The sequence below is a fragment of the Ailuropoda melanoleuca genome, chromosome 2 (genome assembly GCF_002007445.2).
Source record: "Ailuropoda melanoleuca isolate Jingjing chromosome 2, ASM200744v2, whole genome shotgun sequence".
In the NCBI taxonomy this organism is placed as follows: Eukaryota; Metazoa; Chordata; class Mammalia; order Carnivora; family Ursidae; genus Ailuropoda; species Ailuropoda melanoleuca.
Window position 1 is genome coordinate 176,035,529 of NC_048219.1, and position 72,089 is coordinate 176,107,617.

Sequence of the window (72,089 nt, forward strand, 5' to 3'; positions counted from 1 at the left end):
GAGCTCTTCTGAACAAGTGAATGACCTGAGAGAACCACTGAGAGTGAATTAAAGGATAACCACCCCATAAGAAATTGAGTGTCAATTAATGGTGACAAAGAGATAGAGACAAGATCTTAACTTAAATTCTGGATCACCAAGCATATTTGCACTTTTGTTTCAAAAGAGATTGCTTCTGATTCGTTGCTCCCAAAAACAAGCATCACACTCCTTCCTTTTGTAGACTTACCTCACCTATGTGTGCAAAGAATGAACGACTGAGTTTGTGTAGTGAACGTTGTGATTTTAAATGGTTATGGTGTTCTTAAATGACATTTTGAATTCAAGAAACATTTTTTTCTAGTGGAGAGCAACTCTCAGTTTATAGTAAAGGTCAATTTGAACATTTTGCTAGGATCCATTAAACAAAGCCTGTGAGATTAGGATTTTTCTCTGTTTTAATTTACAAATCGAATACTGGAATAGAGACATAAATCGACACTGTTTTAATTAGGTTTTCCTATCCCAGTCTGCATAGGTAATAAGAGTTATATATTTGTTTTCTCATAGCAGGGTTTTTTTCCCCAAAAACAACAAGAAGTAATACTTTGATTTCATAACAAGAGATACTATTTATGAGGGAAGCTGATTGGTGGCTTTGGGGGAAATTTGTTTCAGGACATTTGAAATAACCTGTCCAAAGGCAGAAGAGCTTCCCAAAACATCTTGAAATAGCCAAAATATGAAATGAACAAAGGTTCTGGTATGTTCATAATATATTCTTAAAACAAAGATTTTATTTATTTGAGAGAAAGAGAGATGAAGGGGGGCGTGGCTGGGGGGGGGGACAGAGGGACAAGCAGACTCCCCGCTGGGCACAAAGCCGGATGGGGGCTCCCTCTCAGGACCCTGAGATCATGAACTAAGCTGAAGGCAGATGCTTAACCGAGTTACCCAGGCGCCACATTTATAATATATTCTTAAAAATAATCAGACATCTTCTGATACTTATGTTCGAGAATAAATGCCTAACAGAAGACTTGTTAAATAGGAATCCTGTTTCTTCACAATCTAATATATCTGAGAGAGGGGTACCCTTCTCCCAAGTCTTTGGGAATATTGTTTTCAGAGTTCATTCCTGTTGTAGAGGTGGACAATGCAGGCTATAAGGCCTGATACCATCAGACAGTCTCTCATACGCAGAATGCTTTGATCAATTCCAAACCCAACATTAGCCACTTGGTGTCATTTTCCCTTTCCATGTCATTTTCCTATGTGGAGAGAGTATACTCAACAATTGTTTACCTTTATATATAAATGATGTTTCTAGGTTTCATACAGCCATGTTTTATAAGTTTAAACATTTTTAGTTGTCCTAGATGCACCTATAAACTTGAATTTCTGTAACCCCACAAGGCTAAAGGCCGGGTCCTGGATAGTGAAGCTCATTAAGGTTATTCCATTTTGCACGTGCACATGACCTTTGTCATCTGGCCAGACTTCTCTCCTAATCCTCAAGAATATCATGGTCTCATGATATGGTCTCCTTTTGCCTGTTTTAGAACTTCAATGAATCCTTCAACCTCAATCAAGTCAGGCTGCTTAAGGAGATTCATGAGGGACAACAGCATTTTTGAGATAAGCTACCTAAACGGAACGATGCAGAGATCTGAGAGGAAAACCAGTAGATCTAAGAATAAAGGAAGAGACCAACAGCAGCAAATGCTGCCTGTAGGAATGACAGCAGAAAATAGATTGGAGTCATTGAGGAGAGTGTGAGGAAATAGGCTGTGAGTATAGAACAATAATCTCGATGAGTTTGGCTATAAAAGGAAAGGCAGTGGCTAGGAGCTGGAGGAGAATGTGGGGTTGAAAAAGGTTTTGTTTTTTAAGACTTCAGCATGCTGATCAGAAGGTGTCAATAGCAATTTAGAGATTGGAGATAGAAGAAAATTGGTGAAGGGAGGTCCCTGAAGGGACAGGAAAAAAAAAATATCTAAAGCACAAATGAAATAATTATATCTCTTGTACGGAAGAGAAACAAGAAAGAATGAGTACTTGCAAAGTCTGTTAGTTGATGTGATAGAAGTTGGGGAGGGTTTGAAGAAGGTGTCAGTGTTATTTACTGAGATTGAAGGGAAAATTTGTTGTATTGAAAGTTTAACAAAAGTTAATAGCTTGAAATACTTGCTATGAAGAATGTAAGAGAGGGTAACTTAAAAAAAGTATATGGAAAGATTGATGGGCAGAATAGAGGAACCAGTGGAGGCTGGTGACAACAAATAAACCATCCATATGCTTGATGCAATAACTTACAGGTGAGCTCACAGTCCGGGTATAATAATCTTGAAAACATGAACAACAGGATTGACCCAGTGTAGAAATTTCAACAGGTAGGGAGATTTAAGACCCTAAATCAAAATAATTGAGTTTAATGAAAAGAAATAGAGTAATGGTCTATTGAGTAAGCTTTATAGAGAAGGATACCAACTGATAGGGTGCTGATCAATACAAAAAGTAGAGTGATATAGAGCCCTTGAGTCCCAGTGAGGCTGAAGAACTTGTCTAAAAGGGAATGCTGAGTGAGAGATACGAAAGTATATGGGACTCTGAACAGATATTTGATATTTCTGTTGAATAAAAAATGCCAGGATCCGGAATGGAGATTGAGAAGTCAGGACTTCTAGGGGTTGGATTATCAGAAAAGTGCCGGGATAATCAGGAGATTACCTTGGGTCTTGGAAGCAGAGGAAGATACTGAACTACGTGCTGAAATCTTTGAAGAGCTAGTCCCTGAAAGGCTGATAAATAACAGCAAAGAGGAAGAATAGTGAGGAGGTAGCAGTGAAGGAGGGACATCAGAGTAACTAGTTTTACACAAGAGTGTAAATATTCTGAAAAAGTGGTTTGGGTTGTACAGGGGATGTTGATCCTGTTTTCTAACCCTGAGCTAGGTGAATTATAGGCAAACTAGTGGCCTTCTCTTGAGAGGACTATAGGTAAGGTGACCTTAACATCTATTTTGTCAGTAACAGTCCCAATTTACACCTGCAGTCCGGACATAACTATTAATAGTGCCCCTCTTTCGCTCTTAAAAGTGTTATGGTTTCTATGTTAAGCTACATGCTCACCCTCTCTTAAAAGGGAATCATGGCTTTAATGGAGAGCCCTTTCATTTAGGAAACAAATATTTTTTTTAAATCAATGAGAGGATGTAGGATGGAATTTCTTGCTTGTTCTGCTTGAGAAAGGAGTTCCAGGGACCATGGTAAGAAAGTTTTGAGAGGGAAAGGAGCAGTGTTATACTGAATCAGAGCAGACCACAAACAGTGGTTGACTTGAGAGTGTGGAATAGATGAGTTGGCCTCACCTGGAGCTCCCATCTTCCATTTCGATTTCCTTATCAACCTTCTGATTTCTTTGATCTGGCATCAGATTGACAGCCATGCCTTCAGAGGTTAAATATGCCTATCATTATTTATATCTTTACACTGTGGCCAGAAATTGTAGCACTGTATTCCAAGGTGAAAGATTCATGAGGCCTAAACTGCTACAGATCATGGCCATACAATGGCTCCTAATTAAAATGATAGCCTCCTCACACTTGCTTCTCCTTGCACTTTTTGAGTTCTCTTTCTTTGGAGTTTTGGCAGATATGGCTTCCTCTGTCAATGTCATTACTTACTTAAAAACCAGGGTAAGAAAACAAGACACTTTCTGACCTCTGGATCTTATGAAGACTGGTGTCTCATCAAAGTCATTAGATTTTGCCAAGCATTGTATACTGAGAGCTGATGATGAAAGGAGTAGAGTACTTTAGTCAGATAATAATGCCAAAAACCAAATAGTAATGGCCAATCTTGTGAAAGCAAAGTGTTCTTACATCTCTAGTCATGGCCATAGGCTGAAATGCACTTTCAAAGACCAGTATAACATGTAACCATATTGGAATTCAAGATTTTTTTTTTGTAAAAGAAATGGTCCCACTTCCACTTGACACAGAAATCCACATTACAACATCTTCATAGGAGACCTGTAAGTCAATGAAGTCATTTGTGTTTAAGTCTGTAAATAATATACTGCAATGCAACTGAGGCATAAAGCTTATTGATGTAGCTTATGGAAATATAGATAAAGCCATTTCCCTGAGTTATGAACATTCTTCATTCACCATGACAAATAAATATATAAGTTAAAATGAGTGGTTTTTATTCACTTTCTAAAAATCTTCATTCCAATTTACAGACTGTTCAGAGGAATCCTTGAAGTAGTAAGTTTGCAGCATCAATTTAAAATAGAAATCATTTATCTAAAAATCTATATAGTTTTTCAGAATTGCCTCATGATAAGAATTCAGGCTAACCTCTTAAAATCATGGTTCACAAACTTGTTTTCTGTACCTAAGCCATCCGCAGGTTTAATATTTCCCTATTTAGTTGCATCAGTTCAAAATATTCCTACTTAGTTAGTTACATCATTCCTTGCTTGAAAAAATTCTAACGAGCACTTACTCCCTTACCCCGAGCTGCCCACCCCATCCTAGAGAAATATCAGAGTACTGGAAGTATTGTAGCAGTTGGAAAAATATTTCTCTAGAACAGTGTTTTTCAAATGTCAGATTGTAACCCAATAGAGGGTTATATATTTAGTGTGTCATAACGAGCATTTTTAAAAAATGAAATAGAATGGAATAGAGTACATCACCTACAACAGGGATAAATAAAAAGGTAAACTTTGATTTTACAGATAAGCAGGATCTATCTACTGGGTCACCACATAAAATACATGTTTATCCCCTATGGATTGCATGGTCAAAAACAGATTGAAAGCCACTGTTCAAGAAAACAGATGAACAAATTGAGGTCTATCACTTTATCAAAATACTATATAGCAGTTATACAGACAGCTACGTATCAACATGGGTAAAATCCAAAATATTATATTGGGTGAAATAAGTCAATAGTCAAAGAATTTTCTTACATTAAACATTGAAAATTGTATTATGTATTGTTTATTTACATATATATATATATATATATATATATATTAAGAGTACAATAAAATGGAAAAGAAAGATACCACTTTCAGAATAGCAGTAAAGCTGGGTTGAGAGGGAGAAAGATAGGAGGTACCTATACTGTTCGAATTTCTCTTTATCTTTATTTTTATTTATTTATTTTTTAAGATTTTATTTATTTATTTGACAGAGAGAGAGATAGCCAGCGAGAGAGGGAACACAAGCAGAGGGAGTGAGAGAGGAAGAAGCAGGCTCCCAGCAGGGAGCCTGATGTGGGGCTCCATCCCAGAACACCAGGATCACGCCCTGAGCCGAAGGCAGATACTTAACGACTGAGCCACCCAGGTGCCCCTACACTGTTTGATTTCTTAATAAAATTCCAGAAGTCTGTTTTCCTCTGGTTGTACTGTTTTTCTCTGATTGAGTCACTTCATTTCTCTGATATTTGTTTCTTCACATATGAAATGAAAGAATACAAGAGAATGATCAAAATGTCCAACTGGAAGGAGAGGTAGAATTATATAATGAAGCTGTGTTTTAATCATGTAATATTCGACCCATAGAATTTAAATGATTTCTCAATATTACCAGCTAGTTAGTGGTAGAACTCAGGATAAATAGAGTCAAGTCCTCTAAAATCATACTCTTTCATCTTCTACCATCTAACCGCCCTTGATGAAAAATGAAAGGACATGGCATCATTTTATCTAGGATGATAACGTCAAGAGATCACCTTTATCCTCACCATCACCGTATAAAATGGGCCTAGTGACCAATGGTTCTTCTAGCACTACTAAAGCAAAGAGTGAAAGCTTTGAAAAGGCCAAATTTAATTAAAATGTGTCTGTTTATTGTTAAATACTAAAAGAAGTTACCATCTCTGGTTTCAGGTGACCTTTCAGTTTAGTTTAGCCACACCTTATTTTAAATGATTAGTGGTAGCCGTTTCTGGTCTCCTGTAGTTATTTGATTTATAAATTGGAGAATATAAAGGAGCTCTGTTCAAGACTGATTTGTAGTTATTGGTAGAAGTTGATTAGTGATTGACCCCCCCCATACTTCCTAAAAGAATTTGAACTCATTGTAAATTCAAAGAACAATAAGATGAAAGACTGCAAATAACATGAAAGAAACTATGAAGCAAAGGGGAAAGAAAAATATCAAGAAATTCTGGTGATGAAAAAGCCACAATTGAACACAAAGCTTACTTCTGAACTCATAGTAACCAAACAAAAGAGGAAATACACTAACTGCTCTAATTATCTAGGAAGTCTATGAACTCATCATACCAAACACACACAAAACTTCCCAGCTCAGTGCTCCAAGAAGAATTTGACCCAGCCGATACTGACAAAAGTGTCATTGGTGGTACAGGAAACAAAAACCTTCAATCTGGAAAGCCTACGGTCAAATCCCAGCTTTACCGCTTACTGTGTTACTTAATAGTTAGACAAATTTCTTAATATCCATTTCCTCATCTATTAAAAGTGGATAGTAATAATAGAATTCACCTCATAATTTTTAATAGGATTAAGTGAATTAATATTTGTAACTGATCAAATCAAGGCTGAGAACAGCCCTGCACCCTCGTAAGGGTTATATTGTATTTCTTTAAGAAATTAAGCAAGCAAATCATCTGAATAGCAGTTTTTCAAAGGACATTCTTAAATTAGTGTGATTACAGTTAGTAGTTGATTAACAAGCTGACTGTTGTTCTTTCCCTTATTTTTCTATTGATTTCCTTCCCAAGTTTTAACATCCTTTTTCCATTTTTTTAAAAAGAAAAATCAGAAAAGTGAACATATTCTCTGACACGTGGATTGGAATACACATTTCTCATGCTTGTTTTTCAAAATGTAGTCCTCCTAATAAAATATATCAGATTCAGGGTTTGTTGTTGTTTTTTTTTAATACAGATCTCAGCCCACTATAAATTAGAGCATATGTGTCATTGCCTAGAAAAACCTCATATAGCAACAAACAGCAAAATTAACCCACGCTCATGTAGGGGGTGCAAGGTTTATGACAATTTGCAAACTAAGATATCTCCCCCAGAGACAAGAAACTATCCAGTTTTTGTTTGTTCACCCTTGTTTGGAGTCTTTAAAGTAGAAAATTTTGACATAAGCATTGTTTAATGAAACCAAAGATTTAAAAAACCTAATTATAGACAAAAACTTTTGTATATGAGAAAACAACATATTCTGTCATATCTTATTTATAAGCAGCTTTAGTTCTGTTGAATTATTAAACCACATTTTGTATTTGTGTCCCTGAACTACTTTGCTGTCATATGTTACAAATACATGCTTTATATTTCCATTAGCTTAACTTAGCATCTACTATCTGCATTAATAATGTTTTCATTTAGCTCACAATAAAATATATTCTTTCACGCATGTGTACCTTATCTCCCTTACTATATTAGAGCAATTTTAGAGAAAGACTGGGTCATCATTTTTTTATAATGGTTATTATTTCTTTGTGCAATGCTTTATACAGACTTGGTATCATCTTTGTTAAAATTATCATTGAGATTGAATCCTTGTCAATAAAGTAGTATAAAATATTCCAACTCTGTCTAGTCATTCATTCATTAAAAAGAGCTTTTAATGCAATTTCCTTTCTCTTTTTCTATTTTCAAATACCTATACTTTTTTTTTTTTAATTTAGGTCTTTGCATTTTGGCTAAATCAACCAAACTATTGTTGCCTTTCTTGTTACTAAAAGTCACTCTTTTCTTCTGACTCTTTGTAGTGTTTATAAAAAGCCTGTCTCTGGAGTGTTTTTATTCCTCTTCTTTAGAAGCTATATTATCATAGTATATCAGTTCTCACCAAACACCTCAAACATTGGTGTCCATTTAGAGTACTGTATTCATATTATGTACTTTTAAAAAGTGAGCTTATGTCTTAAAATAGTATATGACTTCAATATGATCACAGAACTAAAACTAGGATTAAAGGCTAGCTTTCAGAAACACCTGTTACTTATTCTCAATTTCTTTTAACCCAGGCTAGAGAACATAGTGAACCTTTAATTTTTACTCTTTTATTTGTTTTTCTTTTATGTAATTCCAGTATTCTGCATTTCTCAATGAAATTAACAAATTCAATTGTCATTTGAATGAAATGAAAAGTTAATTTGGACTCTAGATTGGAAGTAAAATAAAATGTGTATGCTACTACTTAATAGTAATGCAGAATTCTGGCCTAATGTATCTTATCTTTTACATTTTCATTTGAAATATTGTTCTATAATAGATTTCTTTAAGAGCAATATATTTTAGGAATTGTCAGAATTGTTAGCTTATCTCTTTTCTACTCAGTTCATGTTTCTCATTTAGCTTTAGAAGAATTTAAAAATTTTTATCAGCAAATTCATATTGTAAGTTGGATGGAGAGATTATTTTATTGCAGGGAGTGAAAACTTTATCATAGTTAATTCATTTTTATTATTTAAACTTTGATTAATTCTAAGAAATATTTGCAGTTACTGTGGGTGATATTTGAGAATCTGAAGAATTAATTTAGGATGGTATCAATGACCATCAAGGTAAAGAATTAAATTCAAAGTTACATAGTGAAAGCATTGTAATATATTTTGACACAACCCATTCATTTGATATATTGTTTATTCTATCTATGTATTTCAGGGGGTCATAGTCATAAACTTTGAATATCCTTTTTTAAAATCTCTGATAATTGAAGTGAAATTAATTGTGATGTGAAATAATAAAATTGCAAAGAATTACCATAGCTTGCAGATTATTAATTGTTACTGAGCTTTGATTCTTTACTAAAAGTTGATTATGTTGCTACCCATCTCCATGGACAGAATAATGTGTGTTTTAGAAAAATTATCCAATGTATCTTATAATAAAAGGCAAAAAATCTTTTCAATAGAATTAATAAATTATTGCTTAGATTTATTTTTAACAAAGCAATTTTTATCAAGACTTATCTAGCTAAGTACAATAGCAACAATAGGGGGAAAATCAGAATCTCTCTCATTACCTGCTTCTATAATTGTGCATGCATAAAGTATGCTTGAAGCCTTTGAAAGGAGAGATTGTGCAACCTGAATACTAATTTCATGAGTACTGTAATTTCACGTCTGTTATCCATGTTCAAGCTGGTCGTGCTTTGAGGAGCAGCTGAGGCTTTATGGAAAACTTTGTAAAACATTCTATTTAGAACCAATTCTTTTTCTTTGCATTATGTGCTCTGGGTATTTTTCTTCCTTTGTGTTTTATTTTGAGAACATTTGTGTGAAAACAAGATCTTTGTTTCTTGCAAGCACATCTGCTCTAGCTGCTTATAGATTATGAGAAGTCATCATCCTCTGTGACATCATGATCATTTCCAAGGCAACCAGTTTGGCTCACTTTTTTTTTTTTTTTGAAAATATGATAAAAAGTTACAGAATGTCAGCAGCAGCAAAGTGTTTATCTCAAAACAGATACATAATAACTTCCCAGTTTTCTGTACCCACTGCATGTGGCCTGTTCATTTCAAAGCACCAAAGCTTTAGTCTATTGAATGTAATCACCTTAACATCCATGAGACTGTCAATTGCATTACCCACAATTTAGAGGAAGAATAGAATGCTTAAGGAAACAAATTCTGAGGTGACGGACTTTATTGTACCTCAGTGCCCTGTCACATGGCTTGCCTGGTGCTAGTTCAATGAGGGAGGAAATATATGAGACCTTGGTGTTTTATGTTCTACAGTAAATAATGATATAGATTTGAATAACAGCTGGAAGGATTTTGAAGCCTTTAACTTGGAAATGATTTTATGAACAGGCACTACATTCACTCAGCCACTTCAACGCTGTCACTACTGTGATGAAATGTGGCTCTGCGAGGCCTCAGAACATAATCATTTGGATAGCGAGCCAAGGCTGCTAAAGAGGACTGGAACCAGGATCAGACTTTGTGGCACGTTCTACTGCATCAATATTTGTCAAAATTATCAAGTTTTCGTCACAATAACCAAGCAATCTGTAAAGAAATATTTATTGAGTACTTGCTGTGTGCATAGCACTGTATCAGGGATTGTGTGTGATGTAAGGTAGGACCCAAGCAATCCCTGACCTCCCAGCCCTTCTTTGAGATGAATGTTTGCTTAGCGTATCATATATTTTTCAGCACTGCTAACGTATTTTTATATTAAATCCTTTTCCCTTTCACTTAAACCGCCCCATTTTATTTTTAAAGGTATACATTTCACATGAACCATGCTAGTTCAGGATAATTGGTGGTTTGAGCCTGAATAAGCTATTCTGTGTTGAATGCTAAGGAAATTTGGAAAGAGAAGGCTCAGAGACAGCTGCAGTCTGAGCGCACTTGTACTCGGAATGACAGGAATAAGATACGCGATCCTGGACCTTGGGGTAAAGCAAGTGTCAACTGAGCTGGTAGCAAACACACAGAATTGTGAATCTGAAGATAGATCAGGAATGGGAAAATGGGCAAAAGTCCTAAGGGCAAAGCATCCAAATCAAGGGAAGAAAGCCTTGGGGGTATATCTAAACAGAGGCAGGGCAGGTGGGGGGCAAAAGTCAAAATGGCAAATTCAAGAGGTCTGAGCAGTAGGGTGGGCGATATTGTAGAGGCCCAACTGCATGAATCAGGGACACAGTCAAGCAAGACTGAGCTCAGAAATAGGATAGCCACTCATGTAGTACCAAGGGCCAAGTCAGAAACCAATTAAAGATGGTCTAAAGTGTTAAATGTCCCATGATTGAGCATACTTTATGCATATTTTTATATATGTATTCACCTGGTCAATGCCAAGGACTGAGCAATATATTAGGCATGAGGGTTAGTAAAACTGACAAAGTTGATCTTATGAAACATTATACTGGGTAAAACAATAAATAATTAATTCAGCAAATAAATGTATTATTAAAATGTGTATTATATGTCAAAGTGTCATGGAAAGGAATAAAGGAGTCAGGGTAGAGGGGTGTTACTTAGGTATCATGAAAGGCCTCTCAGAGAACATAACATTGATTTTTAGAAAATCTTCTTGACCCTAGCTCTCACCCCCAGCTACCGTGGTCTTCCAACTTTACAGCTATTTAAGATTCATATCCATGGTTAGCCTTATTCCCAGCTTTTGTAATCAACCACTGGTCTCCCCACACCCAGTGATTTCCACCACTAAAATCTCCTTCGCATTCCTGATTTATCCCATATGTCTGTCCAGTCTCCAAGGTCAGCTGACATCCTTTGCCTGATTTGTCTTATTGCCACTTAAGCCCTCATGCTGATATTATGAGGGTGGAAGTTTGTTTTATTCAGAAGAGCCTAACATTCATAATAAATAAGCCCAAATATCTCAGTGACTTAACACATTAGAAGTTCATCTGTTGCTTGAAGTGTTTGCTGAGATTCAGGACATTTCCAAACTTGCTCAATCATCCCTTTGGGGGATTGGAGTCTTCTGCTGGCTCCTCTGCATGTGCCTGGCAGACAAGAAAAGGGAGAGAATAGAAGATCGTGAGGGAAGTTTCTGTGGGCAGGCCACAGAACCATTGTGCATCCTTTTCTGCCCACATTGCATTAGACAGAACTCAGTCATATGGAACACCTAACAACAAAGAAGGCTGGGAATATAGCCTAACTGTGCCCTGAAGGAAGAAGGAAAGAGGTTTGGTGAGTGCAACAGTGTATCTTTTTATTCACCCCCCAAAAAAAAGGAAGAGGGAAAGGAAGAGGAGGAAGGAAGAAAGGGAGGGAGGGAGGAAAGAAGGAAGGAGGGAGGGAGGGAGGGAGGGAAACATTCCACTCTTTTTCCCACACAAAGAACTTACTCCTCATCTCCCCAGTGAGATCATCCAAAGCTCCATCCGTCACTGAGACTGCTTAAAGCCCAGAATCTCCAGGCTCATGTGTGTGTGGCTGTCTCACGTCCAGGAAGGAATGTTCTCCTGAGTATGTGGCCTGTGTGGTTACATGGGTCCCCACACTCAGATGGGCCCCTGCAGTTGGTTTAATGCTCTGCCCTCACTTCATGAAATTACTAATAATATTACTGTTGAACTTGTGTTTTATAAATGAAGTCCAGTGGGATAATGCAGCACGCACATGAGCAGAGCAGGTATGTGTGATATGTGTGTCCTTTGTTCCTTACTGCCCCCATTCATATGCAGTTTGTGTTGCTCATGAGTGCAGAATTCTGGCAAACCTATGATGTTTGGGAGTTTAGCAAGGCTCTGTGTTGAGTACAAGATAAGTATGCCATATCTATGGCTAAGTAAGCAGGGCATTGATAGCCCTGAGAGGCCATGCTTTCCATTTGAACTAAAAACTTGCTTTGAACACAGAAGAAGATAATGGCATTCTAAGAAACACAGAAGATCCAGGAACTCTATTATATCCTTTTTCCTTATTCTATTTTTCCCTGTATTAGCCAACCACCTACACTAATGTGATGTCTTAGAAGGAAAGAGAAAGATAGAACAACCGTAGCTCCTTCTTTCATTCCTTACTTACTCATCAGTAAGCCAAAGGTAGAGAATTGAAAGAATGTGCCTGCATGGAGAAACAAAATAAAACCTGTTGCATTATTGTGTGCAACATTGCCACTTCTCTTTTAAGAACAAAATGCATACACATGTTTGAGACACAAAATACAAACTGTATAATTTCATTAATTCCACATTTGAATTAAATGCTCTTGTATTTGCATTTAAAACTGGCATTGCACAATAAAAACATGAACAGTAAAATTAAACATTTCTTTATTTAGAATGACATTAAGTAGAAATATAAAATACCATGATAAGTCAAAACATACTGTAAAAGAAGGGATAAGGCTTTTATATTTTAGTACTTTCAATGGCAACTTTTCTCTGCTTATTGAGCAAGGATCCCAAATTTTCATTTTCCACTAGGGCATGCAAAAATCATGTAGCCTTCCCTGCATCCAGTGCTCTGCATTTTCCCACTATAACTGCAATAAAAGCTTCCAGTAAAAAAGGGAAGAACAGGATACACATAGCCGTCAATGACTTGCAGAAATTATTAAATCCTTCTGGAGAGGCCCTGTGAAGGGTGATTAGCCAAGATGGGAATAGTTTCTTATTCTGTCCCTGATTCTTCTTTCTATGGCCCTTAGCTCCTCTCTCTGAGAATTTCTTCCTTAACCATTATCTTCAACAGAAATATCTGAAATGGTTGTTGAAGAATATCCTCTCCTTGTGGACTGTGCCGCTTTCATATCTCTCTTCCTCTCCGAGGGTGGTTTTAAGGTCTTTATTTAGCCTTGGTTGATGGTTTCTTTGGCACTACAATTTATTTAAAACTTTTTTTGGTAAGTTTCTGATCTATTTGTTTTCAGTTAGTTCCATGTGCCAAGGTTTTTTTATAGTTATTAAACTTGGTTTATTCCTTGTTTTCTGGTCCCCATATTTTTTTTCTTCCACTTAGTGGCAATCTGAAACCATATGCTATGAAAAGATATGCTAACCTCTCTGATGTTTACTGAAGGGCTGAGTCATTTGAGAAATCTCCCTGGCCCTGTGTCATTTGGGGCCATTTTTTATTTCAGGTCCGAAAGCTATCAACTTTTCTACCAAGGAAGGCTCTTGATCCCTGAACTTTCTACTCTCATGCTTCTTGGTTTGAAAATTGGCCCAAACTCACCTGAGCTACATGCTATTCTTGCGTAAGTGGTGGTCAACACACCATCGAGCTGACAGGTCCAGCTACTGCCCCCGAGTTACAGGCTCAGGAGATTTGTGGTCTGCCTTCCATGTTCTCCCATGAAAACTTTACTGAAAATTTCCTGAGGCATAGCAGAACTCTCCAGACATCTAGCCTGCTGCACTGTATCCTTACCTTCTGCTGGCTGAAGGTGCCAATGGCACTTATCTTGGGTTTATTACAACAGAAGAACATGTCAAAGTACCAATTTCTGTACTTCCCAAGGGAGTATAGTTCCTGTAACTAGACACTAAAATCTCGGTGCCTTCACACACTAAAACTTATTTTCGTTTACATCACACATTACTATGGGCTCGTGAGCAGCAATGTACAACTCAGTGATTAAGAGAACTAAGCTCCTTCCATCTTAAATGAATTTATTTCTTATTATCAAAATTCTTATTTTTAAAATCTTGTTTTACAACTCTTTGCTGAAACAATCAAAAAGTCTAATTAGAAGTTCAGTTTATTTGAATGCTTTCCTTTACTAAGAACATATTATGAGCAACTATATGCCAACAAATTAGACAATCTGGAAGAAATAGATGCATTCTGGGGTGCCTGAGTGGCTCAGATGGTTAAGCGACTGCCTTCAGCTCAGGTCATGATCTCCAGGTCCTGGGATCGAGCCCCATGTCAGGCTCCCAGCTCAGCGAGAAGTCTGCTTCTCCCTTTCCCTCTGCCTCTCCCCCTGCTTGTGCTCTCTCTGTCTCCCTTTCTCTCAAATGAATAAATAAAAAATCTTAAAAAAAAAAAAAGAAATGGGTGCATTCTTAGAAATGTATATACTACCAAAACTGAAAGAGAAAGAAACAGAAAACCTGAGCCCAGCAAGGAAATTGAAGCAGTAATCAAAAATCCCCTAATGCTTTCCTTTGACAGCTGAAAAAGACCTCTCACAATTAGAGGTAGAACCAAATGGAAGAAATATTGGCTTGCACTAAAAAAAGTTATGATGCTTTGTTTCCAATCCTATCCAAAAGATTACACAAAGGTTTTGTTGAAATTTTGCTTGTAAATTTAAGTTTCCATCTTCCCTGATGTCAATTAGTAATTCTTACAAAGCAGTCAAAGGATTGACTGTTTGGTTTCTGACAAATACACTTCAAACACACTGAAATATTTTTAAGCAAGTCAGAAAATTCTGTTTTTAAATTTTCTAGGTATCAGGATATGAGAGATATTTTTAAACATGGCAGATTTACTCACACTGTTTCAGCTACAAAAAAAATATATATAGTAGAAATCATTCCAAAAGTTCCTTTTCCAAATGTGCTTTCCACAGCATGAGATTTTTTAAAAAAGTAATTACTATTTCAGTCATTGTTTAAACATTACCTCGACCATGAAAAGATTGATTATATTTTTGCAAGTGTCTATTAAGCACTTTTGCAATTGGTTATCACAGATAATGTCACCAACCAGAAGCTGACAGTGTAGCCCACTACTAAGGTCAGTCTTTCAGGGCAACGAGGAGAGTGAAAAGGATGAAGAGTAGAGCTGGAGGAGTGGAAGAAAGACACCTAGCATAACCATAAAATCATACTCATACCCCTGTGAACTGCAAGGGCCTGAAAGTGAATGAATGAATGAGAGTACCATGATCAAAGCCTCTAGTTGTGGAACTCCTACACCTCCCTCGGAAAAGCTTGATGTTATCATGGGATAAAAGACTGCTGGGGTCTCTAATGGCACCTCTTCTTGAAACAAATTGCAAAATAAAATGAAATGGGCATAGGAAGACAAATTATCATTCAATTACTAAAAATCCAGATTAAAGAATGTAGCTTAATGTGAGAGCCAGGTGGACCAACAGGGCCCCAGAAGTAGCAGACTCACCCATTCAGTGTAGGCATTGCTAGATTAGGGCTGGCCTCCCCAAGACAGAAGACTGCTCGGGTAAGACTGCTCAAATTGAGTCAGAGGGGTAGAAAGACTAAAAGTTTGCCTACGAAAGTCCCTTCGGATGGAAGCAAGGTGTGAGAAAACAATGTACTCCTCTACCAAAGTTCTTGAATAGAACTAGTGAGGGTGTCAGTGTCAACTCATACATTCAATATCTGTCCATTTCAACGTACTTCTTTTTAGATCAAAACACATATATAAGTACAAGTTCTAATGTTTTGTTCCTTTAACTTTAAGAGAGTTTTCTGCAGACCCCTTAGGGTGCACCTACATCACTTTGAATCCATCGGGCCAAAGAATACGCTATTGGACCACTGTTGGCAAGTTCAGTCCTAGCTCAGTTCCTGGTAAGCATCCTGCCCCAAAGCGGGAAGAATTTCATACCTTGTGCTTAGTTTGCCTTCAACACTATTTTGATTCTCATCCAGGTGTACTGGAATCAGGTTTAGCCCCAGTCCCACTCCCAGCCAAGCCTCATGCCCATCTTCCAGGGAATGGGTTCTCTGGGCCTTTGTGAATAGCCCAGAATCCACCTGTCACTAGGGCTCAGCTCTAAGCTGAGTGCTATTGACAGTATGTCAGCCTTATGATTATATTTGAGGGACAACACATTATGTCAATGCACTTAAGTCTTTTTTAAACTGCTATGAAGGTAGGCTTTTATTTTTTTCTCTGCTTGACTCTCGTGAAATCAATTAAGAAGTTTTAAAAAGAAAAAGAAGAAACATCTTATAGGGCAGTTTATACAGTGAATAGGATATTAGGTTCCTATCCAATGACTTCATAGTAGAAGGGGGTCTAAAGCAACAGAAAGACTAAAATGGGAGACAAATGACACCTATGCCGTCTTCTATCATTTTTGGCCATAAACTTTTTTTTTTAAGTTTTATTTTTAGAATGGTTTTAGATTTATGGAAAAATAGTTGCAAAGATAGTACAGAGTAGGCTGTTTAATTCTCAATAGAGCTCAAACTGATTTAAAAATTCTTTTGTTTATTTGCTTGGATTCAGTTTGCTTTTTATTTTTTGAAATTATGTGCATTTAATGTAACTTCAACAGCTCAGGACAATAATTCTAAGATTTGTGTAAGAAGATACCACTGCCATATTCCAGAGATTTAGTTAGAATAAGAATTCAGAGCTACAACCTCTGGCCTCCTTAAGTAGATTGAGGAGAGTTGAAAACTGCCCCTCTGGGCAAATATTTTAGGAGATGATGAGCACTCAGCTTTGTTTAAGATACCACTTGTCATCAATATACCCAGGAGACTGACAATTTCTATTTATTGCTTCTTGAGAGAAAACCTGGTGTCTATTGGGATGTCTTGTCAGCACGGGGCAAGAAAGAAGACACATCTTGAGGGGTAGACCACTCTTTGAAAGGCTAGGAAGGTCACTAGTCTTTGGATGAATTTGTAATAGCTTAGAAGCTTGCTGCCCAATTGTCCAAAAAGAAGAACGAATAAACAGAAAATAAGTGAGTGTGGCTGTCCCTTTGCCACTCAAACTTCATACCTTAGAACATAAGCTCCTTTGGGTAGAGGTCCTAATTCTCCATATAGGAATTGTGCCAGCCACATAGTGCGCAGTCAATGGAAAAACTTGGTGACTTCTGCTCTGTGTAAGAGAGTAAGAAGAGGCCATTGAATTGTCAGAAGAGAGAAACTTTAGGGGGAAGACATTCATGATTTTGCTCCCTTTTTTTAAACCTGTGGATTAATGTAGGGAAAATACACTTGGGGTCCAAAAAGTGAACCAAAGTCAGTAGCTTCTGCATAGAACATGGCAAACCATTTCTTACTAAAATCTGGAGCATCCACATGATAGGGTTTACTGTGTAGTCGAGAATGGCCACTGGCTAAGGAAGATACAACATAGAAAATCTTTTTTATAATAGAGAGCAGTGGTTTTGGTCACACATGGGGAAAACAGGGAGTAGTCATCTTCACACAGGATTCTCATTGCCAAGGATGGCTCTGGTAGCTACTGACAGTGGAGGTGGGACTTCATGTAAAAAAATTCTTCTCAAAAAATGCCAGAGAATTCTCGTTGTTTTACGTCATGAGCCTTCAGGTCTTTGCAAACTACCTGCTAAAAAATATACATATTAATATTTCATGTAATAGTAATTGGCATGCTTTTGGGTCAGTGTGTACCAATAGAGAGTATTTTTTCAGTTACTAGGCAGCCAACTACTCATATAGTAATCCCTTAGAGTAATAGGTCCTCTTTATATTATGGAGATCTAATAATAATAACATTTAATATTTTTTGAACTCTTACTAAGTGCTCAGCAGAGTACTTAATGGTTCGTTCTAATCTTTAAAATAACCCCATATGGTTGGTAGTATTTCAATCTCCATTTTAAAGATGAGGAGCTGCGTCTTAGAGAAAAGTTAAGACATTTGCCTATCCTCATGCATTTAATAAACTTGGATTCAAACTCAGGTTTTGTTGATTATAGAGCCTGCAAGATTGATTGCTACATCACTTTCGTGGAAAGCTTAATATAATTAACTTGAGTGCTTTCTTTTTACATCATTCTATTATTCTGTCACTAAAGCATACAGTTTACACAAAATGTAGTATAGCCATATGATAGAGAACCTGAAGTAGGGTTTGCTGCCTCAGAACTAAGCTTTTCTTCATTTACTTCATTCAGCAGTACTGCACTATGCCCTTCTTTTGCACTTAGCACTGAGTAGAGGATACAAAGAAATACGAGACATAAACCCTACCCTCAGGGATCTTGTATTGTTGAGAATTACAGCCCATATATGCATATAGTAAATTCAATAATCATAAAATCTATATGATGAAGTTCCAAGTAAGTAGTACAGACAAGTGCCATAGGAGTTCAGAAGAGGGCGGGGCCACTCTGCTTGAGTGGGCTGGGAAAGTCTTGTGGAGGTAGATTTTGAGTGATTCCTTAGAGAGTGAATAAATTTGCATAAACATAGAAGTAGCAATAACCTACTCGTGCACCTACTTCTTCCTACAGGAAAGAAGGTGAACAAAGATTACAGGTAAAAATAATCACTGATGTGTCCATGGGGTAGTAATTAAACCAGTTTAGATAGAATGTGTAGTTTGTTTTGGGGAACAGGGAGAGTAGGTGAAAATTAGAAACATATAAAGAAAGCCTTGATGGGCCAGCCAAATCTTCATCTGAGCATGGGGATTGGGGAGGGACCTGGCACTTAGAAGGTAGTACCAAGAAGGGTCAACTGGACCAAGAGAAATGGAAGGGATCAAATGATGAAGCTCTGGATGGAGGGGAAGAGTGGGTACTTGGGAAAGGGATAGATGGCAGGTAAATTTATGGGTCAACAAGAGAGGATCTAGTCTGAAATCCTGATGAGTCTGAACCCTGTGAGAATGCCATCTATAAAGCGCTGGTCATGTTGATGGAGAGCCGTTATGGAGAAGACATAGAGCTTAGGGGATTTGAAGAAAGCAGAGAATTTGAAATTAATTATATAAGATGAGCTTTCAACAAAGAGTTGGAAATTGTTGAGAATGGCACCCAGTTTTAAATACCAGGAGAAAAATATGAGCCCAATTCTGAAATTCCGAAAATAACAAGAAAAGATCAGCATCTTTTGGGAGGTGGAGGCAGAGAAAAAGAAGGAAATGCAAAAACGTTAAAAAGTTTGGGGCACCTGGGTTGCTCAGTCATTAAGTGTCTGCCTTCGGCTCAGGGCCTGATCCCAGGACCCTGGGATCTAGCCCCACATTGGGCTCCTCCTCTGGGAGCCTGTTTCTTCCTCTCCCACTCCCCCTGCTTGTGTTCCCTCTCTTGCTGGCTGTCTCTCTCTCTGTCAAATAAATAAATAAAATCTTTTTTTTTAAAAAGTGGTTTATTTAGATATTTTAAACATCAAAGAAAGGAAAATGGAATCAGAATGGTGAGTTAAGGATCTGGAGACCCCCCAAACCAGTCAATTTATCTTTTCCCCATTGAGTGATATGAGAAGGGCAAACAAAGGTGTAATCATCACTAGAGGCTAAATGTTAAGTATTTTCTGAAGAAATCCAGTCTTGCTTAAGGAGAGTGGGAAATGAAGTAAGGTCAGAAAATGATGGCTCCACTTTGACATGTTTTGGTGACAGCTATAAATAAGGAACTGTGAAAGGGGAGTTTAAATAAGTGAAATAGAAATTTTTAAAACATAGTAACAAGAATGGACTCATTGTGGGAAATGGAAACCAAAGAATAAAATCAAATTTGAAAGTTGGGAAGTTGTGGCAGGGGGAGTTTTGGACCTCAGACTGCTAACGTAAATGACAGGAATTGGTGGAAGAAGTTGATTCAGAGGCCTTTTGAGAGGATCAGAGACATTTGCAGGCACCGGCTATCAGATGAGGCAAGCCTCCCCACAAACATGGGCACACAAGGGCCAGGTTTAATATCTGGAATAGAATATCTCATAGTGCATTAAGCACCCATCCTTACCCACAAAACTGGTCAGGTTTCAGCTTTGGAAACCTTGATTTTGAGTGGTTACATGGAGAAGTGGGGAGCAGAAGGGGAAATTCTTGGGGCGCCTGGGTAGTGCAGTCGTTAAGTGTCTGCCTTTGGCTCAGAGCCTGATCCCAGCATTCTGGGATCGAGCCCCGCATCAGGCTCCTCCACTGGGAGCCTGCGTCTTCGTCTCCCACTCCCCCTGCCTGTGTTCCCTCCCTCACTGGCTGTCTCTATGTCAAATAAATAAATAAAAATCTTAAAAAAAAAAAAAAAGAAGGGGAAATTCTTGGTAAGATAGAAGCCAAAACAACTCTACCCCTAGGAAAAGCTTTCCCTCTCTGAAAATGATTACCTGGGAGACTTGAACAACTGACATTTCATCATTTCTTCACTCCAGTAAATTGAATATAATGATGCCCTTAACTTATAAAATATTTTGAAGTGCCTCATGAAATCATCAAGAAAAGAATGTTGTGTATTTATTTTTCTGTTCTTCAGTGGTTTCACCTCAAATGCCACCTCTTCCAGAGGGCTTTTGTGTGGGAAGGAGGGTGTATATGGACGCATGGAACAGACTGCAGTGTACATAGCCGGCTGCCCGCTAGTAGTCTTTCTACACTACCCTCTTTGTCTAGAAGCTACATGGTTTGAGTGAAATTAAACCAGTTCAGCTCCTTTAAGATTCAACTCTGATTAGCTGATTCCCATTTGAGTGATACACCGTAAGGGGTATAGTAGAGATTGGCTCATGGATGATGGGTCATGTGAATCAAGGCCTTAGTCTATTTCATATATGGGAGTCCCTTGGCCAGAAAGATTGGCCAAAGGTCAGTAGAGGACTTCAGTGGTTCAGTTAGAAGGAAGTCCAAGACTTTAGTTGGTATTTGAGGTAAGAAAATTAGTCAATCATTTTCTCACTCTCTTTCTCCCTCCCACCTCCCATTAATTGTAATTGTTGGTAACCATTTTGTAATGACAAGATTAACTAGACTTGGAATAAATTTGCTGCCCTAGAAAAAAACTGGAGAGAGAAATAAAAAACTCCTTGGGGAATGCCATAGAGCAGCTGGATCAAGCCTTGCCTGTGACTTCTACTACTAGTGATATTTTGAGTTTGTAAATCAATAAATTACCTTTATTATCAAGGCTAGTTAAGTATCATAACTGAGACACCTTTCTGAATTACATTTATACTCACCTACTAAAATAGTTTATTTTTCCCATTTATTTGAATCTCAGTACATACTGACTTGCACTAAATTTATTTGCCTACATTTCTTATCTTTCCGCACAGATTTTGAGCTCCTTGAGGGCAAGGACTGCAATTTACATATTTCCATGTTTTTCCTAGCTCTGAGAATACTGCTTTGCATATAATAATGTTAATAAATACTTGTAAAATGAATAAATCAAATTTATGAACTTGTGCATTTAATCTCATTATCACCATGCTGTAATTAATACATATTAATAATTCTAAAACTGTTGATTAAACTAAGTATGAATCCACCATTGTTTTGTCATTTGATTTTCTTTGTTTATTTGTTGCTCTTCTTTGCTGTTGGAAATGCTGTTAACAGTAATTGCAGTTTTTTTTTTTAATTTTCTTCCCCACAGACCACAAAAAAATTCTAAAATGTCGGGACAGTTCATATAAAATTCTAAAGATAGCAAAAAATAATCAGTGTTATCAGTTCTGTTGATGTAATTCTACCCAAAAGCTAAGTATCTTGAAATTTTAGATAGCTAGTGCACACTCATCTTGGATAAAGGAGAGATTTACATGAGGATTTGGATACACCGAAGGTAGCTGAAGACCAAAAGAATTCTGCCTTGCTTTTTTAAGTTTAAACCTTGACTCTTCCTGGATTTTTGCCTTGGCAGAATTAACTTCTGTTGATCTCAGTTTTCTCACCTATAAAATGGAGATAATTACACTATTAATCTTATGAGATTGTTATAGAAATCAAATAAATTAATAAAGCAAAGCACTTAGATTAATGTCAGGTGTAAAAAATACTTCACAAGTGGGGCGCCTGGGTGGCACAGCAGTTAAGCGTCTGCCTTTGGCTCAGGGCGTGATCCTGGCGTTATGGGATCGAGCCCCACATCAGGCTCCTCTGCTATGAGCCTGCTTCTTCCTCTCCCACTCCCCCTGCTTGTGTTCCCTCTCTCGCTGGCTGTCTCTATCTCTGTTGAATAAATAAATAAAATCTTTAAAAAAAAAAATACTTCACAAGTGATAACTGGGTTTTTCATCTTTTTCCTCTTTGTCTCTTTCTCCTTCTTCTTATTGTTCTACAATATTGCGCTAAAATTATTGTTGTTACCATCCACGTTGGGAAGCAAGTGCAGTTTTTTCCATGTAGGATACCACTTAATCGACTTTCAGGTGCAATAAAACATTATATTTGCTGCTTCATAATTTTCCCATGTACCCTGCTATAGATAAAACCTGGCTGGACTCTTTCTCAGTAATGTGTCCATGCAACAAATAAGCCTACTTATGAGAAACTTAGCAAATAGATGTGCCCTTAAAGAGAGTAAATGTTATAGAAAATAAGATAATTATATGTTACTTTTTCAATTAAGTAAACACAGTGTGGCCTTTAAAATGAATTTAATATGTGAATTTTTTTAAATTCATAAAATGTGGATTGTAAAAATTAATTTGATTTTTATTATACTTCACTGTTTAATAAAGCTAATTTAAAATTAATTACCTTTTACTGAAATTTTCATCAAGATAATTATATACGAGTGTGCACTTACTTGTAGGATATAATACAGAGAAATCCCCTATACACTTTGTTAGGTTTCTCCCAATGGTAACAATTTGCAACACCATAATACAATATCAGAACCAGAATATTGACATTTTTATATTTCAGATATCTTATTCAGATTCCCAGGGTTACTTGTCCTCATTTGTGAGCGTGTGAACATGCCCATGCACCTGTGAAGTTCTTTACAGTTTTCTCACCTCTGTTCATTCCTGTTTCCACCACAGTCGAGATACTGAACAGTGGCAACACCACATCCATCTTTCTCCATTCCTTTCTATACTTATTTTTGGAACTAAAAATGAGTTAATGGAAAAAAAAAAAAAAAAGAACAAACCAATCTTGTGAATCAAGCATTCCAATACATGCTAGAACAGAATTGGGACTACCAGGACTCATTCATTTATTTACTCCATACTCAATTGTCATTTATTTGAATTGCAGAGATCTATCCAATATTATTAAAATTAAACCAGTGACTTTGCTATCTGACTTAATCACTCCAAGCTCTTATTTCACCTTTTCTGTACAGTGTTTTTACCCATGTTTATCAATGTACATGACATTGAAGTCCATTTATGGAAAATATTAAAATATAAATATATACTGTCTTTTATTTTATTTTAAATAGACAAGGTATTACATGTATTTTATTTTTTATTTATTAATTTTTTAAAAGATTTTATTTATTTATTTGACAGAGAGAGAGACAGCCAGCGAGAGAGGGAACACAAGCAGGAGGAGTGGAGAGGAAGAAGCAGGCTCCTAGCGGAGCAGGGAGCCCGATGCAAGGCTCCACCCCAGAACCCTGGGATCACGCCCTGATCCGAAGGCAGACACTTAACGACTGAGCCACCCAGGCACCCCTACATGTATTTTAAATATAAAATGTAAAATTCAACATATACCTCAATTATCAATAGCGTCTAAAAGTAAAATTGTAGCCAAAAATACTTGTTAGGCAGTAAATACAGTGATCAAGGTGTGAGAAGTTACAGAAAATTTGAAATTTATGGCAGCAAAAGGGAAAAATAGGAAAATGAAACCAGAAACTGTGTACCCTTTAAATAATTTCAGTGCAAAGAAACTAGGCATTCAAGAACTACGCTGGGGAGTACTGGTTAAGCTGTGTTCCCTCCCAGTCATAGGTTCTGTCACCTGAGATCTCTGGAGGTTCTCTCACCAGGAAATGGAAATAAGCCCATTTGGATGGACGCGGAATTCCATTTACAAATGGAAATATTTGTGAGATTAAATATTGATCACATGTTTATATTTATTTAATATTAAAATCTATACATATAAGTGCTTCATTATTGAGTTCGGTTTCTGTATGATTGTTCGGTTCAAAAGCAACACAGTATCATTTGTTTCTATTGTTATAAAAAATTAATACTTCTCACGTAAAATGATGGAGATAATATTTTTTGTCATTTTGTGAGGTATAATGTAGCTGAGAGATTAAGCTCTCACCAAAAAAAAAAAAGTTGATAAATGAATGGCCTGCATGATAAAATATTGTAGGTAAAATAACTGAAAAGAACAAGCAAAACCCTCAAACACTCAAACACCCTGTGCCTCAGCTTCTCCGTTTGTAAAATGGCAACATAATAAAAACAATTACACAGAGTTGTTGTGCAAGCTAAATAAGTTGACATGTGTATAGCACTTAAAAGATCCCCGAGTATATAATAATCCCTCAATAAATGTGAGCTGTTGACATATTTTTAAAATGTAATCTCAACTTTTATTCTGAGGATCTTCATTATGTACAACTAAGCTGAAAAAATGCATTTACAATAGTTAAAAAAGGAATGTCAGAGATCTTGCAATAATAATACTCTGAAAGAACCATCGAAAATTAGCTGATTTTGCTACTAGAATTACTCCTTCTTTCTCATGAGAATTAACAATAAACAGCACAATTAACTATTTCGAAGTGTTGCAAAACTTTACAAATAAATGGTGAGTGTAGTGGGAAGATTGAGGTAGAATGGTTATATGGGCTGTTAGCCTTAGTATGATATTTCATTCCCCTTTCTTTTATTTCCTCTGTCATCATTTCTCTACTCGACATTTCCCAGCACCTTGCTATCTGTTATTGCTTATTTATCATATGCCATATTTAATACCAAGCATGACATTGTATTGATCAACCCATTATGTCTTTCCAGCCTGTCCATCTACTCTGTTCTGATGGTTTTACACATTAGCTTTTCTGAATGATGGTGTAATCTGATTCACAGTCTCCTGGTACATACTATTTCTTGAGAATATATTAGGCACCTCAGCCAACTGCTTTACTCTTTCTGGGCAAACAACAGTAGGTTTTGCTTTTACTGCTGACCACTTCTTATTCTCCTTTGCAAGCTTTTCTTCCTCTGCCTGTTTCGTACATGTTTTCTTCATATTTTTATCCTAGATTCTTTTCAACTCTTAATCTTCATGGTTTGCTCAGATGATCTCTTCTTCAATAGCTCCAATTATAATCAGTATAGTAAATGGCTCCAAAGTCTACACCCCTAGGCTAGACCTCTGTATTACTGCCTTATAATAACTTCATGTGGATGTCCTACAAACATAAGCTAAGCATGACCACACGAGACTAATTCTTTCCCAAGCCAATCTATTACAGAGAATGACACCCATAACCATGTAAATTATCCTTAACTCCTCACTCTGCTTACCTCCCACAGCCAATCAGTGATCAATCCCTAGGAATCCCTCTTAAAACCACATTTTAATTAGTCCTTTTCTCGCCCTTTCTATGGTCACAAACCTATTCCAGGCCACCAGCCTCATCTTTCTAAGTGGTTTCCCTCCATCCAAAATATTCTCAAGGATGCTGTCAAAGTCATCTTTCTTAAGTGTGAATCCAATTGTGTCACTCTTCTATTTAAAACCCTTCAATAACCTCTTGCTCTCAGAATAGAATTGAAGCCCTTTATTTTGACTCCCAAGGCCCTGCATGACCTGATGCCATCTATGAGTGAAATTGTTTAATGGGGAGAGTATAAACTTTGAGATTACATGCCTGGATTTAGATTTTAACTGTTCATTCATCTATCCTTCCTTTCTTCCATCTAGCCATCGATCCATCCATCAATGGATTGATCCATCCATCCATTCATTCATTATTGAGCAATCACTGTGTGCCTGGAACAGTTCTTACCTCTGTGGACAGAGTAGTGAAGAACACAGACAAAGGCCACCCGACTGGAGCTTTCATGCTAGAGGCACAAGATGAACAGTTAACAAGACAGCAACTACAGTATGTCAGATGATGATGGACTGCTCCAAGACTGCTCCAGAGCAGAGGTTGTGACGAGATTGATGTGCACATGTAGTAGCATCGAGACAGATGGAAAAAAGAGGGCAAATCTCCGAGGTGAAGGAGCACTGAATAGCCTTTTTTTCCCAGCTAAGATCATCTTGGGGCTAAAGTATCTCTGAGGGCACTTTACATTTTACTTATTTTAGTACCTAAAAAATCTCTAGCTGCTGAATAGAAAAGAGAATATGAAGAAACAAGAATGAAAGCAGGGAGACAGGTAAGGCTATTTTCAATCATTCAGGACACAGATAAAATAAGAGTAGTCATGATGGACATGGGGAGAAGTGGTCTGATCCCAGGCATATTTCAAAAGTAAAGCCCACAGGACTTACTCATGGATTGGATTTAAGGATAGGAAAAAAAGAGAAGTTTTAAGGACTGCTTGAAGGTTTTGACTTGAGCAACCATACAAGGTGGAGCCATTCATGGAGATGGGAAAGAATGAGGGGAGATCCTATTTGGATTTCAGAAGGTAGAATCAAAGATCAGGAATTTGTTATGTTTGAGATTCCTTGTACATCCCAAGTGAAGATGTTAAATAGGCAGCTGGATATGAGAATATGGAGTTCAGACGAATAGTTTGGACTGGGATATAAGACTGGCTGTTGTTAGATATAATGATTCTAAAGCCATAGGACTGAATGAGGTTATTGGGGAATGAGTGTTGATCAGGAGGAATGTGCTAATAAATATTTAATGAATGGCTCGGCATGAAGAAGTGTGTGTGTGTGTGTGTTCATACCAGCACATTAGTCTAACTCCTTTAGACAGAACTTGCTCTCTTTAATTTGCCACTGTCCCCACTACCCACTTGACTACCCATATACACTTACACAGGCCCTATTCGTTTGTCTATTCATTCATCTGGCTATTTTGACATTGGAATTTGTTAAATAGCTGTAGTCCTTCTCTCTGGATACTTTTCATTTTTTTAAAAATATATTCTATGCTATATTATATGTTATTTGTCTTAAGTGCCACATTGCTGGGAAAATCATATTATTAGTTCCAACGTTTTTAGATCCAGACCAGTGCCAGCTGTGGCAGTAAAAGGACAAACTAGAAATACTCCACTTTCTACATACGTTTTCCAGTGCATGTAAAGATTATCTTTATTATCTTGAAATTCTATAATTTCTTCTGGTTGGACTGAGAATTTGGCACATTGTAACGTAACTATTGGAGTGTGTTGGCTCGGGAGTTGTGTTTTCAAGAGAGATTACCAGGTTGCCTTGAATAATTATATACAAGGGTATATAATTTGGGTACCTTCTCAGGGAGGACAATATTGATAAATAAGAAATATCAAGGGGCGCCTGGGTGGTTCAGTCAGTTAAACGTCTGCCTTCAGCTCAGGTCAAGATCCCAGGGTCTTGGGGTAGAGCCCTGCATGGGGCTCCCTACTCAGTGGGGAGCCTGCTTCTCCCTCAGCCTCTGCTTGCCACTCCCCCTGCTTGTGCTCTCTCTCTGTCAAATAATAAATAAAATCTTTTAAAAAAAAAGAAATATCAATATGTTAGTTTTGATCAGTCCACAAAGTCAAGACTGACAGGTGAAAGGAGATTTTTAAAAATCCTTTTCAAAATATAGTAAGGAAGACTCATTTTACCTTAGTGTTTTTTTAAAATAAAGCCATAATTTCAGATGTAATAAAAAGAGCCACAAAAGTAATTTATTATGGAAATGATTCAGTGTAGAAAAATTATATTCTGAATAGTCATGAACCAGATTTGTCAGTAGGTGAATGTAAGGATCACAGGGTTACAACTGGATGCTAAATACTGTCTGAATTAATTACCCTCTCACTGAGGGCATGAGGTTAGCTTTCAGCCATATGCCATCATTTTTTAAGTGATTTTTTTTTCCTGGAAGATGTATGAAGCAAAACTAAATAGCAGTGAAAAATATTTCACATTAAAACCAGAACCATTACTTTATGGTGAAATAGAAGTCATAATTTTCACTCTTTTTAAATTTTTATTCCTCTTTCTGTTCTTTTTGTTCTCTGTTTCTGCTCAACCTGCCTTTCTTTTCATGGGTTTACTTGTCTCGTGGTATTTTTCTTTTTCCTGCAGAGCATAGATATAATTTCCTGTGTGGCACTCAATACTTCCAAGACCTAGGATGCTCCTTGAGAGGCATGGTACTATTTTGAGGTAAGTTATAGCAGAAAGCTGTATTAGCTACCTCATTTGTGAAAATTATACCAAATTCCCAGATATGTGGTAAGCAGTTGCTGCTAAAAACACAATCCTAATGGTTTTCATAATTGATGTTTTCAAAACCAGAAATAATTCTGACCATGTTGCATCCTCCTTTTAGGACTTTAGTGGTGAGAAAGGATTCTGTATTTTATGAGGCTTAGTAGTATTATATTTAGACTTTTTTACTGCTTATTTCTGTAGCAGAAAGACTTAAGTTTTTTCTCTTACTAGTTTGTGAAACACTAATGGAATATATATATATATATATATATATATATTTAGTACTCGTAGTAGAACTCCAGGAATGCATTTTTGTAGCAGACAATTCCACATGGAATATGAGCATTTTTCAGCTAGCATAACACCTTTAAAAGAAGATATCATTACATCATTCTGTTTACCTTTTTTCAATAAAATACACAATTCAGTGATAGCTCTTCCGGTTAATTTTTGAATTATTTTGTCCTACTTTACAATAGCTCTTGGAATTAAACGTTCTGCAGTGCTTATTGGTCTACACATTAATTATAAACTGCTTGACCTTAATCAATTTCTCTTCTATCTATTAGTCCAAATTCATACTTAGTGTTTAAATAACTTAAGGAACATGATCTGACTCATGCAAAACTTCCATTGACTTTTACTGGAGTCAGTGAAATTTTGTCAGACATCCAGAGTCTAATTCGTTGCTATATCCCAGAATACAAAACTATAAACGAGAAACTAGTGAACTTTGTGCCATATAGCAGGTTAATGTTCTTTTAATGTTTTTCCTGGTCTCAGTGGGATTTTTTGATAAATATGTAGCATTTATAATGACATTTAGATTCCTGGTAGATAAGTATTAATTTATAATATATACATATACTTAATGGTTTTACTATATAAATTATTAAAGTTACCATTTATTATTATCATTATTGTTATTTTTCTTTAACATTAGTTTCTAGGCACCTTAGTTACATGGGGTCTGTGTACAGAAACAATAAATTTTTGCTGATTGTTCATTTCTAAAATATTTAGGCATATTTTAATGGTTATATTCAGCAGCTGAAAAATGTTCCTCATGTAGATACCAATAAATTAAAGATTACCTAGACTCGGATGAAGCGATAGGAAACTCACAATTCCAGAATAATGGTGGTGCAAGGGTACACATCCTATCCCCAACCAAAAAAATACCTTTTGATCAAAATAAAGCAACCACAGGGTTAAGGTGGAGTGGGATGGGGGTTCGGGGGAGGCTTGCTCTGGAAAGGATATCAAACACAGACCACAAATGTCAAAGATTTTCTTCCAAATAGAGTAGAGTTTAGAAGCAAATTAAAAGAAGATGCCATTTCTTGAGAGAGTCCTACGGGAAGTAGAGGAAATTCTGGCAAGCCCTGCAAATATCAAAGATCCCCTGGCTGCAGGCCCACGCTGAGAAAGGATGGGGCCTCTGAGCCTCTCTCATACCAGAGTTCAACAACATTCCAAGGCCCTGCTGGCATCCCTGGAATGTAAAGTGAGCACCGGGCCCTCCTCACAGTTTCTCAGATGGGGCCTTTTGATAGTTGCCTGAGTTCCCTCAGAGAAAGGAGGACGTCCTTTTCCTGTGAAGAGGTAAGTCTGAAATAGTGATAGGAAAAGGAGACCCGTGGAAGTGGAGAAGAAAATATGGACCACAAGGCAAAACATGCAAAATAGAGGACACTGCATGGAAAACGGGAGCTAAGATGACAGAAAAATCTTGCTCTCCATCAGTTACCCTGGGTTGCAATCCTGGGTCACTGACTACCAGATGTGTGTTCTTTAGCAAGTTTCTTAACATGTTTGTGCCTCAGTGTTCTCATCTATCATGGGGTGATAAACATCCCACATGTGAGGGTTAAATGATAATATATCACTTCTATAAAAAGAGATTATGATAGTATCTAGCACATACTAAGGGTTCCATAAATGCTGATTGCTTTTATTAAATGATTTAATGCATTTCCTTTAAATTATTAAATCTAAATGAAAATGGGCTTAAACTACTCATTTATTTAAAAGGTGCACCCTCAAATTAGGCTGTAAACAGTCTCGATAGTGTATAAAAGAGAGAAAACGGAAACAAAGTGACTCAAAAGTTGATAAAGGACAGTAGGATAGAAAAGCTAATTGCTATTACCCAGTCACGTTCACTCTGTACAACACCATCCCAAACACGAGATAAAGGCCATATTCCTCAACCCTTACCTCTGGCTACAGCAGGTTAGATCAGAGATGGACACCTAACCGAGGACAGCCAAGCCGTGGTCTGGATAGTGGATGGTGGCCTGCACTGTGTCGTGGCTGAAAAAGGTTTGGGAGAGGATAGGTTCATTTCTTAAATTGAGAGATTAAATGAGCTGAGTGAAAGAGCGTTGTTGGAGTGAATGGTAACTCCTTGTAGCGTTAAACAAAGTATAGCAAAAGAAGGGATACATAGAAGGAAGCTTGCCCTGGGCTTGGGCTACCCTGTGGGGAACAGACAAGAAAATGCATGAATATAGTACATCTCTGTTGCAGGAAGTGGTTTCTACCCCTGCTTCCTGCTCTGAGACCACTCTGTGACAGCAGCAGAGTCCCCTATGAAAGCTGTGTTTTTTTGGTTAAAATTGGGATCCTGACAGGGAATAATGTGATCCTGGAGAATTGGGAGAGATGGGAATTCTTGGCACCCTAACGTCTAGGAGGTACTTTCCAACTCAGGTCCCCTCCCACGTGTGATGAGACTTCCCTTTATAAAACCATTCTGTGACCAAAGCTTGGAATGCAGTGAGGGCTTTTGGAAATAAGCAAAGGCAGATTAAGGAAGAAAGGCCCTTTACTACTGATGTTTCCCTTCAGGGCCCTGAGGCTTAAGCCTTTATTTCTAGAAGAATGGGGAAAGGAGGAGCTAGTCCCATTTGTTGCTAAGCAACCAAAGCTTTGCAGGCCTGTTCTCAGGTCACGTTTGCAGCTAATGAGAATCAGCGACAAGGTGGATGTAGCAAAGGAGGGAGAAGCCTCTCATTCCAACATTTCTGGTTCTGTATTTTAAATGATGGCGCTCTCACGAACAAAATTGATCGGAAGCTTATGAAAGTTCTTCAAGAATGATGTTTTTAGAAATAAGCCAGACCTAAGAAGGAGGGGTAGATTTCAGACTCAGACCAATTCCACAGGGCATCTAATCTTCCCATGTGAAGTCCAGGCCCAGTACAAAGGAAACCAAGAATAAATTTAGCAAGAAATACATACAACCTGTATGAAGAAAAAACAAAAGCTGACCAACTAAATGAAAGATCTTAAAGGGCATTAGAATGAATGCAAAGGCATTGCATGTCCTCTTTGGGAGCACAGATATTGTAAAGGCATGAATTTGCTATGAATTTATTTGTAAATATACCACAGAGACACCTTCTGTTTTTTGTTTGTTTGCTTTGCGTTTTGTTTTTACATGACAATACAATCCTCATTTGTTTGGAAGACGAAATATGTAGGATTATTTAGAAACATTCTGAGAAAGAAGAGTAATAATTAGGAATTTGCCAAAGACATAGTAAACCATATCGCTAAGATGTGACAATTGAAACAGTGTGATAGCAGCATAAGAAGAAACAAGCATATCAATGGAAGAGATTAAGGAGTCCAGAAGCAGACACAAGTGGGAATTTAGTAAGTACTACAGGTGACATTTCAAATCAGTGCATTGAATGCATTCTCCAAAAATCTTTTAGAACAAATGGCTTAGCATTTGTGAAAATATAAAGTTGAAGCCCTACTCCCGTTTACACCAAAATATATCCCAATTTTGTTTGACATTTAAAATTAGAGATTTAAACTAAAAAAAGAAGGTCATAAAGCATGAGATGAAAATTTAGATTAATATTCTAATCTTGAGGTGGGGAAATGTATTAGTCAGCTCAGGCTGCCATAACAAAATAGCACAGACTGGGTAGCTTAAATGGCAGAAATTTGTTTCTTAAAGTTCTGGAGGGAAAGTCCAAGATCAAGGCGCAGGCAGGGCTGGTTTCTACTGAGGCTTCTCTCTTGGCTTGCAGATGGCTGCCCTTTCATTGCGTCCTCAAAATTCATATGTGGAAGCCTAACCCCCAATGTGACTTATTTGGAAATAGGGCTTTTAAAGGTGTATTTAAGATAGTGAAATCATAAGAGTGGGGCCCTACTCCAATATGATTGGTGTCCTTATAAGAAGAGGAAGACACACCAGGGATGCATGTGTGCAGAGAAAAGGCCATGTGAGGAAATAACAGGAAATGTTTTCTAAGTATTGCCTCAAAGGCAGAAAACAGTCATTGATTTCACAAGAAATAAAACTTTTCATTAATTTGATTAAAAAAAATGCTATAACCCAGCTTTGGTGAGACTATGGAGATGCAATTATATACAAGTACTTTGCCACGGTGCTGGTGGGGGAGTAGGCTAATATAAATCCTGTGCAGGGGGAGAGGGCAAGTTGGTAATTCATTACACAGTAAAAGAATGTGTATGCCTTTCCCCATCTTAGACTTCATCCTGTAGATACAGTCTTGTGGGTGAGCACAAAGGTGTGTTCAAGAATGGGAGATTGTTTCAGGGAATGAAAATAGAAAATAAATTTGATGTTAGGAAATATGGGACTGGATGGACTAATTAAGATACCAGTCACACAGTGGAATACTCTTCATTAAGAAATAAACAGTTTTTGGGTAATGGACAAGAATTTCTAAGAGGTAATGTTAAATGAAAAAAAAAAAGCAGGTTAGAGTATGTTCTCATTTTTGTAAAAAATATAAATAGAAGTACATAGGTTGAAAAGTGGTTATTTATAGCCTGAACTGTTTACATTGAACATACAATATTTTGCTAATCAGAAAAGAAAGCTATCTTTATATTTTTTAAAAAGCAACTATTTGTAGAAATTAAAAGTATATTAAAATATGTACTTAAAATATACAAAACACATTTTTTTAAATGACAAAAAATAAAAGTAGATAAAAGACTTTTGCTTGAGGGGCCACAGCAAAGAGAGAAAAGGCCTTTTATTATTTTTCTTTAAATTGCACATTTCAGTAATCTTTATTTTCTTTTCTAGAGTATTCCAGACAGAGTATCATATGAAAATAGTAAGAAAGTCAGTAATTGCAGGTAAATACATTATTAGAATCACTGCTAAATCTGTTTTCTATTAAATTTTACTGTAGCTATCTAACAGGTAATTGATAAAACTATCTTATTGCTTAAAAAGTATAGCTTGAGCTATGGGGGCAGAAAGTAAGGTGGGTAGTTAGTAATTTCTTTTTTTAAAAAAATTGTTGTTAATGTTCTTATGCAATTTTTCTTTTCTTTTTTTTTTTTGATGTAGCGTTCCATGATTCATTATTTGCGTATAACACCCAGTGCTCGTTACAACATGTGCCCTCCTTAATTACCATCACCGGGTTAACCCACCCCGCAGCCCCTCTCCCCTCTGAAACCCTCAGTTTGTTTCCCAGAGTCCATAGTCTCTCATGGTTCATCTCCCCCTCTGATTTCTTCCCCTTCAGTTTTCCGTTTCTTCCCCTATGGTCCTGCGTGCTATTCCTTGTGTTCCACATAAGTGAAACCATATGATAATTGTCTTTCTCTGCTTGACTTATTTCACTTAGCATAATCCCCTCCAGTTCCATCCATGTTGATGCAAATGGTGGGTATTCATCCTTTCTGATGGCTGAGTAATATTCCATTGCATATATGTGAACCACATCTTCTTTATCCATTTATCTGTTAAAGGGCATCTCGGCTTCTTCCACAGTTTGGCTATTGTGGACATTGCTGCTATGAGCATTGGGGTGCATGTGCCCCTTCTAGAAAAGGTCTTTTAAAGACTAGAGGTTTAGGGAGAACTGGGTGGCTCAGTCTGTTCAGCGTCTGACTCTTTTTTTCGGCTCCGATCATCAACTCAGGGTTGTGAGATTGAATCCGGTGTTGGAGCCCAGCATGGAGCCTGCTTAAGATTCTCTCTCTCCCTTTGCCCCCACCCCCTCCTTCTCTTTAAAAATAAAACAAAATAAAAATAAATACACACACACACACACCATAGGTTTAAACATTTGGGGACCAAAGACTTAAAGCTTTCCTGTGAAAGCTTTATGCTGTCTGTAGATGAAATGTGGTAGCAGAGAAGGGCCCCTTGACATTGATGAGAAAGATTTTGAGAAATACAGTTGGATGGCTGAGGAGAGGCACCTTGCCACCAATCAAGAGTTTACCCCACAGTGTTTCTTTTGAAATTGATGTCTATCCCTAATGTGGAGAAGTATGCATCAGATTTTCAGAAATGAAAACACCAGCTATTAAGATTAAAGAAAGTTTTGAGTAATTTCTCTCTTCCCTATTACATGAAGTACTGCTTGCTTGCTTGCTACATGAAGTATTGCTCACTAAGCAAGATTTTGAGCTCCCTTTTTTAAGGCGCGTATTTGATTTTAAAAGATCAAACATGTCCATATTATATACAGTATAGAAAGTTCTTTGCTGGTAATCTTTATTACACCCTATATTATGTGACTTTTGTCAAATTTTTTTAAATCTTTTTTTTTTTTTTTGCTTCCTAACAAGTATATTTAAAAATATGCAAAGTTCACTTTTTACGGACTTAATACTCAGTCTGTTGTGTTGATCCCACAACATACCCATGATGCTAAAAATTCCACGCTGGCATTTCAAATGGGAGTGAAACAGCATACTGAACTACTTTCAGCAAGCCTAGTGCCAAATAATGAAAATTTTTTTTGATTTATCGTGAGTCCATTTAAGTACCAACATGTTTTGCACTTAGTAGTGAAGAGGAAATCAAGAATAAAATGACTATTAGGTTTGATTACACATTACACTCTTCTAATTGCTCTGTTTTCCTTTAAAAGTCATATGTGCAGATGTGCAGCCCCATCTTCACGTTTTGCTTTCATATCTGTTGGATGAAGTGTTTTGGGAATAAGGCTTCAGCAAGAAAAAGCAGGGAAATTTCTAAGATAGGGAATGAAGTGTAGAAGGGGCTATAGACCTCGTGGAAGGTGGAATACATGTCCTGGAAGCCAGAAAGAAAAACGAAAACAGACAAAAATGGTTGGTGGATGGGAATTGATAAGTGCAAGGGAAGTTTAATATTTGGAAACTTCCTAACTACAACTACTGCCTAACATGTCCTCTAATACGTATCCAACAGAAGTGCTTTGCTTTTTCCTGAAGAATGTATCATTTTAATTCATGACATTTTGAGTCAAGCGCTGTACTGAAAAGTTCCATTATATATGTCTTACTTTTTAGAAAGATAAAAAATTGTTCCTTCAAATATATTATACATAGATCTAACATTAGCAAAGAGAGTCAAAAGAGAGATCAAAGAAATGTCAGTTGCTTAAGATATTAAGAGATTTAAAAAGAAGCAAAAAATATAAGAGTAATTAAAGCAATCCAAAAGTAAGATTTAATATGGGAAGAAATATACACTTTTAGAAGATCATAATAGAAGGAAATCAGATGTGAGCTTTTATGAAAATTTTCTGAATATTTCAGATAGATATTTATTCAATAAATGCATTAAATGGTCACAGGATTCATATCACTCGTTTCTTAAGTTACATATCAGTTTTTTTGTGTGTGTTAAAAACTTTTTATTTATTTGAGAGACAGAGAGTGAGTGTGCAAGAGAGAGCACAAGCTGGAGGAGGGTCAGAGGGAGAGGGAGGAACAGGCTTCCCAAGGAGCAGAGAGCCCAATGCGGGGCTCGATCCCAGGACCCTGGGATCATGACCTGAGCCAAAGGCAGTCGCTTAACTGACAGAGCCACCCAGGTGCCCCTATATATCAGTTCTTAAATAAATCTTGCCCCCAGTAAATTTATCATAATCATCTTGCATTAAAATAATTGTTAAGGAATTACAAAATAAAATTGATATAAAGGCAAGCATATGTACATATACTACTGAAGAAAAAAACTTAAAACCTTCAGCAAAGTTGAATAGCCTCTGTAAATCAGTTTGGTACATTTGTTAGTGTAAAAATTTGTCTTTAATTTTTTAAATGGTTTTAGGAGATCACAGTTTCTCAATCCCGCTATAGTCTTCTTTTTAACAGGTAGCTTAAAAAATGTTCCACTCCATACTCCTTTTTTATGTGGTAAGAATGTCAGCAACTTTAGACATTTATGATCAGTCTTTTTTTTCTATACTCATTTAATATACATAACTTGTTATTCAGAATGTATACTTGCCCTTTAAAAGCACTCCCAAATGAATACAAATATCCACAGTTTTCAGATTATAATACATGCTATATATATGGCTTCTTCTTTTGAGGTAATTGATAAAACCGATTAAAAAAGGCAAAAGATAACCTTTTAACAAAGGAAAGTTTCTAAACTTGAGAATGTTAGAAAATATAAAGGTTAGATGGAAATAATGGTAATTATTTATCCTAAGAACATTTTTAAGTAGTCTTGAAAAAAATCCCAAATAAAATATTTATAAACTCAAAATTATTCCTGAGAATCAATGGATTTTAAACAAAATGTGTAAATGCTTACATTATCTTCTCTATTCTAGGAAATAACAACTCTCTTACTTTGACCATTTGGGTATGTGACTTTGTATCTTTGATTCTCATCTTGTAATTTTATACCAGTTAACAGGGCTCAAACCCGTCTCATAGGTTTACATAACTTTACTATAATATCATGTTGTTTGGTTGAAATATCATCCACATCTTTAAGATATGAAAACTGAGAGTTATTCATCCTCTCAACCATCATATATTAACTGAGTTTTATATGCCAGATGCTGTGCTAGACTCTGAACATCTTTGACTCCAAAGATTTAGCAACAATGATCATGGAGTCTGAACATATAAAGATAGCAGTCTGTATGAGAAGTACTGGGAATACAGAGAAAGAAAATGAATTCAAAATTGGATCAAGAAAGGCATCTTAGGGGAGATGAAAGCTAAGCCAAGTATCATGAATAGGCATTAGACAGGCACATGACCAGTAGAAGGATGAGACAATTTTTGTGGAGGCAGAAACCTGGGCAGAAACACCAGTGACAGAGTACCATGCCCATTCTGGGAACAACTGAAGAACTACAGAGGCCCTTGTTAGGTTGCGATGCAACAGGAGAAAGAAAATCATGAGAGATGGGGTAGAAGACACATCCAAAGGCTAGACCATGAAGGGTCTTGCCCACTCTGTTAAATGGAGTTCGTACTGAAGGGTGTTGAGAACCAGGCAACTCCTCAGTTTTGATTTGTTGATAAAAACCCTATGGGTTTGGAAAGGAGGCAGGATTGGAGGGTACTGAGTCTTTTGGGGAGAACATTGTAATAAAATAGATACAAAAATCCAAACTAACATGACAGTAGTGGGAATAGAAAAAGACCGTGTAGAGTATTTTCAAGACATTAAATACTTGTTTAATTTGGGAATATAATTCCATAGTGGAAATAAGTCAAAATGAAAGATATGTGAACACCTGGTTCAGATATCTGGAATCATTTGTTAAATTTAACATAACACTGGGATTTTAGAAAGAATAATGGTATAAAAGGCAAGAAAGTTTTTAAGAATGAATAAAGGAAATAGGAATCTAGTATTAGAAGATATTAATTAGAGCACTATAAAACTATCATAATAAAGCAATACAATTTTGAAACAGGAAGAGCCAGATCAATGCGGCAGATCTCCAAAACAACAACAATAAATGTTTGTAGGTCCAAAAGCATCATAAGGAAAATCAAAAGACAACAAACTGGAAAAACACATTCACCAAATAAGAAAGAGAATGGATTTATTCATAACTTTAATGAATAAAGATCTCTTGAAATTACATTAAAAATTATATAACACTGTCAAAGCATATAAACTTTTCTAAATATAAATAAGTGGACAATAAGCATATGCTTATTTAATAAAATCCAAATTTATTCTTCATTAGAAAAACAAAAATTAAAGACATATCATTTTTTACATATTGAATTACAGAATAATAAAAAATAATGCCAAATATTAATGAGTACATGGGGCAATGGCCACTTTCATATACACCCCATTACAATGAGAATGCGTGAGAGTGAACTACAAAATCTTTCTGAAGAGCAGTTTTGACAATATGCATTTAAGTCTTAAAAATGTGCTTTGACTCAGCAATTCCAGATATAGGAATTTATCTTAAGAAAACATAAATATATGAAGAAAATTAGTGTCTTTGCCTGTGTCCCCCAAAAGCAGACCCTGAAACAAAGTTTTATGGGTGAGTCCTCTACTGCAGTGCTATCCCAGGGAGCAGGAGTGAGGGCAGGGGAGCAAAAGAAGGAAGGAAGGAAAGCTAGCTTAAGGATGCAATATTGATTCGGTCACCATTATGGGTAAGAGGTTGCTTGATATTGCAAGGTCATCTAGGAAGCCATATGAAATGTGTCTCAGGCTTTCTATCTGAGGGGAAAAGAGGCAGCATGTATGTACTTGCTCCGGTCTTTCATTGGGCAAAAGTTCATCTCACAGAGACTTGGCTCTACCACATTTCCAGGTTGCACATGTCCATCCATCCCCATCCTAGTGTCTCAAGTCCAGCTTGAGGATCACTCCACCTGTGCCCGAGGTGAGGTGCTGACAGGTTGTACTTGTTTGAAGCTTATCCATGCCCTTGAACTGCCTGGAACATGAGTCTGAGAGGATCTGATGTGATACATAGGAGATATTCAACAAGATCCATTCCTTGCAACGTAGATCTGCTCATGTCCTCCAACACATACATTTCCCCTACTGTGACATGGGTCTTCTTTTTTTGGGAGAATAGGTTGTCTTCACTTCTTCCCTGAAAGAGGAAATGTACAAGTCAAATTTGCCACAGGCTTTTTCAAGGTGAAGGACAGCTACTGTTTCTACAAAGACTTAATAGAAGAAAATGAGTGAAAAACAAGCAAACAAACCACACAAAACCAAAGCAAAACACCTCACAATCTCCACTAATGCTGTTAGTCGAGAGATTGTAATTGCTATGTATCATTTCCCTTCTTCATCACCAGCTCAAGATTTCCCTCACCCATAGCCAACCCTTGGCCCTCAGAGTGGAAATGGATCCAATGTAATCAACCTGCAATAAGCCGCCCAGCTTGTCTCCTTAGGGAATGATGCTATATCATGTGTTGATCTCTGCTGCTGACAGGCTGGTCATTCAGCAGGACAGTATTGATTAAAGAAAGGCCATGTCTAGTCTCTACCTCTCCACAATAGCCACTGCATTCCTAGCACTAGTATAGTGAAGGACAGAGTGAAGTTGATATTCACAAGATAAGTCTTATATTCTTTGTGGTGGATGTGCTCTGGTGGACACTGATGTCAGATACAAATCTTCATTCTTTGTGCCCAGTGCATAGGCCTTTTTCACAGATGTACGTGTCATCAATTTTCTAAACTTGGTTTTAGATCACTGAAACCTCAGCCTAGCCATTTGCCACTGCCTAGGGCTCTCTATATCCTTACCCTGGGTCACCTTTTTTTCTATTTGAATTGAACCACTAAGTATACTGCTCACTATCTTCCCATTGGGAGAATTTTCCTGTACTAGTGTCATTTAGGTTATCCTGAGTGGTGCTATAATACAGCGCCAGTCCATTTTTAGTTAACATCAAAGTATTGTGCTGACCCATCTGTGAACCAGGCCAAATTACTTTCCTCCTGCATCAGTTGCTCTATAGACAAGACCTTTTACCCCCTTGAAGTCACAGGTTGGAGATGATAAGGAGGTATTGGTGAAACAGAGTGGTTCATATAGGGTGTCTGGTTCACATGCTCATGTCTTAAAGAAGATACCCTAACATGCCCCCAAATCAATGGGCCCTCCAAACTTTATAGATGTGACCAGCTCCTGGATTTTTGCGGGTTTTATTGTTCAAACTTTGACAGCCATGGGTCTCTCTAAGGAATCAGCTCCTCATCCACCGGGTCCAACTAGTGTGCTCTCATTTATAGTACAGCAACTAGTGACGTAACCTCAGAAAAATTGTAATGACAATTCTACTGCATTCTATTCATGGAAGCAATCACAAACCTGCCCAGATTCAAGCTGCCACCTTTTGATGGGAGAGTGGCAAGCTCCTAGGATAAAATGTGGGGTAGGAGATAATGATGTGGCCATTTGGGAGAAGTATATTCTGTCATATGCATTCTCTGGATTCACATTATAAATCCATTTTGCCTTCCCATCTCCATGAACATTTTAACCACTTTCTTAATACCATTCCAAGAAAAGTCTATCATCTCATTTGCTTTAGTGCAAGTTTCAAGAATCTGTCCCAGGAAAGTATTAGGACCAGTTCCAGATATTCCTGGTAAGACACTGAATCCTGACTTATGGGTTGTGGTTACTACCCCATGCCAAAAAATTTCCTGCAATCTATATTTTTATTCCAACACCTTCATTGTTTATTCCGAAGAACCATGTTACGTGTTCTCCTAAATCCTGCTAATATATATTATCCAGGTTCTGCAAGTTCTTGGTGTTTAAGCTATTTCTCCTAAGAGTACGGACTATATACATGGTGGTCACTCTGCATTTTGACTGTAGTTACCAACTTGGAGGCTAAGAAGCATTTCAGTGGCAGGTCTCGCACCATCTTGCAAGGTACCAGACTCAGATGAGATCAATGTAGATTCTCCACGCAAGGGAAGAGTCCTCTCTTCTGGCAAAGGTGCTGCCTCAGCAAATATCAAGTTGAGAATGTGAGAGTGTATGATTCTTAGGCTTTTCCATCCAAATGTTCTCATTTCAGTTCCAAGCTCCAAGCATTTCCCTGTCAGGGCCCCAACTCTAATATAGAAGTTCTGTACAGATGCTGCCTTATAATCTCATTTAAACTCTGTCACCTTTATAATTGTATCTGAAGCCTGATTTTCAGCCAAGTGGGCACTGTGACTGGAGGAGATGAAATTCTCCTTTCCTTCAGAGCTGCCATAGAGGATCTCTGAGTTTCACAGTTTGCTGGAGTTGACAATTGGCTATTATGAGACTTCATTTTCTTTTTTCAAGATTTCTAATACAGTGAACAAAAGCTAGCCTATACCCCAATCCTTACAATTACAGTTGTAGTTATAATTACCTTCATACCATTCAAATGTCTCACCTTCCAACTATACCTCATCTCAATCAACCAAAGGAGAAAGCCTTAGTCATTAGAATGACATCCGTGTGTATGTGTGTGTGTGTGGGGGGGGGTCCTCATTAGTGTCTGACCATTGAGTAATCCAGCTCCAAAATTGTGTTGTGATGATCTGATTCTAAGGTAATTCCTAATATAATCTTTCTTGATTTGTTTCCCCCAGAGAGCATAACCAAAAACAAAGACTTATGTATACATGCTTTATTTGGAGAAGTTTGCCCAGGGAAGCAAAGAAGAAAAAAAGAAAAATCACTATGGACAGCTGGTTGCTAAATCTTGTAGAACGATCTGAGCAACTTTATAAAATTCTTATCAGGTCTGTCCATCCTGGGATAGAAAGGTGATAAGACTATATCCACCAGGTTCCTTCCTTTTGATCAAAATTTTATCCCATAAGGCATGGGCACCAGGAGGTATCTTGGAATCCCAAGCCTTTGAGTCAATGGAGAATTCTTGGGATGGGAGCCAAGGGGCTCATCACAGGTGCCTGAGGAAAGATGCTATCTGGTCAGACCTTGTACAGAAATGGTTGTCACAGAAGTGTCTGGGATAAAAACAGGTAAGAATGAAAGGATCTGAAGAAGTGCTTAAGAGTTGTCCAGTACTATGATCATTAGAATATTTATCACATCATTAAACAAGGGAAAAAAGTTGATAAATTACTATCAATTCAGGATTTATTCAATACATTGTGGTATGTCCCTTCAGTGAAACACTGTAGATCCCTAACAAAAATTAAATTAATAGAAGGATATATGATGATATTAAAATTTTCACAATAAGGTTTTTTTTTTTTAATTTATTCATTTGAGAGAGAGAGAGCCAGAGAGAGCAGGAGCAGGAGGGAGGGACAGAGGGAGAGGGAGAAGCAGACTCCCCACTGAGCAGGGAGGCTGATGTGGGGCTTGATCCCAAGACCCTGAGATCATGATCTGAGCTGAAGGCAGATGCTTAACCTATTGAGCCACCCAGGCGCCCCAAAATATACACAATAAATATGAAATTGAAATTGCTGGTTATATCAGCAATGTAAGCCCTGATTTTATAAAATCAATTCTGTTTTGTCTAAATCAATAATTTTCTCATTCTTTGGAATGACTAATGTACTTCTTTATTATTTCTTTTTTCCTATGTATTTTGCTATGTCCTCCTAGGGTCCTACTCAGGCTATAGAAGACCTCACTTTCTCTCCAGAAATTATTTCTAACTTCCTACTAAGACAGAATTTCCACAACAATAATTCTTCTCCTTCTCTTTCTTCTTTCCCTTTTCACTCTTGCTCTTATTCTTCGTAGCACCTACTTCTGCATCAGCAAGATAGAGAATTATGAATTACTGTTTCTTCTGGTTAAAAGCCTCTTTTCTGAAATTTATCAGTTACTTTACTGGTTGTATTAGTCAGCTTAAACAGTAGGAATTTATGTCTCACAGATGTCCAAGATCAAGGTGCCATTCAATTAGTCCCTTAGCGAGGGCTTTCTTCCTGGCTCGCAGGTGGCTTCCCGTGTTCTCAAATAGTGAAGAGACAGGGGAAGCAAGCTCTCAGGTGTCTTCTTATAACAGCATTGATCTCCTCCCCACCCTCATGACTTCATCTAAACCTAATCGCCTCTTAAAGGCCTCATCGCCAAATACTATCACGTTGGGGGGCTATAACTTCAACACAAAAATTTTGGTGAGACACAATTCAGTCCATAGCACTTGTTATCATTGATTTTATAGAATCATAGATTCTTAGGCCTGGATGAAATTGAGAAAACCCAGTTCAACCTTTTATTCAAAAGTAGGGGTCCTGGCTATCGGATTCCTGAGCAGTGACGGTGCTACTTTGTATTTATCTTATGACTTTTTAGGTGTAGGAAGTTTACTAGCCAGAAGAATCTTTTCAAATGGTATATTTGTCTCTTAGGATGAGCACAACCCTGAGGACAAAGTGATTTTAAAATCTTGATAATAACAAAAACAGCAAGCACTTATATTGCTCTTACGATGAGCCAGGAATAGTTCCAAGCACTTTTCAAATGTTATTACATTTCATCCTTACTCTAACCCCATAATGTAAGTGCTATTAGGATCCTCATTTTACAGACAAAGAAACTGAGGCAAAAAGAGTTGAAATAACTTGCCCAAGGTCGCATGCTGAGTAAGTGGTGGAATTGGGGTTTGAACTCCGGCCATCTGGCTCCAGAGTCTGTCCTTTTAAACATGACATAAAGAAAATAATTTCCAGAGCTCCCACTTTTATTTCCTCCATTCTCATTTGCCATTGCTCCTTTATTTTTCATAAGGTTTCTATGATCTCTAGGCCAAATGAGATTCCAAAAATAACAATTTTAATCTTCAAATCGAGGGCATGATTTCTAAATGGACCAAGTTATTTTTGTGAACCCTACATAAAATTCAGGAACAGAACTTTGGAAAGGAACTTCCAGATGGCAGTAAATCTTCACAGTTCAGTAATTAAGCCTTTTGAGAATGTTACTGTGTTATGGAGCCACTGCCTGATTAACTGTACAATATCAATTATATCAAACGGCACTACTTTAATTCTGTCAAAATTTAGAGAAATCTGACATGCTGACACGAGACTCTGTGAAGTGTGATAATGAGCTGCCAAGTGTCATAATGTGCCACGGGGGGGAAAACACCCTTGCTTTCAGAAGAAAGGTGGTTTTTTTCTTCTTTATTCATATGAGGGCATGCTTTATTAAACACACGAACATCCAGGACATCACACACCTCTACTGATTCAAATGAACAGTCTAATTTTTAATTTTTATGAATGAAGTTCAAGTGATATCAGACAAATTTGTGAAAAAAATAAATATAGCGTATATTTTTGGTTGAGAAAGATTATATGTCTAGGAAATTAGGCCCTTATAGTTTTGTCTTCCCATTCCTGTGAAGAATAGTTCTCAGAAAGTTAACTGTAACTTTCCAAAAGTTAAAAGTTTGACTTGCCTAATTTTACAGTGACAGACACTTGTCTGGTCATTAAGGACAAATCCAGGCTGTTTAAATAGCAAAGCTGGAGTTATTAAGTGACAGGATCTTTCAACAAAGTTTGGCTTTCTTGAAAAGAAATGTCCTTTTCATAAAAGATAGAAGGGACTTTATTATAAATAAAATGGCTATCATCAAATGTAGGAACTTAGGGTTTCATCAATGAAGGAGTAAAAATAATTAAAAGGCACAGGCCACTCTGTTTTGATTTTTCCATCGTTACTTTAATGCAATACTTAAATATTTAAATTTTCTGTTTGTGACCTGAGGGAGACAAAAGGAAGCCTGCATAATGATTTAGAGAGATGTACGTGTATCATTAATGAATATTTACCGTGGAAAATTTATTCCTTTTCATACATTTGGTGATTATCTCTTTGTGAACCACTGCCATATTTGTACTCCTTGACCTCCTTTTTACCTTCTTTCATGGACTTCTTGTTACCTTCTCGATATTTCCATTTGGAAATCCCAGCACTCCGTGGAATTCCAATGTCCAACCCATCAGTTATTCCAGCCCCTCTCACTGATCCCCTCTTACCCTTTCCCTTGGTTAGGAAAATCATCATCTTCCAAGTTGCCTGAAGTTGAAACCTCAGAGTCTTCATTATTTCTTCCTTGGTTTGTCCTATTTCAGCATAAATCTTATGGATTTATAATCTATTTGTTGAACCTTTTGAACTCAATAGTACATAAACACAAAAAGGTTTTATTGATTTATTTTTTTAATCACTGCTTTCTATCACTAGTAAAAACTTCCATCCTAAACGACATTTGGAAAAGATTCCGTTTCCTGGAGCTCCTGCACCAATATTGCTCAGGGTTTTCCTTTTCCAGAACCCTTCTGCCCTTGTGATTATCCTCCATGGCTGCTCTCTGCTAATCTTCCCCCTTCTTGTCAAGCTTTCCCTTCTTAGGTACCTGCAAGATGGAGCAAACCTTACAGCTGTGTTTCTTGGATCATAGGAAACTTAGGGAGCCCTGCAATGATAAACAATAGAAGAGTTGGATGCCATATTACCTTCTTGTCTTTGTCTGATTGTCGTTTTCCAATTACATTTTTCTTGGCTGTGGTAGGCTCAACGAAACAACAAATGCATCAGCTGGACTGCTACCCTCCAATTCTGGAGATACTTTCACTTGTTCGTGAGTGATTTTCTTGGAGTTCCTCTCTTATTAGTCTTTGGGAACGGAAGCACCCCTCCCATCACATTGTTTTCTTCCACTCAAGGAGTGGAGGTGGGGGTGGGAAGGGTAAAGAAGAACCTGAGCATTTACTCTTTCTGTATTTTCTCTCTATATGGACAATAGGGCAGATTGCAGCTGAGATTATAGTGGGAGAGGGGGAGGTTGCTGATTCAGATGCCTCTTTTATCCAAAATGGGTATGTAGCTCCTAATATTTACTCAACTATTTGCTACTTTATTTAGAGTGAGCTTACTCAAGGCTTCTTTTTCCTGAAACTCAGGTCTTAGTAACCAGTTCCAGGCAAAAGAAAGGATCCTTCTTAAGATCTTACTACAAGTCACCAAATTGTCCTGATATTTCCCCCAAAGTATTTTTCACATTCATAATAGTGACAAGAATGTTATCTTAAGAACTAGCATCAGACTTTTTTTGTACACATGTAAATGTGTGTGTGAATACATATGGTGAAGGGGTCATGGAGAATACTTTTTTTGTTTACGAAAACTCTCAGATATCTCCAAATAGAATACACATTGCAAATAAGAGATATAGGGGCACCTGGGTGGCACAGTGGTTGGGCATCTGCCTTCGGCTCAGGGCGTGATCCCAGCGTTGTGGGATCGAGCCCCACATCAGGCTCCTCCACTATGAGCCTGCTTCTTCCTCTCCCACACCCCCCTGCTTGTGTTCCCTCTCTCGCTGGCTGTCTCTGTCTCTGTCAAATAAATAAATAAATAAAATCTTAAAAAAAAAAAGAGAGATACAGCCAATCTGTATCTCTATCTCCTAGGTAAGTGTATCTACTTAGCTTTGGCACTTCAAGATCCCATCATACCCTCCGAAATCAGAAAGTACATTTCAGTGATGGTACTTCTCACTATCTTCCCTGGCCTACACAGGTCAGATTTTATGGTGTTATTCAAGGATGTTAGCGGCCTCCTCTCATGCATTGCTCAATGTCTTGAAGGAGGGGATATACTCTGGGCCCTTCTGAGGGACATGATGGGAAAGCAGATGTGTAGGACACATATGATGTATACACTCTGACATTCCCATGTTTCTGGATCATTTTCTCTACATTATGCAAGGGAAATTCTGGAATTTCACCCTCAGCCATAATCCATCACCAAGAGCAGGTTTAAGTTAAGCAAACAAGCTAACGTTTAGATTCAGCTATAGAAGCTTATACATTAAACTTGGAATTTCTTTCTTTCTTTTTTTTTTTTTTTAGTTTTATTTGTTCATTCACTTGACAGAGAGTAAGCACAAGCAGGGGAGTGGCAGGCAGAGGGAGAGGGAGAAGCAGACTCCCCGCTGAACAGAGAGCCCTATGTGGGACTTGACCTCAGGACCCTGGGATCATGATCCAAACCGAAGGCAGACGCTTAACCAACTGAGCCACCCAGGTACCCCTAAACTCAGAAATTCTGACAAGCACATCGTATTGATAACTTTGGTTGGAGCCAATGTTTCTCCCATCCCACTTGACCTAACATTGTTAGAATTCATATTCTTCAGAAATTTGTCGATATAAATTAGCAAAATCTCACAGTTCACTAGGTATGGTCAGACTTTGTACCTTCCCCTGAGGCATGCTTGGATTTGATTGTGGTTATGGGTCTGGAGGCAATGAAGTCTTTTGGAAGATATTGAGACTAGACCACTAGTGAGGTTACTCCAGGATCCTCAGGCAAGGAAATGCTGGTCTTCTCAGACAACAGGGGAATGACTGGCTCTGAGGGCAAGGGAAGTTCAGGGAGATTTGACAGCTCCAAGTCCTCATATTTGAGCATACCTAGATGTGCTCATTCTATGTTTTAAGGTCCATTTCATTCCCAATTAAATTCTAAGTTTCATACCAAATATTTGACAGGGCTGTGAATCCACATTATATTTTAATGTTGTAAAATACTCAATACTTTATTGTTGAGCCTAAGTTCCAGGCATTTCTGCTCTAGAGTTAGCTAAGATATCATTTAAAATACATTTCTAAACAAAGACAATGAAAGTTTACTACTCGAGAACCTTGGCTGAATAAACTATGTACTAAGAGAGAAATTGAACCAAATAAAAAAGAACGAAATTCGAGTAAACATTTTGGGCAAAGGATAATAGGTAAAGACTTAAGCAAGTCAAATCAAATACTAAGAATTATAAAAAGATGAATACTTTTGGGGGGATTTTTCAGATAGAAGAAGAACTGATGTGTTAGATTTGATTATTGTTCAGCAAATACTCACTCACTCTATTCTTCACATGCATGGGAAGAATATACTTCTCCATCTCACTGATGTCGGGCTTGGACTTGTAACTTGCTTTGGTTAATGGAATGCTAACATATGTAATAGGAGAAAAGGCCTGAAATGTGCACTCCTGCTGCTCTTGCTCTTGCCTTCTTGCTTTTAGCAATGTGAAGATGTGCTCCACGTAGCCACTGGTTTGAGGAAGATGAGAGACCTCTGAAGAAGATCTGGACTAATACATAGTTTGGACCCAAAGTTTAGTCCAGCCAAGTCCAGCCTAGTTCAGTGATACCCACGTGAGCCAGACAAATGAATGAGAAATGGTTGCTTATTGTTGAATGTTCCTGGGATTTGGTGGTTATTGATTAAGCAGGAATGCTTAACTGATATATAAGATACTAATAAGAATGTAGAAGCAGGGAAGATGGAGTTTAAAACATTCTAAGTCTCTTGAATTGTTTGGGAGAAGGAGTACTGGTTGATCTATTTCAAATTATTATTGCTCTTTCTGAAAATAATATATATGTTGTGCAAAATTCAAATGTACAAAGGTATTCAGTGAAAATTATTTTCCTTCCCACATTTACACCATATGTGGGGCCTATTTGTGCAAAATTCAAATGTACAAAGGTATTCAGTGAAAATTATTTTCCTTCCCACATTTACACCATATGTGGGGCCTATTTCCTTTCCCTAGAGGCAACCCCTGTTACTAGCTNCCTTTCCCTAGAGGCAACCCCGGTTACTAGCTTCTTAGGTATACTCCCAGAGATATTTTGTACATTCATTCCTTTGCATGTGTGTCTCTGTATGAAAAAATAGTAACACATTACCATGTAACTGTTCCTTTCTTTTTCTTATTAAACTGCATAATTGAAGATTGTTCTGTATCAGTACATATTGGGGTGCTTTTTTAAAAATAAAAAACATTTATTATAATCTATCGTTAGAAGTAAAATAAATTATTTAATTGGTCCCCTCTGTATAATGATTACTCTTAAATTTTGTTAATCAATTAAGTATTTTATATAATAAGGGTAATTATTAAACATATAGAAATAGAATATATAAACTTCTAAACAAGTTAAGGGAAAACAGAGAGAAAGTGAAATCGTCCACTCTGTAGAAGGCATTAAGGTTGGAAAAAGGAAGGAAGAAAATGTATGGTAAATGGAAACATAGTACATACAGTAATATAATTTAGTATAATAATATGGTAGAAACAAATCAAAATACACTGGATATAATCATCATAATGTATACTAGTAAAACTAGCAAGTTAAAAAAGCTTTTAAAGCTAGATTTTTTTTGAAAACCCAACTAAAGGTTGTTTATAAGGGATTCATTTAAAATGTGATTGCACAAGGGTGGCTCAGTTGGTTAAGCATCTGCTTTTAGCTCAGGTCATGATCCCAGGGTCTGGATGGAGCCCCAGGTTGGGCTCTATGTTCAGCCGGTAACCTGCTTCTCCCTCTCCCTCTGCCTGCCACTCCCGCTGCTTGTGCTCTCTCTCTCTGTCAAATAAATAAATTAATTAAATCTTTAAAAAATAAATAAAATGTGATTGCACAAAACATTCATTTAAAACATGACTGATGTATAGAGATAGAAGAAAAATCACAAGATAATTACCAAAATTAATCTGGCATAGGTATATTAATACAGAGAAAATAGACCTTAAGAAAATTTATTATTGTTGATAGGATATGTATTTAATTATAAAATTTCAATTCACCAGAAAGACGAAACATTTCTGAGTCTCTAGGCATAGGCATATAGTATGACAACACTGCTTCGATTATGTAAAGTAAAAACGGATAGAATTATAAGAAGAAATTGGCATATCTACCACATAATTGAATAATCTTTTTTTTCTTTTTTTAGGGAGAGAAAGCATGCACACAAACGGGGGTGGGGGTGGGTAGAGGCAGAGGGAGAGGGAGAGAGAATCTTAAGCAGGATCCATGCCCAACATGGAGACACGTAGGGCTCCGTCTCATGACCCTGAAATCATGACCTGAGTGGAAATCTTAACCGACCGAGCCACTCAGGAGACCCGTAATTGGATAATTTTAACATCTTGCTCAAAAGTCAATAAATTCAAGCTAAGTAAAAAGTGGTAATGATAAAATTTGAATAACAAATTTAGAAACCTGAACTATTGTTCAATTATAGACTCAAAAAACAAAAAGAGAATATAGTCTTATCAATTACATATTGATTATAAGAATAATCCACAATTTGGTTAAGAAGAAATCAGTATAAATAACAAGAAATTAGTATCATGTAGGTTGTACTTTCAGATCAAAATGCAATTAATTTATAAAATAAATAAGGAAAGGAAGCTCATAGTCCTCTCTCGGCAAACTAAAAACTTAAAATTCTAAGCAGTTGCAGGTCCAAAAATAATTAAAAATGTAAATTTTGACATTTAGAACTAGATTTCAGTGAATACATTGTATTAGATATTTGTTAGACCCAGTTATAGAAGTTCTTAGAGAGACAGTTTTAGTTCTTTGTATAAATACCTAAGGGAAAACATGAAAGATGGAAAAAATAGTGAGGGAATCATTGAATTCAGGGAGTTAGAGTAAGAACAACAGAATAAAAGCAAGACAGTAGAGAATAATAAGCAAATGTACAGATTGATGAAATAAAATATAAACAATAAAGAAGAGCTTTACAACATAAAAACTAATTGAGACTGGCAAAATTTATTAAGAGCTCAAAGAAAACAAATAACCAGTACTAAGAATGAAAACAGGGATATAACTAGAATAAATTAATGATGTATATTTGTCATTTATATGAAGGTACAGTTGAAAAATAACCCTACATCGTATTCTAGATTCTTTTAGGTTGTTCATTTGATTTATGCTTGTTTTGAAGCTATGAAGAACTGTCAGATTCTCTTTATATGGCACTGCCTCATTGCCCCTGACAAACTATCAGACAGGCTTTTTGGACACACACATTAGTGCTGTATTTTGGTATATCTTCAAATGCAACTTTAATGTAGTGTAGTTGGGATTCTATATTGGCCTAGGGACAACTGGGAAGTGATTGAATTTTGTGTGTGTGTGGGAGAGTCTACTCTTCCTTTTGGGGTGTATATAATCTTTCATGATGCTGTTTTTCCAGTGTTCAAAGACTAGTCCATTGACAGCCATTCTCAGATAATTTATTTTGCTTTCAGTCTCTTCTTGCATTTACCAAAGACTTATCTCAAAGAATTGCACAGTTGAAAATAAAACAATAAAGTGGTTCATAACTCATCATAGGTTAATACAACAACTCCTCTAAGATTATTTGCATATAAATAAGAGCCAGTGGTTTAAAGTGAGATAAATTTTGCTTTAATGGAATTATAGGCATCAAACAGAGTAAAATGGACATATGTTTTTCAATGTATGGAAGTTTTAAGTGCTCAGAAACATTATGAAAGTTTTTTTAATTTGAGATAGGCCTTATAAAACTGATGTGATGAGGTTCTAATGCAGTGTTTCTAACTCCCCCCTACTCCAGGCTTTATGACTTACGAATACATAGAATTTATTCTTGGAAGAAATTATAGATGAATGAGTACAAATCCATCTACATAACTAAAAAAGCAACAGATTTAGTCAATATTAGAAATCAAGACCAGCTTACTTTAGGTAACCTCCTGGTTGGCGAATGCAGAAAAAGGAACAGCCAGAACCAGTTTGGGCAAGTCCAAGGGCTAAGTGAGTCACCAGAAGCTACAAAGCTAATCTTTTTTTTTTTTTCTAATAACTGATTGTTTTCCATTCAGGTTTGTTCCAGGGTCAAGCAGAGTTTCAGCATTCCAAGAAGAGAGATGGACCTACCTCCTTGTTGTAGAACGCTTTGTCTTCATGTCACAAATATTCATGCATATATTCAACGGTGGACTGCTGTCTCCTGATAAGACGGTGTTTCAAGACTACCTTTTCTATTTACATTTCACATGAAGAAAGAGTACTGTTCCTTGAGAAAGCTGTTTCTTCATTAGGGCAGGTTCCATATCCAATCATTCTGTAAACTGTGAAAATAAAGAACAAGACTAAATAATGAAGCAATGTTTGTGCAGTAGAATAGACTATCGAAAATTTCATTAGAGGTCCATGACAGAGCTGAAATTAAAACTTGAGTATCTACCTATATGGAGTATTCCATAGCTTGAGAGGATCCTATCCCCTGATTTTTTTTCTGCTCTGTAATGCATTGCTGCTACTTTTATGTTAACTAAGGGACCTTAGGAAAATATAATTGTTTAAAATGGAAGAATATAACTGCATATTTTTCTAGTTCTAAGTAACCTTATTTTTGGTGTTTAGTATCTCCCAGCTACTGAAAACACATCAATGTGTAATCCTCATACAACCATCATCATCATCTTCATGTTACAGATGGGGGACATGAGGCTTAAAGAGGTTAGGGAGCAGGACTTCCAGAATGACAAGAACTCTCGCCCAAGCAAATAAACAAATAACTGGTGTACCTTATGAAAAACATTTGTTTAATCTTCTGGAAATTGTCCTAAGCAAATGGGAAAGCAAATACAGCAAATGGGAAAGCATTTATTCTTAAATGCTACTAAATCTCATTAAGAACAATGAGATTCTGTAACATTTGAACCATGACCCACTCTATTATTCGGCTTAGTGTTGTGGAAGTTCTATGCCAGCGTGTGTATCTAAGATGGGAGCTCCCTGTCCAGAGCTATATATCTTACCATGAGGAGCTGGCTGCCAGAAGTTCTTATTTCTCCCAGAGCCTTATTGCAGAAATAGACATGGCTGAGAGGACTTCCCTCCCCAACCACCCCCCATTTTTAAAGTAGAAGCTCTGCTCCAGCTACGAAAGATTGAGAATATTAAGGCCCTGATTATAAACTTCCCCCTTCCTCCCTTCCCTTCTCCCAGCTCACTCATGGAGTTGAAGTTCCATGTTGAGACAGTCAAGCCAAGAAGAGCTGGGGCAGTCATCACTTGCCCCTGTGACCACTTGTAGAGTAGAAGTACCACTCCTGGAAAAGCAGACTCCCAACCCCAGCTCTGGTGCAGTGGCATAGGGATTCTGCCCAAGGGGTAAGGCAGGCCTTGAAGAGGAAGAGCAGCAATTTTACCCACAGGGACGGTTCTTATTTGCAACAGAAAGTGGAGAACTCCATACCTAAGGGTGTTGTCATGCAGAATGGTGATCCTGGTGGAGAGCAATTAAGAGGAGGCTGGTAGTTCTGATACAAACAAAATTGCGGGGCAGTCAGAAGTTCACGAGCCAGAACCAGTGAAAAAGACAGCCAAAAAAAAGCCTTCCTGGAATCACACTCAACTACGGGAGTCAAAAAGGTTGTGCACATACTGTAGGCTGCACATACTCAGGAAAAATCAATCTCAATTGCTTGGGAGAGGTGACTCCTTTCATTCTTCCATTTGGTTACTCCTTTCTTTCTTCAACTTTCACCTTTTTTTGAATGGAAGTGACAATAACTATTATCCTATGCCTGTCCCACCATTGTATTTTGGGAGCAGATAACTCCTCCTCCTGTTTTCTAGATTCATAAGTCCAGACATGGAGAAGAATTTTGCCCCAGAATGGATCATACTGAACATCTTAATCATACCTGATTCAAGTGATTTAGATGATTAGATTTGGGACTTTTGAGCTAGTAATATTTAGATGATATTTTGGACTTTGAGTTGATGGTATAATGGGTTGAGACTTTGGGGGATTTTGGAGTGAGGTGAATGTTTTTTGCATGTGAAATATACTTGAATCTTTGGGGACCAGGTAGCAGATCATGGTGAGCTGAATAATGGTCCCTACAAAGATGTCCACACCCCAGTCTCTGAAACCTAATAATGTTACCTTATATGGCAAAAGGACATTGCAGGTGTGATTAAATGAAAGGTCTTGTGATGACGAGGTTCTTCCGGGTTGTCCAGATGGAACCAAATGTAGTCACAGAGGTCTTCATAAGAAGGATGCAAGAAGATCAGACAAGGTGATAGGAAAGATGATATATAACAGAAGCAGAGACTGGAGTGCTGGAGCCACAGCTCAAGGAATACAAGCAGCCTCTAGAAGCTGGAAGAAGCAAGAAACGAATTCTCTCCTGGAGCCTCCAAGAGCAACCAGCCCTGCTCTCATCTTGACGTTAGTTCATTAAAACTGATGAGAGAATAAATTTGCATTGCTTTTAGCCGTGAAGTTCATCGTAATTTATTGCAGCATCTGTAGGAATCTCATACAGTAAGTATGTAGGTAATTATGGAAGAGAATATGATTGCATATTTCTTTTCCTTTCACCTCTTCTATGATTTTAAAAGGAATTGCAAAATACAATATGAATATAATTATATTTTGGGGTCTATAACAGAGAAATGTATTTGATAATAATGGCATAAAGGAGAAGGGTGTGAACAAAGTTATATCAGAGAGAGGAAATGACAATAGATGATAATGTAAATCTGGTAGAAAAAATGAAGGGAACCCCAAAAGATAAATAGGAAAGTTAAAATTACAAACTCTGTAATTATATACTAGGTTTCTTTCTTCTCTAAGTTTCTCTATATGGTATATAAAATAATAATTAGAATAATATATTGTTGGATTCATAACATGAATAGACTTAATATGTGTAACAGTAATAGCACAAAAAAAGTGGAGGGAGAACTAATCTACATAGCAGTGGGATTTCTAGATTTCCATTGAAATTAAGTCAGTATAAATCTGAAGTAGATTCTGATAAGATACACTTTGTAGGCCCTGATACAACTGCTAAGAAAATAACATACACATCTAATTAAACATATCATTAAAGAAATAAAAATATTCCAGTGGAAAATGTCCACTGGCTGTAAAATAAGGTAATAAAGGTAATACAGGCACAAAAAAGACATGTGACATACAGAAAATAAAAAAGCACAATGTCGGATATAAATCTAACCATATCAATAACAACATTAAATGTGAATGTATCAAACAATCCAGCAAAAATAAGAAATAGTAAAATTATATTTAACAGAAAGACAAAATCAAACCATATGCTATCTACAGGAGATACTATTTGGATTTAAAAATAAAAAGATAGGTTGAAGGTAAAAGAATGAAAAGATATATGCAATGCAAATGGCAACCATATAAAAGAACTGGAACGGCTGTAGTATTATCAGACAGAATAGACGTTAAAACAAAATATATTGCTAGACATAAAAACGGGTCATTTAATGACAAAAGGGTCAGTTTCCTAAGAAGATACAACAATTGTAAACATATATGTATCCAACAGCAGAGCCCTAGAATACATGCAGCAAAAACTGACAGAATTAAAGGAAGAAATAGAAAATTCGACAATAATAGTTAAGAGCGTCAATAGTCCACTTTCAATAAAGGGTAGAACAACTAGACAGAAAATCAAAAAGATACAGAATTATTCACGAATAAAAATAAATGAAGTACTGATCATGCTATTAACTGGGTAAAACATGAAAATGTTATGTAAGTGAAAGAAGTCAGGCACAAAAGGTCACATGTTATAGGACCTCATGTATATAAAAGAATAGGTAAACTTATTGAGACAGAAAGTAGGTACTTGTTGTTTAGGGCTGCGGGGATTGGGAAGGTTCAGGTGAGTAATGGAAGTGATTGCTACTGGATTTCTTTTGAGAGTGAGGAAGATATCCTAAGATTAGATTATGAGACCTGCATAACTCTGTGAATGTATTTAAAAACCTTGGATTGTATACTTTAAATGGGTGAATTGTATAGCAGGTGATTTGTATATCGATAATGCTGTTGTTTTAAAGAAGATACAATGGGAGCAGGGGTTGGCAAACTTCAGCCCATGAGCCAGTTCTGTCCCTTTGCCTTTTTTTGTACAGAATGTCAAGTTAAAAATATTTTAATTATTTTTAATAGTTGAAAAAAGTCAGAAGAAGAATAGTATTTCATAACACATGTGCAAATTATGTGAAATTGAAATTTCAATGTTCATTAAGATGTTTTATTGGAATACACACATAAACACACAAAGATGAAATAAGATCTCTAAGGTTATTTAAATAGCTAATGGCAGAGTTGAGTTCAAACTGGACTGAATTTAGAGCCCTGTAACATAACCACAACACAAATCTGTTAGGCACAGAATAGAAATGAGACTTGATTCAGATATACTCTGAGATTCAGAACCATCATCAACCACCATCACCGTGATGTGTGTTAGGAGAAGGGATGACAAAATGTACCAAGCGATGACTCGCAGAAATTTTGTGTAAAAGAGAAGGCAGGATAGTTTTAATGGCTTTATTTTCTACAAGGAAATTCTTGAACTAAAGTGTGAGCCAGCAAGGCTCTTTAACATACTGACCCCATGAATACACAGAACAGGAATACCCTTTACGGTGGAAGGTTGCTATGCAACTGTATCTAGCATTCCTCTTTAACGTTGCTTCTTCATGTAAGGGATTTTTGCATATCCGTGAACAATTATGCATCTAATATCATGTTCTTTGTTTTACTTAACTATGCATGTCTTTCCTCATCTCTGTTCAATGATGTCAAGTTGGTAGCTTGAAATCAGCTATGGCAGAAGTATTTACACAATGAAAATTGGAGGGCTGTTTATCAAATGTTTACCAGCACAATACTGGTTTAGGAAAATGACCTATAAAATGCATTACTTGCCTTTAAAAACACCTTGCATAAGCCCCTCACATCCTTTCTTGCATCTTCCCCCATCTTGGTATGGGGATGTGATGGTGTTGCTAAGGCACTATTTTTTTTTTTAATTAATTCCACGAAGGTGGGAGGAGACTGGGTCCTTGCTGACTTCATAGAACAATATTATTTGTTGGCTGATGCAGTTGGTCTGGAAACCATACTTTGAGAATCACTATTGCTTTGGATTTTTTTTTGTTGTTGTTGTTATATGCAGTTGAATCAAATTATAATCGATACTGTTAGGAAATTCTGGTGAATTAGAGAAAACATGTCTCATCTGAAGGCATTCCTATTCAATTTTTTAAAACACTGAGCTGACCAGTAATGCAGTTGATAAACTGGCTTCAGTAAGTTGTGGAACAGAGAAGGAACTTCAGTTTTGGCTTATCTGTAGCAGTCTACTGTCAAGAATTGATATTCACCCACTCCAAGATACACAGAGAGGACCACATATGTATAAATAACATTTAAAGAAGAATAAAGATAGATATTAGGAAAATCAGTTTAAACAGTAAGCAGTATGGAGATTGGAGCGACCCAGTCAGTGCCCCACCATAGCTTGCTTGGATCTTTTCTCATTCACCTGCAACTGGCTCCAGGTGTGTGTCACTCTTTAAGTGGCCAGCACTGTGTCTCTTTGTTGGGGGGGGTTGACCTCAGGCTGTTAGAACTCATTTTGCTTCACTTTGTTGAAGTACCTGGGAGTTTATATCTCCCCAGGGGCAATTCTTTTTTTTTTTTAATTTTTTTTTATTATATTATGTTAGTCACCATACAGTACATCCCCCCATGGGGCAATTCTTAACCAATGATAGACAGGTGCAGGAGAATAAATATTCCAGCTACTTTGTCTTGGTCAAGATAAATCTGAGGTGTGGCCTACACTGTCTTTAGACATCCTTTGTGGGACAGAGTCAAACTTACTCTTCATGAAATTTTGCTTGATAACATACCCCTCCTCAGTCATCTAGCTAGTCCCATTTCCCTATAACCCTTATGTTTTTTCCCAGGAAAGCTTCCTATTAATCACCTTCACATGAATCCTCATTTCAGAGTGTTTCAGGGAAACTGACTTAAGACAGAAGAATTTCCATCTTTTCAGAAAGCAGAAGAATAAAAGGAAGGTCAACCATCCTGTTCTATCTTCTTGAATTTGAGCTTTCTCCACTGACATGTCTCAGATACCCAGATGTGCTTGGGAAGAAAATCAACTCATTTTGGATACCCAGGTTCATTTAGGAAGTTGGAAATACATGTCTGGACTCCAGGACAGAGGTCAGACCCAGAAATGTATTAAATTAAAACAAGCTGGGTTGTCAAATCATAATGTATGAGTTATGCTGATTTACTTTTCTATGAACTACTTTGTCCATCCTCACCTAATTTTAAAATTCAGTACAGCTGTGAGTTTCATTAAATGTTTATGATCCTATTATAGGATATATTTTTAGCCTTAATAAAAGGAAGCTGATAAAGCTTCATTATCTGCCGTTTCAGAGGAAGAGTAAAAAATCTAACATCTACCAAGTGAGTCTATAATATGTCATCATAAATCTTCTATTTCCCAATCCTTTGTCTCTCTTTGACATCAAAGATAAATGACTATTACTAGAATTAATATCTCTTAAATATATCATGATTCTTCAACATTATTAGCCAAAAGGCTGTTATGAAAACTTCACTAAAATAGAATTTGATTTTCTTTGTATGAACTGTAAGGGTTACTGTGAATTTTTAGTACCCGTAGTGGAAATGTCTTCCATATTAACTCAGCAGGTTTTCTTAGAGGAGTAAAATTATTTTATATATGAGAAAGGAAATTATAAAATATCATGGCAAAATTATTCTTTTTTTTATCTTTTGAAAACTGTGATCATTTAAATCACTTAGCTAGAAGAGGTTAGTATTACTTTCAGACTCTGAATCTTGCTTTAAAGTGGCACAAGCTTGGTGGCAAAATAATACAACTTAATTGACCTAGGGAGAGCTCTTAAGAAACATCCTCAAGATATTTGAACTATTCCTATCTCCCTACCAGATGCAAAAGATAATTTAAGTGTAAGTTTCTTTGTACTATTATGAGTTCCCAATGCAATTTCTCTCGAAACGTGTGTCCATGTAAAAGCTCCTTTTACAGTTGCTATGAAACTAGTTTCTGACACTTACATTATTAAGGCTCATTTTGGATTGGAAGGGAATGCATCTGTAAGACACCGAAAACTGCTTCCATAATTTGGGGCTGAGGCAGGAAAAAAAAAAATGGAGAGTGGCAGAAAATGAAAGAAAGTATTTGTAAGTATTAGTTACACGCAGATTCTATGTTTTAATGGCAGGAGTGTCGGAAAAACATGCATTATATAGGATTATTTCCTACATCAGCATCAATGAAAAGATATTTTAAGTTCTGAAATTATGAGATTTTTATTATAGAAATTATATGATGATTTGGATACATAGTCAGAGCCTAACAATACTGCCCTACATTAAGTTTTGGAAATTTGTTCTTTTTTCTTTTTTTTTTTTAGGGATATACCAGTGGAAACAAAACTGGAAAATAACTATAGAATGTTTACCTCCCTTAGTTATTTAGGGATTTTTAAATGTTTTCTCTACTCTTTCCTACTATGAAAATCTTGTCTCTGACAGCAGAGATGAATACATCAATTCACACTAAGATGAGAGTTATTGACTGTGGAAGAGCTTATGCCCAAACATAACACCATGCAAACTGTCCACCAACCCTTCTCCTTCGTTTTATTTTCACTCTCCGTACTTTTTCTCTTGTTCTGACTCTCCTAATTTTTTCTATTTATTTTCGAAGCTGCCTCAACTTATTTTGACATAAAAATTGAGTTATGAATACGTAAATAAAACTAAAATGAATGAAAAATGAAGACTGTACAACAATTAGGACCGTCTTAGTTTTATAAATGAGAAAATTATTAGAACAGAGCGGTAAGTGAGGTGCCTCAATGTATTAGCAGTTTTTACAGCTGCAAATTCGGGCCTAGAACTCAAGCACTTCTCATTCTGGACCCAATATTCCATTCAGTGGAACCCCTGGCTTTTCTGAGGACATCTGTGAAGCCAGTTCGATTGTAATGACCATAATACCAAGTGTCTTCATTTCTCATTTTAAAAATAAATTATTCGCTTTCTAAAACATCTTTTCCATGTTTGAAATCATAGGTCTTTAAAGTAGGTACTTCTAGTCTGCTTTAGTAAGTACTTTTACTCTGCCCTGAGGTTAAGTCCCTTGTGGAATAGAACAAAGGTGAATCCCGTCACACTAGGTGGCTGACAAGGAGGAGACACTTATTAAAGTAGTTGACCACCATTACAAAAAACTCAGGGGAGAAATGCTGAAAAGACATGGTTTTCTTTATGCTGAGATCATTTCTTTTTTCTTTTTTTTTTTTATTTTTGAGAGAGTCTGTGTGTGCATAAAGGGGAGGGGGAGAGGGAGAGAGAATCTTAAGCAGGCTCCATGCCCAGCACAGATTCTGACTGGGGCTTGATCTCATGACCCTGAGATCATGACCCTGAGCTGAAATCAAGAGTCGGAGGCTTAATTGACCAAGCCACCCAGGTGCCCCTATTTTTTCTATTATGTCATTGTCAAGCATCCTATAAGCCTCTGTTTGCAAATTTTTATTCTCAGAAATGATGTATATAACATGCAATGAAATTTAATTTCCTTTGAGTTTATTTTTAATGTGATATCAGATGCAGAAAAGGATATGCATTGGGTTACAATTAAAACTATATCATATGTGAAACCAGGTTTTCCACAATTTTTAATTTTCTCAGACTTCCCAGATATCCATTTTGACCTGCTTATGCAAATTTTTGCCATTAAATTACAGATTTTGAAAATGTTTCTTCATAAGGCTCTGGGTTTTTTTTAAGTCAATGCTTACATTTAAAACTAACATATTTTTAATGAAATATATCAGTAAATTACACTTATGGCAAATACAGGCATATTTCGGAGATATTGTGGGTTCAGTTACAGAACATTGCAGTAAAGAAAATATTGTAATAAAACAACTCAAATGAATTTTTTTGTTTTCCAGTGCATTTAAAGTTATGTTTCTATTATACAGTAGTTTATTAAGTGTGCAATGGCACTATGCCTAAAAAAAATGTACGTATCTTCATTTAAAAATATTGCTTAAAAAAAAGCTAACCATCATCCGAGCTTTCAGCAAGTCATGATCGCTGGTCACAGATCACTAGAACAAATGTAATAATAATGAGGAAGTTTGAATATTGCAGGAATTATCAAAATGTGACAGAGACACTACGTGAGCAAATGCTGTCGGGAAAATGGCACCAATACACTGCACTTGCTCCACACAGGATTATCAGCAACCTTTCATTTGTAACAAACAAACCAAAACCAAAACCAAACTAAAACAAAACAAAGCCCCAAACCCCGCAGTATCTGTGAAGCCCAATAATATGAGGTATGCCTGTAATGAATTAAACAACCACAGGGAACTGTGTGCCTTATCAAGTACAGTGTTACTAGAATGAGAGAGGAAATCTGTTGTATTTCCAATTCAGGAAAAGAAAAACTAATAGAGGACAAGGGCTGTAAGCCTTCCCACTGAATACATATTTGCCTGTTGTTGAGATTGCTTTGAGAACTAGTGTTCTGTTTTTATTATTCTCCTTTTGCCTGCATTTGAAATTTTTAGAAAGGTTTCTTCAGTAGCAATGCTATAGAATTTTTATGTACACTGTTTTCACATGTATTTTCCAGAATACATGTTGTCTAATTACAGTAGAAGTCTTTATGTTACAAGATCTAGTTTTCACCCATTCTGTATCTATCACTATGGATATAAGTGAAACAACTATAGCCTTAGAAACCCAACATGCAAAATGATAAAGGGGTATACTTTAAATTTACTACCTATTAAATTGGAAGAAAGATGTGGGAGAATGATAGTTAATATAATTAAATTTAAAACCAAATATCATTTTAACTATATTGATCACTTGCTGAAAGCATTACTTTGGAAAAATAATTTAAGGAACTGGTTGCTTAGCTATAGGCAGACCATTTAACATATGCAAGCATCACCTCTTCAAAGGTAATATAAAGTGTTAACTTAGATGAGTTCCAAAATATCTTCCAACTTTAACCTTACAAATGACCCTTCTTCAGTATTTTCACTTTAAAAATATCTAAGATAAGTAATAGGAATATAAGGGTATTCTCCTCCCTGTATATGTCAAAACCTACTAAACCTTTAAGGGAAGTACGTTAGATTAACTTGCTCAGGCTACCTTTTTTTGTTGTTAATCCTGTGCATTATCTAGGGGTCAGAATAGTTGAAAAACATGATTAATACTAAATGAAACTGAGATTGTGACATGAAAGTAAATATGATCTGAGAGGTGAGAAATGACAGAATTCACTACTGGAAATGAACCATGAAAGGATATGAACGTTCTTGGTTCAAAAGAAACAGAACTGTTATTAAGAGAACAGAGTATAGCTGTGTGCCAAAAAGATATATTCCTTCATAAAAATTTGGAAAATTGAGGAGAGTGTTTGTGTGAAGATAAAAGAAAATTAGAAATGAGATTAGGTAGTGCCATATCTCAGTGGTTACAAGGCTGAACTTGGGAGCTGGATTGCCTGAGATCTGACCCTGAATATGGCACTTACAGCTGGGGACACTGGACAATTTATTTAATCTCTCTGTGCTTCAAATTCCTGGTCTGGACAATGTGGATTATGGCTGCTGTGAGAATTACATGAGATTAAACATAAATTTCCTGGCATAAAGGAGGTGCTCAATAAATATTAGCCATTATTATCACTGTAGGAGTGTACTACAAGGACCTGACTAAAGAAAATGAGTAAATTAAATTCACCTGGTGGGAATGACAAACTAGACTTCAAGTACACATTCAATTGAAAATCTCATTTCTCGAAAGCAGAGCATTTGATAAATTCTTGTCTAATCTCACTGATAGTATCATCCAGTAAAAGGTAAAGAAAGTTATTAGGAAAATCGGTGCTAGGGAACTATGCATTTTGCATACTGGCTGCATTAAAAAAAAAAAAAAGAAGAACAAAGTGTTGAAAGAAACCAGTGTAACTTCCCAGGAAACTACTGACAGGATCAGGTTTTAAATTGGCGAAACACAAGAAAAGGCCACATACTTAAATATTACGGTGATACTGACTGTCAGGATAATGTCAGAGGTGCTAAAGTCTAAAATGAACTGTGATGTCTGAAAAATGTTAAGGTTAACAAAAATTTTTAATTATGTAAGGGGATTTCCAGGGAAGCAGAATTAATATATGTGATGTGTATCCTTTGGCAAAGACTACTAATGAGCAAAACTTGAAGCCTGCCGGTAAAGAAGGTGCTCAATCCCAATTGTTATTTTGGTAGAAAAAGGACCAAGACAGGCACCCCTTCCAGTTGAAATTCAAAGTTACTGAAATTTGTTAGGACGAGTTGAGGTAGCCTTGACCTTGGACTTACACCGAATAAGGGCACTTGCTCCCTAAAATAAGGGTAGGAACAAACAGGGCTGTTAGACTGACCCCGACACCAGGTCACGTGAGTGAATTCAAATGATGATTCTGAATCTATGAGGCGATGGAATCCACCAAGAACGGTGAACACATACCATCCCTATTAACCTGGAAGCAGGTTATATAAGGCAATGCAACAAGCTTGAACACTGACGACCCAGGCCGAGGGTAACAATGGGAAGTACTGTTGACAGTCAAGGTTTCAGAAAACTATTTATAGGGCAGAAACCGCACTTACATCGACAGCCCTGGTGAGGTTTCAAAAGGCACGGAGAAGATGCTCTAGCATTAGCCATAGGAAAGCCAATGGAAGGATGACTTCTGCTAGCCGGATTTCATGTACAACACCTAGGCTTTGTGACTGGTGACCCTACCAGTATCATGGCTTTGTGTTCTCTTGTGGTTATCCATCAAGAAGGGACCATGATTCCTCCAACCTCAAGGGGGCAGGTATGAGCTCTGGCTCGAGTGCTGAGAGAATAAAATCAAGGCTGACCCTTTAAATATGAATAAGCATGGGGAGATTCCATTAGGGGAAGGAGAAGAAAGGCTCAACTTCCTATTAATCAGGGTATATGTAGCCTGGAGCAGTGCCTCTCAAACTTCTCAAACAGCAACCTTTGTAAAATAAAAAGAATGAATTAACTGAAAAAAATGAAATTTAAAAAGATATATAAAGCCCTATTTTTTGAGTTGGAATTCAATAAACATGATCAGAACAAATGTAACATAGGGGAAAATAATTGCAAATCATACAGGTTGCTCATTAAAAGGGTATGTTTGTGTGTAGAGGTGATTAATACACTTACACATTGAACTAGAGCAGCGAACAATGTCTTATCCCGTGCCTCCCTCCCTCGGGACATGTGGTAGGTTGAAAATAACAATACAGATACAGTGCTGTGGAAAAACAGATGAGACAATTTAGGCCACCTTAGGCTCCTCCTGGCCGTCCCAGGACTGAGAAACACCTGTAAGCCTGGGGGAAAGAATGAGACTAAGCTCTTGCGGTCACATAAAAAATATACGAAAGAAAGCTGCTCTCGCTCCCTGTGTGTGTGTGTGTGCATGAACGTTAGGAGAAAGAGCACTTAATTACAATCCTTATTCACAGTCTCACGCTCTGTGATCAACTAATTGCAGATGACATTGGAAGCCTTGAACAAATCTTGTTTTACATAATATAAGTGGCTAGAAACTCGGATTAATTTGGAGATATGGAAAATTCTCTCATGAAAAATCTGTACTTGGTAAGCGTAGGGTGCTGCCACGTAGCACACCAGGAACCGATTTTTAATGCTGAAATTCTTTCACTGTATTAAAATGCGCTCTTCTTAATATATTATCCTTCGTGTGAAAAAAAAAGTTAACACTAAATTTTATTTATGCAAGATTTTTATTTTACATTTAGTTTAATGAGCAGTATCAAATTTTACAGTCACTGTTTTTCAATTTTTAAGACTCAAAGGACATTGGTAATGTGCTGACTTGACACAAGGTCCTCCTCGCAGCAAATGGTATGATCAGGTGTGGAACTCTGGAAGGCTATAATCCCAAAGCAAAGGTCTTGTCAGGTAATAAGAAATCAAGCTCTTCCTTTATCCCCTTCCATGACTCAGTCTAGGTGATGCCTATCCATAGAACAAAAGAAGTCAAGGCTTTAAAATGCTGGCAATGGAGAGTAATAAAGCAAGTTTATGGATGCCGTCTGTGAAGCATAGCGGCTGAATGAAAGGATCAAATGCACGGCCCATTGAGAAGTACTGGAGTAGGAAGCTTCAGGAGTGTGCTCTCTATGGCCCGGGCGTCTGGATCTGAGTCCTGCCTTCACTTCCTCTTACGTTGTTTATTAAATGGTGACATTATCCGTAGTGACAGCATCTTTCCTCATAGCCTCATTCAGAGAATTAAATACATGAATACACTTAGAGCCTGGAAAGCAGTAAATGCTCGGTAAGTATTAGGTATTTTAACAACTCCAAACCAATGCAGGCCGAAATAAAATGTACAGAAAATATTTCTGATATCATGCTAAGTACTAATATTTGAATAAAATAAGATGATTGGCCAGAGGCTATTCCGTGATTGGCTGCCTGCCATTTTTGATAACAGAGAAGATAAGCAGCCCCAGGAGTGTGGGGTCCTCACCCAGGTCTCAGACAGAGTTAGGCTTTCTGAAATAGCGGTGGCTGATATTTACTGAGCACTGGCTATGTGCCGTGCAAAGAACTAAACATTAACCTGTATCACTGTCTCTTTTAATCCTCACAACGACCCTGTGAGATAGGAATAATTTCTTTTTAAAGAGAGGAAATGATAACCGAGATTTAAGTAATCTGCCCAAGGTTTAAAAGGTAATAAATTGCAGAGCTAGTATTTAAACCTGGTGGTCTAATCCTGGACTTACTACTTTTATTCTACCCTGTGTTGCATCAATGAGTCCCTTAACATTTTCTTCTCTAAGATACTTTTTAGGAGTGAGACCATGAGTTATCACTGGTCTCCACTGAGCTATCTTTCCTCTCTTGATCCAATCGATCACCTGGAAGAATTCAAAGTCAATCCATATTTAAACAGAAACAGCTGAAGTATTAACTTTTCATTACCTTCAGGAATGTGTGTGTTCAAAAAAAACCCTCGGGTTTTCATTTGGTAGGTCATGAAACCTTAGGTTTTTGTTTTTGTTTTTGTTTTGTTTTGTTTTGACCTATCAACTGGGAATAGCACCACTCTTGCGGGATCATTGTGACTATTTAAAAAACTAATTCATGTGAAATGCCTAATCGTGTGCTTGGAATATAATAAGTAGCTGTTCTTGTCGTCCCTGAGCAGTCCATGTTTCCTGGGAGGGAAGGCAGCTTGGGGAAGGGGAAAGGAGAGGTGAAGGAACGCATGGTAGTTTGAAGGGAAATCTTCGAAACCACACACGCTTGTGCCATGAAGATTTCTACTCCGTTCTGGGGTCACACAAAGTCTCTCTTTTCTGCTACTCTCCTTGCTGAAAGCTGTGTCCTTTCAAAGCATATGGGTAAGTATCATATTGTGTGTGAAAATCAAAGAGGCACGAGTCTAAAAATACGTAACCTGGATTCTATTCCTGGCCTAGCTGCAGACTCCTGTTAACTTATTAATATGTGTATGCCTCAATTTCTTAAACATATATATAGAATTAACTCTTTCTCCCCCCCTTTCCTAGGAATTCTGGAGCAATGAGCATCTTCACACCCCTGAGTTCTCTTAAAGGGAGCAGCATGCATATACAAGGCTTATACTCTTAGGTCACATAGGCTGTAGTTTGAAAAGTGCTTTTGTCACAGAAAAGGGGTTCTCTCTATATGTTAATAGGAAACTGTGTTTTTTTTAATTGGAATTTACTTTTTTGAAGCATTTTTAAGTTCTCATGTGAAAAGTTTCTGATGGTTTCCTGTTACAAAATTGAAAATGGTTGCACACTGGCAAAAGAAACTTAGCAAATACCCACTTTACCACAGTGACCGTACGTTAGCTCAAAGAAGATTCGGATTAACATTATCTAAGGGCACAATTCAGTGTATCATTGCATTCAGTTTGTTAATTTCAGGTAAGTAATCTTAAATCTCAATATTGGAGTTGGGAAAATGGAGTATATACTATATACTTTTAAAATTATTTGTTTTCACCAGGTACTTTCCTTTTTATTATCCTAGATTTCTCTACAAATATTTTATAATCAGGGCATGGTAATCCCCTGTGGAGATTTAAATATGGGCATATATTTAATATGTCTATGTGCACTAGGACCTCACCCCCAGAAATTCTGATTCAGTTTGGCCTGCCTTGGGATCTGTAAAATCAAAATGATCCATAGGTGATTCTAAAACGTGTCCTTAATTAAGCTATCAGATGGCTTTCACAGACCTTTTTAATATAAAGTTAAGGTTAGCTTTTCCCGAGCATTGGCAGCCACATCGGTAGACAGAACCCGCTACTGATTTCCCAGAAATGTTTTCCAATCTTACGTGTCTTTGGATAGAGTGAAAAATAAGGATGTGTGATGGAAAGAATAGGCCATCTTGATTTATGGGGACCCTAGCACCAAGTTCACCTGTGTGTTCTGTTTTGGTTTGACCTATCAACTAGAGCTGCTTTTGTGTTCTTTTTTTTTTTTGTTTCTTTTTTTAAAAGATTTTATATACTTATTTGACAGAGAGAGACAGACAGCCAGCGAGAGAGGGAACACAAGCAGGGGGAGTGGGAGAGGAAGAAGCAGGCTCCCAGTGGAGGGGCCTGATGTGGGGCTCCATCCCAGAATGCCAGGATCACGCCCTGAGCCGAAGGCAGACACTTAAGGACTGAGCCACCCAGGCGCCCCTTGTGTTCCTTTTTCTTACATTTATGCCTCATGAAATTTTCCAAAAGGGGTGAGACATTGATCTCCTTGAATCGCTAGGAATCTCTGTTAGAGTTTGACAGCGTTCCGTGGCAGCTCAGCGTAAGATAGCAAAAGTGTTTTTATGGTATGTAGAGTTTCCTTGGACTTTGACATTTTTCAATTTTCTTTCACTATACGACTCCTTAAAATTAGTTTAACATCCAATTCAGAGGGTTGTTGTTGCAGAAAATGTGGTTATGAATGAGCAAAGCATTTTGTAATCTGAAAAGTGACATACAAAAGTTGAATCTAGTTAAAAATCACCATCATGGATTTAATGATCCAAGGGATGCTGATCCTGGAAGGACATTTTATTATGTATAGTTACTTAAACCCCACCTTTTGTAAAACATGAAGGCGGTTGTGTGTGTTTTTTTGTTTTGTTTTGTTTTTTTAGCTTACTAATCTTTTTATTCACAGATACCCCATGAACCTTCTTTGTTTTTGTTTCTGGCAACAATGAACTGCACTGAAGAAAATGAATTGAACTTTGAAATTTTCAAAATGCTTTTATAGCAAAGGTAAATAAAATTGTTTCAAACTGCAAATTGTTTTATATAAAATCTAAGGCAGTTTTCTTAGAGAACAGAGTTTACCTTTATTAGAGGAGATTGTTCAAAGTAACTGTGAAAAAAGGCTTTAAAAATAATTACCACGCTATTGTACAGTTATGGTAACAAATGCAAGCAATGCCGAAATTGAAAAAGTAGGAGTGATTCCTACTCTACCCTGCACCCCATGTTCCAGAGACAATAGCTATTAACATATTGGTGTGTATTATTCCAGTATTTTATTTACACGTATGGATGCATGCGTGGACGTACAAATACACACACACACACACACACTCAGTCTCTATCTCTACCAGAAGTTTATTTTTCTTTTAACAAAGATTCTCCCTTTTTATGTATCAAAGATGTTCTCAACAAATGTTTTAAGGCACTTCTGAGTTAGATGCCTAAAGCTCAGGTAATGCTGTGCTTGTGCTAATTTTTTGACTCAGAGGATATCAAGAGTGAAAAGCTGTTCATACCCAATTTTTCTAAGTGTCAGGGAAATGTACACCTGTTTTTATGTCTTTGCATCTCTGTGTCTCCCCAGGGGATAAAGCTTTTACTCAGGGGATTTCTGGTTGGGGGAAAAGGGTCTGCACCACAGTCTCACTCTAAGTGATGATTATCACACCGGTAAGTTTCCACTGTGGCTGCTGGGTGCAGGCTGTGAGCACATTTGAAGTCAGCAGGGGACCGTTAGAAACCTCCCCTTTGCTGAGAGGAGCGGTAGAAACCTGCGCTTCACTGAAGCTCACTTGCAACCTGCGGTCAGTTGCTTCTTTTTTCATGCAGTGCTGTTTTAAACTGTCTTCTATCCCACGGAGCAAAACATACTCGACCAAAAAAAGTACAAACAATCCCCATGAGTGTTTTTGAATTTTCCTCTGCTCATCTTATTGTTAATGGTAGGAGTTCTTGCCAGGAGCCATTTGTGGTTTAGGCACCACTAAATAACATAACATTTGCACACTTCAAAACAATTAATACCAAGTGTCAAATCGAATGCTATTTGATACAAAACCTACACTGTGAAGCTGGTGTTTCCACCTGCCTTACGAAAAAAATCTGCAGATTACTGAATTCTGTATGAGGAGGCATATGTAGTAACCTATAGAAGATATAGGACCCTCTACTTAACAATGACATAATTCCATAAATTGCTTACTGTGAAGTTTGCATATTAGATCGTCAGCAAACGATTATCCCGTTTAAAATAAAAACACCCTCCAGTAGTTAGTGGAAAGTGGTTCAAATCTACATCCTTTATCTATGCTTGTCTTTCGCTGACAGTGAATTTAGCAGCACTTAAATTCCTATTCAGTACAAATGGAAACAATGTTGTCCTTGGTTGAGAGTGTTGACTTTTCTACCAAATGGAGTTTAGGTAGAGCTACCATTTATAGTAGAAATTTCAGAAGGAATTCAAAAGTCGTATTAATTAAGAAGGATCCCACAACTATTACCTCTAAGCCATCTAGGACTAATTAATCTCCTATCAAAAATATTTTAAAGCTTACAATGTATGCAAAACATGGTGTTGAGAAGTCTGTGTAGTTACAGATGTCCTATCTCCTCTAAGTAGTTAAGAAACTAATGATAGAGACAAATTAAATCCCAACAGCAAACGGCTAATAAACAATTGTAGGTTGTGGTGATGAGGCACTTCCCCCAGGCTATTGGCTTTATTTATTTGTTTATATATTTCTTGTCCTTTTACTAAATCATGATAATAAATCATAAACCTTAAAAAACTATTGAGAATAGAAAAATGTTATAGTAGTGACAATTTTATCACTTTCACTGACTCAAGGAACAGGACACCAGAACCACCAGTAAAGTAAAGAAACGATTAGTTTGAAAACAAAACTATCAAAAAACATATGTTTTGGGGCACCTGGGTGGCTCAGTTGGTTAAGCATCTGCCTTGGGCTCAGGTCATGATCTCAGGGTCCTGGCATCGAGCCCCACGTTGGGCTCCCTGTTCATCGGGGAGCCTGCTTCTCTGTCTCCCTCTGCCAGCTGCCCACCCCAACCTCATGCTCTCTCTCTCAAATAAATAAATAAATAAAATCTTGAAAAAAAACATATATTTTTTCAATGTATTGGTTATTGATGCTAAAATTTGATTAATTTGATCTTTGGTATTTGCAATTAAAAGTACTAACTTCATCATTCAGAGTGCTAAGTTTGATTATGAGGATTTAGAATTTCATTATCACTTTTATGCGATGTTAGGCCAAGTATTTATCTTTCTGGGCTTTGTTGGTCTTGTTGAAACAGATACAATTATTTCTATCCCATTGCTTTGCTTTAAGAATAAGGAAGGCTTTTGAGCAAGAGAGGAAACCTCTGCACCCCTTTTCCTTCCCAAGGGGAGTCAGGGAGACAGACTCTGTCTTCCCTCTTGCCTCTATCCCCTAGGAGGAGGGACAGTGCTCTGATCGTCTGGCCTTCTTTCAATCATTCCTGATTCTTATGCTCCAAGTACTTTCTGTTTCTTCCCTTTTTACCACTGCTATTCCTCTTGTGTCTCTGGCTCTGTTGGATTCCTGGAAGCTCGGCCTTCAAATAGTTGTAAAGGATGCAAGATCTGATGTGAGAGTAGGAGACAGCTCTGATGATCTTAGCAGGCAATTCATGAACAAGATAACATTTAGGTTTTTCTGGTCTGAGGCCCTGCATCTCTGGGAGTGGGGTCCTTGGTGGCAGGGAGTGGCACATGGGGAGAAAGAGGTCTTGGAGTGAGCTGGCTTCTCCTCCTCATTTCTCAGTTTATTTAACTCACCCTGTACTAGGAGGATTCCTTCAAGAGATGTTCAGTTAACTGACGGAGCTTCTTAATTTTTGGTGCTGTTGAGAAATTGTATTGTTTGTTGTGTTTCCATGGATATTTCATTGGGAAATATTTCACTGAAAGGCAGGGAACTCTGCGTCACGTATGGTAAAACGACTGCCAGAATGAACCCAAAGTATCTTGAATTGAATTTAAAAATATATACTTTTAAAGATTTCTTTTGTTCTTAAGTCATCTCTATGCCCAATGTGGGGTCTGAACCTACAACCCTGAGATCAAGAGTTGCAAGCTTTACCGACTGAGCCAGCCAAGTGCCCTGAACTAAAAATATTTTTTGACAAAAGTAATGCAAATTTATTGTAGAAAAATTAAAAAACACAGAGATGATTAAAAGTCATGAATATATTTTCACCATTTTTTACAACTATTCAAATTTTGTTGGATTATACTTCTAGAATATGTGGCTTATAGGCCAATAGATAATTTATTTACATTAATAGTATCAATTACTATTACATGTAATATAATATTATTTATTCTATATTACATGACATAAATAGAATAAGAAACTCTTTGATAGCTTTTCAAAAATTTAGCAAAATATATAGTTCTTTCTATGTCAATAAATGCATTTTTATAGAAATACTTTTGTTGTATTTATTTCCTATTGTTTTTGTTTTTCTCAAACTTATACATTTTTCAATTTATTGTTGATGCTGCCATTTGATTTGGTAATTATAATTAAAGTTATAAAACATATATATTCTGTTTAATACTTGGATTCTGTGTGATAAATGCATGTTGTTTTCAGTATTACTATTTAATACATTATTCAATCTCTTTTTTTTTTAGTGGTATTAATATTTGCTTGTCCAATTTAAGCAAAGTGTGGGGTTCAGCCATTTTGTCATCAGGGATCTGCATGTTTATGCCTTTTTTTTTTTAAAGGTTTTATCTATTTATTGACAGAGAGAGCACAAGTAGGCAGAGTGGCAGGCAGAGAGAGAGGGAGAAGCAGGCT

General features: G+C 37.0%; 1 long non-coding RNA gene across 1 annotated transcript; it reads right to left on the reverse strand.

The window, feature by feature from the left end:
- Window positions 1-10,847: 10,847 nt before the first annotated feature.
- LOC117796495 lies at window positions 10,848-30,872 on the reverse strand. The gene is made up of 3 exons (XR_004621050.1): window positions 30,628-30,872; window positions 17,134-17,235; window positions 10,848-11,471 (listed from the first exon to the last, which is right to left on the reverse strand). It is a non-coding gene; the product is annotated as an uncharacterized LOC117796495 (long non-coding RNA).
- Between the last annotated feature and the right edge of the window lie 41,217 nt (window positions 30,873-72,089).